The sequence below is a fragment of the Rhipicephalus sanguineus genome, chromosome 1 (genome assembly GCF_013339695.2).
Source record: "Rhipicephalus sanguineus isolate Rsan-2018 chromosome 1, BIME_Rsan_1.4, whole genome shotgun sequence".
Taxonomy (NCBI): Eukaryota; Metazoa; Arthropoda; class Arachnida; order Ixodida; family Ixodidae; genus Rhipicephalus; species Rhipicephalus sanguineus.
Window position 1 is genome coordinate 76,247,042 of NC_051176.1, and position 72,089 is coordinate 76,319,130.

A 72,089-nucleotide genomic window follows, 5' to 3' on the forward strand; every position below is an offset into this window, starting at 1 on the left:
GCCCGACCGTTATCCGCTACCTCATATTCACGACGTCACGGCCAACCTACATGGTGCGACACTTTTCTCCAAGATCGACCTCGTACGTGCCTACCATCAAATTCCCATGGCCTCAGAAGACATCCCGAAGACGGCGATAACAACGCCATTCGGCCTGTTCGAGTTCCTCCGCATGCCTTTCGGCTTGAGAAACTCCGGACAGACATTCCAGCGCTTTATTAACGGCGTTTTGCACGGCCTCGACTTCTGTCATGCGTACCTTGATGATCTACTCATCGCAAGCAGCACACCAGATCAACATGAGGTGCATCTGCGATCCGTGTTTCAGCGCCTGGCAGAGCATGGAATACTGGTGAACACGGACAAGTCTGAGTTTGGGGTGCACAAGCTGACGTTTCTTGGTCACGTCATCTCGAGCTCCGGAATTAAACCTCATCCAGACAAGGTTAAAGCTGTCGAGCAGTTCCCACAACCCAACACTAAACGTCAGCTCCGTGAGTTCCTTGGTCTCGTGTACTACCGCCGTTTCATCCCCCAGTGTGCCACTATTCTACAGCCTCTCCACCTCCTGCTGTCGACACACGAAGGTGCCGCTAAGGATACAAAGGATGCCGCTAAGGAGCTCTACTGGACGGAGGGCGCCCAAGCGGCCTTCCAAGAGATCAAGAGACGTCTTGCCGACGCCAACCGGGAGTTCCGCAGTGCGTCATGGTCGACGCATCGAACATAGCTGTGGGTGCCGCACTTCAACAACTCATCAAAGGAGTGTGGCGACCAATCGCTTTCTTTTCCCGGAAACTGACATCCACCGAACAGCGGTACAGCACCTTCGGGCGCGAACTGCTGGCGGTCTACGCGACAATCCGGCACTTTCGGCATTACCTAGAAGGTACCGAATTCTTTGTCTTGACGGACCACAAGCCTCTCATGTATGCCTTGCGTTCACTGAATGCTGAGGGGGGCGCCCATACAGCCCGCGAACTGCGGCAGATGTCATACATATCTGAATTTACCACGGACATCCGCCACATCAAAGGAGTCGACAACGCTGTCGCCGATGCCCTTTCGCGCAGCCCGGTCAGCGCCATAACCTGTCCCACAGGAATAGATCTCAGCAAAATAGCGGCTGCTCAACGGGATGACGACGAATTGCGCCGCCTACAAGAAACGTCGACGTCACTAAACCTGCAGTGGTTATCCTTGCCAGGTACAGAAGGGCTTTGCTGGGACACGTCTACTAGCAAGCCACGACCATTTGTGCCCGTGCACTTCCGTCGCGAGGTATTTGCATCGCTACACGAGATGTCACACCCGGGAATCCGAGCTACGCAAAAGCTCCTAACGGCACGTTTCGTATGGCCCGGCATCAACCGCGATTCCCGACAATGGACTCGTGAGTGTCTCGTATGCCAGCGCTCCAAGGTACAGCGTCACACCGTGACACCGTTGGAGACGTTTCCCGGGTCAGATGCTCGATTCGACCACATACACGTGGACATCGTCGGGCCGTGGTGAACTCTAGAGTCACTGTGGTGAACTCTAGAGTCACTGTATATGCTACCTTTAGGTAGCAGAGTAGCGCATAGGTCCGGCTAGCAACCACAGTTATGCGGTGAAGTCGCACTCCATTTTTGCAGGCGACATGCCTACCGCGTCGCCGATAAACATGTCTGGCGTGTCCAAGGCCGGCGATAAACATTGGCTGTCGATGACAGTGTTATTTGAGTGAGCTGCAGCGGCGGCGTCGAGAAATACAAAAATTGGCCCGAGCGTGGGCTTCTCCGCAATGCATGGTTGCTAGCGGCGTTGGAAAACAGATGCGCAACTCTGCTACCTAAAGGTAGTAACTCTAGTGAACTCTAAATGCGCCGCGGTGCAGCCGTGGCGCTGCCAGCGTGAGGGAGAACGACATTCCCTTTCCTCCCTCTGCGCCGTAACAAAGGCACGAAGGAGGCGCGGAGAGGGAGAGAAGGAAAACCAGTTCGCCGAGAAATAAAGCCAGTTGGTACCGAGACTCTCAACAACACGCCTCGTCTCTGCGTCGCTCACGCGTACCAACAGGACGAAAAGATTACTTACCGCCGGCAGGGACCGAACCTGCGACCTTCGAATAACGCGTCCGATGCTCTGCCACTGAGCTACGGCGGCGGTCATCTCCCCGTCCACTTGTGCACCGCCTATACGCCTCGTGCGCTGCTGCTTTCAGTGGTACTGGTGGCGCCACCAACGGCGGACGGTGGCGATAGGTGGATATGCGCGGCTCATAGAAGCCGTGGGCAAAGCGCCTATTACTCTCCGTTTTTCTATTCATGTTTCATTCTGGTTTGATATTTGTACTGCCGACGCTGCTCCACTAGACAACCATGCTGTCTGTTACGTCGATTGTTCTATATTATTTCTTTTAAAATGACAGGCCCGTTTTGTTATGCGTGCGCGCGATGCACTGCGTACGTTTCTTACGTGCATGTGTCCAAGTTGTTTGCGTGATCTGTTAACATAGATGAAATAAAAATTGTTGCAGTACAAAACAGCATTCTTATTTTATTGAACACCCCAAACAGTACAACAATAATGACTATTACGGCTGTATGCCTGTTTAAGAAACGCACAAAAGACACGCGATTTTATCTTCGCCCAACACTCGTAGCACTCAACTAGGCCAAGAAAACCAAAATCTAACTTGCTGAACGTTTTAACAGCCGTCACACAGCTGCATAATAATGCGTGAAAGTACTGTAGCAAATGACCAACAAACATTCACACAGCGTTTTTTTTTTTTGTTCACAGACCGTATTAACATATGAGAGAGTTCTAACTGCATTGCAATCACATATTTCGGAATATCTAATCACTTTTACCATTGAAGCCACAATCCTCTAACACATGCGCTTTAAATTGAGCATGGCATTACTCAGACTTATATAGGAAATGCGCACGCGTGCAATGTATCTCGTATGCTAGATTCTCCTTTGGTACGTGCAGCTCAAAATAAAATGCGATTCTAGAAGTAATGTTCGTGGAGTAGCGAGCATATAGCAGGACAACTACTTACAGCTTCACTTACCTTTGCAAAAACGGTATTCCAATTGCAATTCAATATTAACCGACGCAACAACGATAACAAGACGCTTGTTGTACACAGGCGTACCAGGTTGACGCTCGAGGCCAAGCGCGGTATTTTAAGTGTAGCACAATCGTGCAGTACGCTAGAATATTCTGGCACAATGTCGTCAAGCTTGCAGTCACTTCAACGGTTCCCACGATGTAGCACCAGTTGACGTCCTCGCGTCATCAAACTGCTACGACGCCGAGAACTACGCACACAGCTGACTTGGAAAAACGCGGTCTTGCAGGAGGCCATCTTGTCCCGCAACCAACGGACAAAAGTACACAACTGAGGCGTCTGAAACATTGGCGTTGATGAGATGGCAGCTGAACGAAATCAGGGCTCATCGTCCGACGTGTGGCCACCGCCTTAACACAATATTAACGTTGCAACGTTCAAGGAAGACGCGACGAAAGCGACGAGCCCAGCCTGTCTTGTCGGGTGCGCTACATGGATGGATGCTATGAGCGTCCCCTTTAAAACGGGGCGGTGACATGTCTGCCACCAGGCTCGAAGAAAAAAAAAGAAAAAGAAAAAAAAAGCTTCCTTGTTTCATGTTGGCCTAATACCTTATCTACATTGATTAAATCTATGTTATTATACCAAAAAAAAATATAAATTCAAGGTCCATCTATCTGCCTCTTAAGGCAGAATGACCTTATTTTTCCCCCATTATTTATTTTTGTTCTTTATCTCTACTTTTCTGCCACCAATACTCTAACCGTCTCTTACTTATTTCTATCGCGGACGTGTGCAGCTTTCCATTGTTGTCCCTAAAACCCAAGGCTTCATGTAGACTTGTGCCCACACGTATACCTGGGTGAATATCGCCACATTCAATCAGTACATGTTTCATCGTTTCCTTAGTTCCCCCGCAGCATGTACATTGTTCTTCTTCGTTACTGAATCTCGCTTTATAACTATGCGTTCTAAGGCAGCCCGACCTTGCTACAAACAGTAAAGCGCTTCCCCTTGAATTATCATAAAACCTTTCCCTCCTTATTTCGTTTTTTCCCTTTCGGTAGTTACTCAGAGCCGGCTTCTTTTCCATCGCCGCCATCCAATAAGTCCTCTCCGCCTCTCTGACCTTCCGCTTAATGCTCCTTTATAGAACTTTTTGTTGGGCTAGTTGGTACATGCTTACTGAAAAACCAAAAAGACGCGTACCATCAAGGAAAAAAGTAAGGACAGGACAGAAAGGGCGTAAAATGCTCCTTAAGGGCGAAATGCTCCTTGTTGCCATATCGCCCGCACTGCTAGCCGTATATTTACTGGTGAGCCTCCTAGTTCTTTTTCTCCACTGCGTGTCAACGCTTTTTCTATACAAATACCTGAAAACCTTCTCTGCCCATCTACTCTTCTTCATTTTCCTCAGCCTCTCTTCGAATCTCATTTTGCTCTGAGCTTCCCTCACTTCAAAGCCTGTCCATCCCATATCACCCTTTACAGCCTCATTTGTCGTGTTCCCGTGAGCGCCCAACGCGAGGCGGCCCATCGTCCTTTGATTTACATCCATTCCTGATTGTACCTCTGACTTCATGCACACTACTGAGTTCCCAAATGTAAGCCCCGGGACCATCACACCCTTCCACAGCCCTCGAAGCATCTCGTACCTATTGTATCCCCATAAAGCTTCATAATTGCAGCATTCCTCTTTCCCTTTGCTACCGATGCTTTCTCTTGTACCTCCATATATCTATCCCCCTCATTTACCCATACTCCGAGGTACTTGTACTCGCTTACCCTCGGTAGCACAGTGCACAGCGCGCGCTCTCACGGCCACCGAAAGAAATAAAAGAAAGTGGAGAGAGGGGCACCTAGGAGCATCGCGTATCGGTGGAAGAAAGAGGAAGTGTTGCGTCGTCGGTGTGGCGTATTGTCGAGAGATGGCGCTAGTTTGTTTTTGCGCAATGAAATCTCAAACTTAATTCAAAATGCATGGGATCCTATGGGGGGTTGGGAGAGGGTACAACCGCCTTAGCCGAGCGGTGGCGCCACCATACCGATGCACGAGGCGGATAGGCGATGCGCAAAGCGCCGACGACGCCATCTGCCGCCATGGCTCGGAAGCGCTCGCGGGGCCCGGCGAGCAGTGTTCCCGTGAGCGTCTATACGCGAGTGCACGGATGGATGTGTTTTTCATCGTGATTTAACGATTCTGGCGGGCCTCAGCGATGTCGAAAAATACCTGCTGCGTTGTCGGCTGCTCAAACACACACAAAAGATCGCCAGGAACGCACATCTAGAGGTTTCCGGTGCAATTTCATGAGCGAAAGCGACGGCGGCGGTGGATTGCGGCTGTACGACGTAGCAATCGCGCTTTGTTTACGGCAGTGTTAGAACGATTACCGTGTTTTTATTCTTTTTTGTCGCTACGTTTTCAGCGAACGCTACTACGTTTACACTTGGTCGCCTCGCCTGCATTGTAGACACTACAATTCACATGAGGTTGTTATTACTGATAAGACGCGATACCTTGGCTCACTTGAAAAACGAATGGCGCGAAGCGCAATTCGAGAGAATGTAGGGCAGGTGACGGCTCCTTTAAAAAAGCGCCGTGGAATCACACGTGTGCTGTACGAAATCGGCTGCATTCTACCTATTGATGGCACTGGAATGCGATCATCGGTGCAGAATGTTCGCTGTGCGCTTCTGCACCGATGATGATAAGCTTATCGTTTATTTTTTTCTCAAGTTTATCGTGCTGGTTTCAAAGTTTTACCAACGCTGACCCTTCACGTGGCCGACCCTGTGAAATCTATACGCCGGTGCGACAGCGCTCCCTCAAAATCTACTATATCAGCACATGGCACGTAAACGAAGCTACTGTGTCGAGAAAAAACATTGGTTCACGCGTCAGCGCATGCAGGCGTTAGTGATCGGGACGTTATAAAGAAAGCGGTGTACTTACGATGAGCTCCACTTCGTAGGAGAAGCTTGTTGTCGATTGTCTGTGACAAACACTTGTCGCGTATGGGGACATTGTCGTCCCACACAGCTGTGACATCGGACACATGTCCACTATTATAAAGTGCGGCTCCTTTGCGCACACTGTTGCCGCAAAAGTAATTATCTGGGACGCGCACAACCGGCGAATCGCACGCGCGCAAATGAGGCGTCTGCTACGCGACCCGCGAGCGGTTCCAACGGCCGCCGCTACCCGGCTTTCAGTGGCGCCCCTATAGGCGCTGCGCATCGCGGATAGGGAACCAGCGCTGGCGTTGGATGGGATGGATGCTATGAGCGTCCCCTTTATAACGGGACGGTGACATGTCTGCCACCGGGCTCGAAGGAGAAAAAAACAAAAAAAAAAACAAAAAAAACTTCCTTGTTTCATGTTGTCCTAATGCCTTATCTACATTGCTTATATCTATGTTATTATACCAAAAAATATAAATTCGCGGTCCATCTCTCTGCCTCTTAAGGCAGAATGACCTTTTTTTCCCCCCAATTATTTATTTTCCGCACTATGGGCAGCGCCACCCTAGCGGTCAAAACGGGCATACTCCAGCCGCTCCCGCGGACGAGAGTGGCGACTGGTTGAGGCGATGCGGCCGCGTATCGCCGAAACAAAACTAAAGGATGCTGGCGGTACTGTTGCGCATTCAAGTGCCACAATACGTAGAAATGAGGGAGGACGTATCCTTCTATGATTTTCCTTCTAAAACACAAGAATGGGAACGGATGTGGCGTTGCATCCCGGCAGTCAGGCGAGCACAGTATGTTCTGCTCTTGCTCTCTAGCGTCGGGCTGGTTTCTAAACCGAATTGCGCCTGTCTACTAGATTTATTCGATAGTGAGGGCCATCAATGGAAACCGGGGCCAACGAGCAGAATTTAATCGATGTTTTGTCGTAAATAGAACGTACATTTTATGCAGCATGCGGCATATGTAATAATTTTTTCATCTGACCACCACCAAGCTCCTTCTGATGCCACCGCGTGCAGTGAACATGACACGATAGGCAGGTAGTCTACATTATTTGCAAACAGCTAAGCAGAAGGAAAGCTGTCTGTCTACGAGATGAGTACGGGGGCACGTTCGCCGAAGCCGCTGAACCGTTATGAGAAACACGCACGCGATGGATGCCTCCGTTGAACTTCACTTGTTCTACAGACAGAGTTGTTGTCACGAACCACACAGTGGACTGCTCGAAGCGTAGCTTTCTGGAGTCAGCCGATGCGGTAAAGCTTCTTTGTACATTGGCTGCCGCGGCGAAGTGACATCGCGATTTATGCCTCGCTAGAAAAGGGTCAAATGCCTTGGATTTTTACTTGCCGTTTAATTCGCCTAACGTACTGTGTTAGGTTTTTCGCTTGGCTGTGTCCAGGGGCGTAGGCAGAAATTTTTTTCGGGGGGGGGGGGAGGGGGGTACCTCCTAGATCTGTAGTGGGGACGAGCAGGCAGATGTGGTCGATTGTCATTTTCTGCTCTGTATGCTATGGCAAAAAAAAAAAAAAAATCGGGGGGGGGGGGGGCACGGGACCGGTGTGCCCTAACGTGGCTACGCCCCTGGCTGTGTCTGTTTAGAATACACGTGTTTGTTCGACATCGACAATTCTTGGCTGGCCTTTTACGTTCCAAACAAGGTATGAATATGAGACACGCCGTAGTGTGGGAATCAGGATTAATTTTGACCGCTTGGGGTTCTTTAATGTGTACATAAATCTCAGTACGCGGGTGTTCTTTGTATTTCAACCCCATCGAAATGCGGCCACCGTGGCCGGGAATCTATCCCGCGCCCTCGAGCATAAGAGCGCGACACCATACATGCTATGCTAGCACGGTGAGTTGCTTGATCAACGTCCGCGTGCATACATACCGCGGGCTGGGCATACGTACCACGGCAAAAAAACGTTGACGCAGCTACCCCTTGCCTCTTACTTTTTTTTTACTGCAGTAGTGGGCAGCTGGTATCGACGCAGCACGTACTTATCAATGAAGGCTTGTGAGCCTGCACTAGCTTGACACAAATCCAGGGCCATACCCAGGAATTTTTCTCGGGGGGGGGGGGGGGGGGTTGCGTGTAGAATGGCTGCGATTTTTTAAGATTTATACTGGCTTATTTTCGTGAATAAAACAAGTACATCGCTTACTTGTAATAATTCGATGGTACTTTTCAATTATTTGTACCCAAATAAAGAAATTGGTATGTCAACCTCAAATTCTGGTTAAAGCAAGAAATAAGTTTGGACAATAGCACCACCAAAGCTGGGGACACCGCGACCAACGGCTCCTGATGAAGTAACACAATGTAACCGCGGTACAAAAACGGTGTGTATGTGTTACAAGCTGCCACTCTAGCGACGCCAGCGCGAAGTCGGCGACGGGAATGGCAGCAGGTTAGGTCGTTCCGTACGTAAGCAGAGACAGTGAAGAGATCAGAGACGTGTGAGGGGAGGCGAACCAGAATGTGTAGGTGCCATGCCACTCACCTTCCTTGGGCATATCCCAGTGGTAAAGGCGTCACTTTGTCCAGCGTTGACTGTAGAACAAAGGTCACTTGGAGTTGCACTGCGGCCACCATCATTTCCCGGCGGCGCATGGGTGTCCTGCTTGTGTTCGTTCTCAGGTGATTCATATAAACCGGTGCATTCTCCTGAGTCGCTACAGAAGTTCGGACGCGCTTGGCTTTCCACCAGTGCTGAGGAGGGCGAAGTTTTATCCTTCGAAGGAGGCGGTTCTTCTCCGTCCGCTTCATCGGTTCGAACTTTCTTGAAGTAAGACGCAAGACTCCTTTGCTTCGTTGTTGCAGAGTGTCTTTTCATTTTGCTGCCGCAATCCTGTGCACGCACACAGAAGTGGCCAGTGGCTCCAAAAAGACGTTTGCGACTGCTTCGACTGCCTGGCGTGAACGGCGGGCGATGTTTTCTTCCTCTCTTATCCACTTTACAGTGGCTAGAATGTAGAAGTGTGACGAACGCGCCGACTCCCGCGTGGCGCATGTGTTTTCTGAACGCCGCTACAGCTGGTGTGCATGCAGGCCCATTATTGTACTCCAGCTGCAGCAAACTGGATTAACGCTACTTAAAGACCTTTTCACAGAAGACTCCATGGGCACTGCATACTCCCCTTAATATACGTGAACCCCCAAGAATGCACTGCCGAGACATTTGCACTCCCGTGGTACAGTCCAGAAAGGAGGTGTTGCTCCGTTCCTGTGAAAAAGTCACCTTTTCACAGACGGCTCCCTGGGCGCCTGCATAATTCTCTCTGGGCTGCGCTAATTAAATAGCCGTGACCCCCCAAAAATGCACTTTGTAGGCTGTGACGTCAGCCTCTGTACTCCCGCGCGCAGCCCAGCTTGGCGGCGTTCTTTCTCTCCTGTGAAAGTTGACCGCTGGTGCCGGATTGTGTGCCGGCTGTATCCTCGCTTTGTGCGCTTTGTAGGGAGGCGCATATACCTTCTGTGTACAGAAGAGGTAGATTTCCTTGCGTGTGGTTAAGGTTGTTCGAAGTTGCTCGGATATGCCAGTCTTTCAGTAGATGTCATCTTCGATGATTCGTTTCGGTGGCGAGGACTACAGTTTGAGAAAAGTTTACCCTGCAGCCTGCGTCCTCGGAATGCGCCGCTGAGTTTTTCCGCTTAGGGGTTTCATTCCCTGGCAAATTTGCGCACGTCGTGTTGGTGTTGCTGTCGAACTGTTTACCTTCACAGAAGGAGACGCGCTTTTCGTAGGAACCCAAAGCCGACACGTGCGGTCCGCACAGACGGATAACTTCTCCAGCGGCAATGCACAAGGAAAGCATCTGGAATCAATAAAGGAGCTGCTACGGGGTGAAAGACGAAAAAAAAAAAAGACTCGAAGGAACGCGAGGGCGAAGTGCAAAGCTGTACAAATAGGGCAGGTGCGGGGGAGGGAGCGCTGAGGTGTTCTGGTAAAAGGGTAGGTTTGAAGAAAGGAAGAAGAGGGAAGCAATGCCAGGAAAGTTGCAGTGTAACTTTGGCAGCTGGTGGTCGCTGTGAAGGAGTGTAAATATTTTAGTATCACCCGAAAAGTTAAAGCATCAAAAAAATTTCGGGGGGGGAGTCAGAACCCCCTCAACCCCCCCCCCCCTAGTTACGGGCCTGCACAAATCCCAGGACGCGACCAGAAAATGGTGACGACGGAGTCGCTACCACGGCACAGCACTGTCTCTTCGACGCCGTATGTACAGACGTAGTCTGCTTTGTAGGGCTTCTCTCAGTTTTCCAGTGCTTTCCTGAAAAAGTAGCCTTCAGACAAAGTTATTTTTTTCTAAACCACAGAGCAGTATTACTGGCGCATTGGCTGCTCGAGCTGTTCGCGCCAAAATGAAGCACGGGAAGAGCGCACGCGCGTGCGCTCACCGCGGTACAGTGCGGCCGGTCGTCTGAGCGCGAGCAGCATGGCCTCCGAGATTAGCCGGCGGCGCGGAGGCCATGCGAGCGGCTGAGTTACGTCGCGACTCCCCGCCAGGCGCCCTTTTTCGGCGCGCCACCTATCCAGCGCTGGTCTCCCATAGAAGCGCCACTGATAGCCACCTAGCGGGCGCCGCCGACAGTACGTGCGGGAAGCCGAGCAGACGACAGCGTTTTGCACAGCTTTGGTGAGAGGAGATGGATGAAGTTCGCGGCTGCTATTTCCCCTTCGTGCGGGTGCCAGCCAACTAATTCTGCACTGGCAGCAGCAGGAAAGGCGCGGGCCTCTACGAAAGTGGACTTGTGCACGATGTTTGTCACGAACGAGCGCTTAACTAAGCGCACGTCGCTGATTTCGAACGACGGCATGAAGGCCAAACCCCATATACGCGAAAATGCACGCGACAGCGACGAGCGACGCGACGTAGATTGTTTTCGCGCAAGCGGTCGCTTGGATGGACATACTCCATTCACGCGACGGCTTCACCGAGCGATCTCCATTGTTGCTGGCATGAGGGCGTTTACTCGTGCCAAAAGTGGCCCGTAGTCAGCGGCATGCAATGTAAAATACGATGTTTTGTTGCTTAATGATACATAAAGTGTTTATCATTGTCTCGCAGCATTCTTTTTTGTCCCATCACTGCTGCTACGTGCCCCCAAGCCGCGTCCCAGACGGCGCGGGATTTGCAGTTCCCGTCCCTGAGGGCACGTTCGCGTTCAACAACGTCAACGTTGCGCTCGCTGCCGTTGGCCATGTTGATGAACGTTGTTGTTGATGCGCGTCGATAAGAAAGCGGCGACAATCAGCAGTACGTCACTGATGCATCTTGTTCCGGTGTTTTGCTATTGGCTGCTTGAGCACAGCACTTCCGGGCGACGAGCGACGGATTCCAAATCTGAAAAACCGAGCGATCGCGCGAAATCGACCACGCGACACGTCGTGCGAACGGCTTGTTTCGTCGCTCATAGCATCGCTCGTCGCTGTCGCGTGCATTTTCGCGCGTATGGGGTTTGGGCTTGAAAGCTTGGCGCCGACGGTTCGGGCGCGGCAGAGCGCGCGCATCGAAAAAACAAGTGTAAAAAAATCCGGCAGATCCCACGCACTGTGGGAATCGATGTAATGCGAAGCAGCCAGCAAAGATGTGCATACATCGCTTTGTTTATTTTTGAGCCAAATGAAATCGTTCATGCCATGACATCTAGTTCACCATATATCGCATGTTTGCCTTGCACGCGTGCATGCACAATGTGGTATATACCATGCCAATGGAACGTATATTCTGGTATATACACTGCATGACCGGGCATTTATGTTCATCACGCACTCCTGTCATGCCATACCAATTTCGGTATATATCCACTTATCTAAACGGCCGGAAGCGTACCATAACAGTGTCATGTAAATCATACCGTACATGGCATACATAACATAATTCGCATGTGAGGACCTGTCATTTATGTTCGTCATACAGTCACATCGCACAATACCAATTCTGGTGTATATCAAACGAGCGAAATGGCCGCGAGTCCACCATGAGCGTGGCATGTAAATCATGCCATACATGACACGCAAGTTATGGTTTTCATGTTACCACCTGTCATTTATGTTCCTCATACATTCGCGTCACGCAATGCCAATTTTAGTGTATATCAAGCTAGCGAAACGGCCGCGATCGGACAATGAGCGTGGCATGCAAATCATGCCGTAAATGATATGCATATCATTATTTTCAAGTTACCACCTGTCATAAATGTTTGTCATACAGTCACTTGCGCGATACCAATTTTGGTGTATATCAAGCGAGAGAAACGGCCGCGAGCGCATCATGAGCGTGGCATGTAAATCATGTCACACATGACTTGCCTCTCACGATTTTCGTGATACCACCTCTCATTAACGTTCGTCATACAGGCGCGTCGCGCGATACCAATTTTGGCGTATATCAAGCTAGTGAAACGTCCGCGAATGCACCATGAGCGTGGCATGTAAATCATGACATGCATGTCATGGTTTTCATGTTACCACCTGTTATTCATGTTCTTGATACAGTCACATCGCGCAATACCAATTTTGGTTCATATCAATCTAGCGAAACGGCCGCGAGTGCGTCATGAGCGTGGCATGTAAATTATGTCGTGCATGACACGCGTGTCATGATTTTCATGTTACCACCTCTAATTTGCGTTCGTCATACAGTCGCGTCGTGCAATACCAATTTTGGGGTATATCAAGCCCGCGAAACGGCCGCGAATTCACCATGAGCGTGGCATGTAAATCATGACATACATGACATGCATGTCATGGTTTTCATGTTACCACCTGTTATTCATGTTCTTCATACAGTCACATCGCGCAATATCAATTTTGGTGTATATCAACCTAGCGAAACGGCCGCGAGTGGGTCATGAGCGTGGCATGTAAATTATGTCGTGCATGACACGCGTGTCATGATTTTCATGTTACCACCTCTAACTTACGTTCTTCATACAGTCGCGTCGCGCAATACCAATTTTGGTGTATATCAAGCCAGCGAAACGGCCGCGAATGCACCATGAGCGTGGCACGTACAGCATGACATACATGACATGCATGTCATGGTTTTCATGTCACCACCTGTTATTCATGTTCTTCATTCAGTCACATCGCGCAATACCAATTTTGGTGTATATCAACCTAGCGAAACGGCCGCGAGTGCGTCATGAGCGTGGCATGTAAATCATGACGTGCATGACACGCGTGTCATGATTTTCATGTTACCACCTCTAATTTACGTTCGTCATACAGTCGCATCGCGCAATACCAATTTTGGTGTATATCAAGCCAGCGAAACGGCCGCGAATGCACCATGAGCGGGGCACGTAAAGCATGACATACATGACATGCATATCATGGTTTTCATGTTGCCACCTGTTATTCATGTTCTTCATACAGTCACATCGCGCAATACCAATTTTGGTGTATATCAACCTAGCGAAACGGCCGCGAGTGCGTCATGAGCGTGGCATGTAAATCATGACGTGCATGACACGCGTGTCATGATTTTCATGTTACCACGTGGTAGTTATGTTCGTCATGTCAAAATGTCTCGTCATACCAGTTTTCGTATATATCCATTCATTTGAACGGCCGCGAGCGCCCCGAGACCATGCCATGTAAATCATGCCGCACATGACATGCGTGTCATGATTTGCACGTTAGGACCTGTCATTATTTTCGCCATGAAGTCTTGTTACGTCATACCAGTTTTGGTATATATGAAATTAACGGAATGACTGCAAGAGCCCGAAGGCCGTGGAATGTAAATCATGCTGTTCATGACATGCATGTCATGATTTTCATGTTATGACATGTCATTTATGTTCGTAATACGGTCATGTTATTCCATACCAATTTTGGTATACATCCAATGAACGAAACGGCCAGGAGAGCACAAAGTCGTAGGCGGCTAGATAGATAGATAGATAGATAGATAGATAGATAGATAGATAGATAGATAGATAGATAGATAGATAGATAGATAGATAGATAGATAGATACGCTCAAACTCGCAGAAGTTAGCTAAAAAATGCTTCGCATTTAAAAGGCGCCGACAGCGCGCCCCTTACCCTCTCCGCAGAAGACGCCACCGACACAGCCAACGCACGCGAAAGATCTGGATATTCGAGAAAGCAAAGCAGCGCCAGAGGCGCTGTCTGATTCCGCAGACGAATCGGTGAGAGAATCTCGCCCTTTCCCTAGCTTTCGCTGTGCTACGCACAGATGAATCATACGCGCCTTCCCCCTTCGCAAACCCAGGCGCGAGCCGATACAGGCAATGCAAGCGCGCGGCTGACGCGGTGACGGAGAGTCAGTGAGTCAGTCAGTGAGTGACAAGTTTTGAATAGGGTCGCCGAGGAGACATGTGATGACCGGCTGCGGAGGAGAACGAACGTCCGCGTGGAGTGAATGGTCATGCCGGTGAATATCAAAAGTGCGTCGCGCAGACCAGCGTGACAAGACCCAGCCACGAAGTACAGCTCGTGGTGAACATCCGCTTCGTTTTGTTTACAAAGGTGACGTCTCAATCACTTCTTGTTCTTTCTGAAGTCAACTATTGCTGCATTTCTGTTTCTGTAAATAATAAATATAGAACTTAGCTTGTAAAAAGTCACAGTTTCGCCGCAACGGCGAAGCAATGAATGTGATAGCAATAAATTGTAATCTAACGCGAAGAACGGAAAGCAGCTCGAAATTGCCAGCGCGTCGCTCGAGCCCAAAGGTCGCACGAAAAGAACGCACACAGGACGAGCGCGAACTAATGCGTCACAGCTCGGCACTTGAAGCGCACTGCTCAAACATAAAGCAGGACGCACGAAACGAACGAACAGGTACACACAAGACGAGCGCGAACTAGTTGTCACAGTTGTTATTTATTTCTGTTTGAACAGCGCGCTCCTTTCGCAAACGCGGCCACTGCAGCGAGCGAAGCGAAGCACCCCACCGGCCGCCCTTTCTTTCCTCGAGATAAGCGCACGAAAGCGATCGCGCCCTGTAGAGCGAAGAGCAACGGCGTTCGCACGAGCGGGGCGACGATCTTTAAAACGCGCCACACGCGCGCACGTCGCGCCATCTATGTGGCCACTAAGAAAGCATGCTGAATTACATGGTGTATATAAATAGCTCGCCGTTAGCAGGCTGAAAGGCGGTGCTGTCGTGGCCTAACGTCTAACGCGGCGGGCTGCAAAGAGAGAGGTCGCCCGTTCAATTCCGCGCGTCGGAAAGAATTTCTGAATTATTTTTCTTTATGGCTTTTCTATATATATACATACTTATACATATACGGTGAATGACGGCGACGGGGACGGACATTTTCCAGCCGAGACTGTCCATATAATTGCTATCGCAATAATAGCGTGGTACATGTACCGCGCTAGTACAAGCTAAGTTCATGGATGACCAACTCGCCCGAACTACAACACTTCTGAAATATAGAACGTTTGAGCGAAGTGCCCTTGCGGGGCACGGCGGTTGAACCGAACCAACACATGCTCAGGCTTATAACTTTGGTCGTCTACCAGCGTCAACATGATCGAGTGCATCCAGCGAGCACCGATATGTCAGAACGAAAGCATTAGAACAAGAAGCGACGTGTTAACTCGCGCAATGACGAAGCGGCTCGCCTTGGCCAACGAACAGCGGCGATCCATTGTTTCCGTCGTTCTTGCTCAGGAGGCCTTGCGGTAAGTAAAACCGTGTTCCGGGCGCGTTTTTTTAGGTGTTTGAGCACTCCCCTCCACATCAATTGTTATTCGAGATCCCTTGAAGTTTCGGCCACCACACATACGACGAACGCTGCTTATTTCACCACGCAAACGTGAACAACGCGGAAACACACGTACAACGACGTAGGAAACCACGGCGGCCGTCTGCTTGCTTTCCCGAGAGTAATGACCGAGTTCGCCGCCTATGGCGCCTCCGTCGGCGCGCACTAGGCGTATAGGGTATATATGTGGATTGAAACTTAGGAGTGTCAGTCAGCGCCAGTCGTAGCCATGGCGGCGAGTGTGGATCACTTTTTTCTGCCTTTTTGGCGTCACGTAGCACGTGATCTATTTACGAGCAGGCAGCTGACCAATAATCCCTCGCATACTACCTGAAGGCATCATGTCTACCAGAACGAGACCCTCGCTATGAATGAAGGAAAGATTACTTTTAAGGGCTCGTTTTTTGTTTGTTAGACACAATATTAATGAGAACTAACAGACAGCAATGCCAAGGAAAATATAGGGGGGTGTTATTTGAAGTAATTAGAGTATAAATGTGAAGAAAGTAAACTAAAAAAAATTCCAAAATCTAAAGCAAAATGTAATCAATGGCACTTGTTGGCAGGTTCTTAAAATGCCTGTTGTTAACATTCTGATAACTTTTTCACGTCCATTACGGCAGTTGAAGCAATTTGTACAACTATCCGCCCCATGCAAACGTTCTAGACCGGATTAGGAACCTAGTAGACAACGCTACTACTGTACTACACTAGATTAGGAACCTTTCTTGGCAATGAAGCGAAGGCTACAAAGTCAAATCGCGCGTATCCTACCGCTAATAAATGTAGTCCCACAATAAAAATATTCCTTTTTATATATTACATGTAGTTCTTTATTTGAGACAGGATGCGGCTACACCAGTGAGATATTTGTATTTGGTTTACGTTACACATCACTTGCAAGTACGCCACTCCGCGGAACTCTGGGATGCGATCTCGGCATGCGCCACCATCACCGAGCACATGGCTGCAGACGACACCGAGCACAAGGAGGCATAGCACCGAGTGAAGCTGCGGCTCTCGCATTTCCCATCAACGCTGTACGTCGCAATGGCGACTTGTGCGATATATTTGACTGCCGCACGAGAAGTGAGTGTAAATCAGATTTAAAAAAAAGTCACAGTTTCTCCGCAAGGACAAAGGATTTAATGCGATAGCAACAAATTGTAGTGTTTGACGAAGTGAGGTTGGCAGCTAACTGTTTTGTATCCGATCTCGCGTAACTACAAAACGCTTGTGTAAAAGAATACGGCCCCTCCAGGGACAGATGCTCTCCGCATGTAGTCACTTCGCGCTGAGAGCGCAGCACATAGAAGGGTATACGAGCCGCCCGCTGTGTGGCTTTCGAGATAGCGCGCGCGCCAGCGATCGCGCCCTTAATTCAAAGTGGCTGCTCGCGCGAAAACCCCCCGCCCCCACCTCGTGTCTTTTCATGGTCGTTAAAGACGGGCGGGGCATTTCCTGTCTGCCTCGACGGCAGGCCTCCCGAGCGGGGTGATGTTATCGCATGCACCCTCCGAGCAACGAAAATGGGCCGGCTCGTTTGATCTCTGCTTCGGCCGCGTTCATCGCCCCCGCTCGCACGCTTTTACCCGCGGTAGAACATACAAATCGCAGGGCGATCTTATCAGTTTGGACTTCATATCGGAAGGACATGACGGCGACGGCAAAAACCCGCCGAGACTCTCCATATAACTGCTATCGCAATAAATGGACCAGACGCGGGGACGTACTGTTTGCCAAAGGTGATCACAAACCCGTGTGGAGATCATGTCTTATGCGCATAAACAGGAAGGACCTTGTACAGGGCGCATGTGTATCAACTGGCGATATCACTCTAGCCGAGTAGGTTATTATGGGGCGCCCTCATATTATGTAACATAAAAGGGCGCGTTTGGAATAAACTGGGGCACTTCTGCTGGGGAGTGTTGCCACGGCTGCTGATTTATCAGTAGTATCTACTGATTTTTAAAACTTTCTGCTGATTGAGTGATAAGGTGTCTGAATCTACTGACTTTGGTCTTTTCTACAGAATTAAACGATCGCAAAAGCTGTTACTTTTTCAGCACCGAGTTTGATTTGACGTGGTGCCATGTGGCGACGGACAAAAGAAGAGGGAAAGCAACCAACTCGCTCAAATGACAGCAAAATAGTTGCTAGGAGTGCGTGAGCAAGTGTATTTACCAAACGAACAGCTTCAGCGAAAGAATAGCAGAAAAAAACATTTTTTTCATCAACACGTGTCCCTGCCATTCCTTTCGCTCTGTACACCGTACAGCTTAATTCGAGGCGTGATTATCCCGCAGTGATTTTGAAAAGCAAGCACCTGTGGTGCTTGCGCACCTGCATGCGCCACCTTCACTGGAACGTGGAGGGGTGAACAAGCGCTAAACAAGCTTAGAGCGCCAAACCAGCCTGTGAGCCAGTGTTTGCGTGTGTGAAGCATTCTTGCAGGAAAGCCACTCGCAGATTATTGGAATTGTGGAGTTAAATGTGCGAGACGCTTACCCTACGAGGCGACCGGCAAGGGACGCGACGTTCTCCACTGCCGCAGCGAACAAAGACGCTACGGCCGGGTTCGTCGACTCTCCGGCACGGCGCAGAAAAGGCACTCGAGGCAGGATGTCAACAAACACGGGTTTATTAACCCAAGATGCAGCACAGTGCGACAATCACGGGCCGTACAAGAGAACTCCACAAGACCGGTCGAGCACGCTTGCTAGCGGCGCTACGACTCTCACACATAGACGTCAGACTCTGCCCAGGCGGCGCTGCGAAAAACACCGCCACCAGCGCCCTCATCGTAGCCCTGGCACTAACTGGGTAGTGCAAAGAGAGCCGCCCGCAAGCGAATGTGCATAGGCCGCAATATAACCCCCGCTCTTTCGTTGGTGTCGAGGCGCGGTTTCCTGAAAATCAAGGACCTGGAAAGCTTCTTCCGCCAATCCACGCTTCAGAAACAAAGGAATCTGATCAAAGCGAACTGCGAGTACAATGCAAAATAAGTTTTAGTTATTCCCTCGCGCTGCAATTCGCAAGTACAAGCGAGCATCACACGACACCGAGTTCGAGGCAAGCCCTCCGACATCCGTTCTCTAGAGCCTAAATGCGTTAAAATCGGGTATATACGCATGCCACAGCGATAAAGTACCTACATACACGATCAATTTACTTAGCTATGCATCTTACGATCAGTGGTACAAAACTCGGTTCATCAGGTAGGGGCGAATGGCTCCGGCAATTTTCGCCTTTTCAGTTGCATTCTCCCTTAATTCATCTCTCGCTTCCTGTGCATTGGAGTGTTTTATTACGCATCCTCAAATGGTCTCTTGATGGTCGTCTTCCGTTTGTATGTACTTCAAATGGGGATACGTGCGTGTCCACTTTCGCGGGGTACAACCAAAGGCAAGACCGTGGCCTCCGAGATAGCTACGGCAACCGCGGAGGACACGGGCGAAACAAACCTGAAGGGGGTCACGACCAACATTCTGCGATTTACTTGTATGACGCACGTGGTGTTAGCTAGTTAGAACCAGAACTCTTAGCCTTCAAAACGTACGTACTACATACGTCCGCGATGCTGTGTTGTGACCACCAACTCGTCGCGGTGTGCGTATCACGCGTCTCCAGTCTGCCTCTGGCTGCTCACTTCGTGTTACACGACAAGCACCGCGGTCAGAGCCTCTGCTGAGCTTCATAGTCAAGGCTACCATGGTTTTGCATCAGGGCTACGCAAAACAACAGCAGAGCCACACATTCATGCCACCGGCTGTGGAAAACGCGGGTACGTCGCTTACCCAACACGCTCGCAACGGCCCGTATCCAGCGCTCACGCCTTTCTTCTTCGTACGACAACTATGGAAATCGGTAAAACTGAACGTTGTTATTCAGTCTTTTACGTCCGTGGCAATTCACAACGCAATAGTGCGTCTTTTGCGGAGTTTCTTCGTAGCGTGCCGAGGGCTCTCGTCTGCTGCTGTTTTCGCCGTCGTTCAGGCGAGTGATCCAGCAAGCACTTCACGACGGCTCGGTGGCGCGTCCGACTAGCGGAGAGCAATTCACAGCTCTCGTTCTGAGTGCTAAATGCGCAAACACACGCGATATTAAGCTCAATTGTTGTTTCGCACTCGCTAGTTGCACCTGGTCCCATAGCAAACTGTGCGAGAGAGTCGGTCTATGCACTACTCAATAGTTCTCCGACAGGTGGCGCCACACATCTTGGAAACTCCAGAGTCTGACGTCTATAGGGCAGCAGTCGAGCACACGAACGAGAAGCCGCCTGCTAGACCAGCGCGTCAGCCTCTCGTGCAGGCCTGAGAGCATCTGAGGAGGAGGAGGAGGAGGAGAGGTTGAGGAAAGGAAAAGACGCAACTTCTGCAACCCTAATTGGGAGCACGGCTCAGCGCCAGAGCATCTGACGCGGGCAAGCCAGCGCCAGACAGAAGCGAGCTCAAGGGGGAAGGGGGTTGTCACTGGCGGCCAATGAGGACAGGCGTTGCGCAGTGACGTAAGCTAGCTTGGTGGCGTGAGCATTGTTCAGGCATGTTCGCACGCGTGGCTCGTGCAGGGAAGACCAACGCATGGCTCGCACCGAGCAAAAAGGCCTGGCGGCGTAGCCACGATAGCCATGTCGCCGGTTAACGGCGATTCCCGGCGCTCGAGCCGTGCGGGGCCAGCACACGCGCTAGCTGGGGAACGAGGCGCCAAAGGGGAGGGCGCGCTCGATTCTCACAGAATCGCATAGACATTTCGCAAGAATTTTACTGCACATGTGTGAGAAAATGAAGTTTTCAAACGAGCAACTTTCGACCGCACTAATGGAACAAATTGTTTTTTTCCATGCTATACTCCCCTTCTTTTCCTCTCTACCGCTTGTCTCTTTTTCTGAGTAGACAAAATTAACAGAACTTACTCACAGGTGTGATAAGCAGTCAGTGTGTCAGCGCACCGCGATTTCTTTACTTGATTGCGAGTTAACGTACTTGGAGATGACATAATGATGGTACTAGAGTAGTCTTTTGTCATGTGCATAGGTTGCGTGCGCATTTTTTGTTCTTTCTTCTTCTCCCTTTCAATGTTTCGCTTGAATAAAGCATTCAGTTGTCAGTTCAGCGCCTGTGTTGTCTAGTCTTTCTGTGTCCTCGTCTTTTGCGCTGTTTCAATATGAACGTGGCTTTAGCGTTGAAAGCGCGAGATCTCGGGCCCTAACCCCCGCCGCGCAGCTGCATTTCGACGGGGGCGAAATGCTACTGCTCATTTGGTACCTAAGCTGACCGAAATGAAGCTGGTGTCCGTCACTGCGGCCTGCCTCATAAAGTTGGTGTGCACACCGAACCCACTTTGTCATTTCTACAAGAACCACTCCTCGTGCTCTGCCTTGCTGCTCGCACAGTGCGTGTGCTCTCCTAGTTGCTCATGATTCACGCACTGTATTGAACTGCAATCCGTAGTCTCATTGTGTCTGTCTAGGTGGAATATTTTATCTTTGTAAAGAGACTACCTGGCGAATAGCAGCCCTTCATCGTCGGTACGCGTACTGCCCAGACGTTCCAGAAAACAAGATCTTGAAAATAATCTTTGGTGCGCTAGATTCTGCTATTCCCTTTTTCTTCGTGAAACAAATCATACTTTTCACAGCGTCTTGTTCCAATTCGTCGACCTGTTCGTCTGCTGTCATGCTATCACAAATACATGCCAGTGTGGTGACACTGCTTGTAGTAGTAGGAAGTCATGCATGCGTCAGTTAGCAGTTGCTCATAAAACTCATTCATTACAGTTTTACTAGCAGCTTCAGCAGAATGGCAAGTGGCAGCGACACCAGTCAAGAGTCTACACACCGAAATGAGGGCCGTCCAAAAGCCTCAAAAAGAAAATATATTTGCAGGTTCTTGGGTGTAGCGCCGCGTACGAATTGGTAGGAAAGAAGATGGCAGGAAAGAGGGCCTCTTTCCTGTCATCTTCTTTCTTACCAATTCGTACGTGGCGCTACACCCAAGAACCTGCAATGAAATACCAACTAGCCTGCATTGATACCCTTGTTCAGAAAATATAAGCAAAAGTACAAGAAATCCTGGGAGCGTGAGGAAGCATTTCAAAATTGGCTTCAACCAAGCAAGAAGGGAAACAATTATGCATATTGCAAGGCATGCGATATGAACCTGATTGCTGGCAAAATACTGTTGGAGCGGCGCATCAAGTCAGAAAACACGAAGGCAACGCTAGAAAGCTTAAGTCCCAGCCAACACTGATGCAAACAATGCCTCGAACTGCCATCTCTTCACAAGCAAAAAAAGCTGAAGTAAGAATGGCTCTGTTTGTAGCAGAGCATGACCTGCCTTTTACAGTAATGGACTATCTGTCAAAGCTTGTTAAAAAGCTTTGCCCGAACTCCGACATTGCAAGGCAGGTCGCTAGCAGCCGAACAAAGACATCAATGATCACAAAGGTTGTGACAGGCCAGGAGAGCCAATCACGGCTGTGGAGTCTACTTCGAGAAAAAAATAATTCAATCATGGTAGACGAATCAACTGACCTCAGCTGCAACAAGCACATGTGTGTTGTAACGCAGGTTTTCGAAAATGCTAAAGTGACTGATGCTTACATCGATCACGTACCTGTGAAGGATACATCTGCCAATGGACTTTATAGTGCACTTATTAGTGCCTTTCAGAAAGCAGGTGTTCCGTACAAAGACAATCTCGTTAGATTGCGCAAGTGTCACGACGCAAGACTGCGCAAGTGTCACGATGGGTAACAAGCACTCTCTGGTGACACTGCTCAAGAAGGATATTCCAAGCTTGTCCATTTAAATGCACGTGTCATTCATTTCACTTGTGTGCGTCTTACGCCTGTTCAAAACTTCCTCGTGTGGTTGAAGATCTCGTGCGAGACGTCTACGTCTATTTCAGCTGAAGTCCTAAAAGAGTAGACACGTTGAAGAAATTTCAGAATCTTCTTGAACTGAAGCCCCACAAGCTGCTTCATCCAAGTCAAACAAGGTGGCTCTCCCTACCTGCTGCAGTCGACCGCTTTCTGGAACAGTATGATGCACTGGAGGCATGTTTCGCATCTGCGACTTCCGCAGACAGGCTTCTGGCATCTGAGACAATTCACAAGAGGCTGCAAGATCCAGTGAACAAGTTTTTACTGTTCCTCGGCTTCGTTCTGCCTCTCTTGAACAACTTAAAAAAGCAAATTCAAATGCAAGTGATGCCCCATAATTCCAAAGCTCTTGGGAAGTGCAGAAGCTTGTGTGAGGACAATTATGGATTGTTAACTCAAGCGATCCTACACACAGGGAGTAGAGGTGGCTAAAGTAGAATTCAAAAACACCATGCGCTTTCTACCTATCGAATACGTGTAGGTCAGTGGGCAACAAGCTGCACTCTTGTCATTCAGAGAATGTACACCTACTGCAGAACAATCTCAGTTCTTTCGTTCGAGATGCCTCGATTTTTATATTGAGAGCGTCGACCAAATTCTGAAGCGAATCCCTTTTCAAGAATCTGTTTTGAGACATTTGGAACTGCTTGACCCAGCTGTGTGCATGAGTGGATCAGCAGCGTCTATTGCACCACAGGCACAGGCCTTCCCGAATTTAGTCTCAGACAAAGCCATACAGGTTTTGGACACTGAATGACGATATTTAAGAAATGCTGATATCCTTACAAAGATTCTTCGTTGCACGAGTTCTGGGGAACAGTGTTTACTCAGAAACACTATGATGGAAGCGCCGCCTTTATTGCATTGACAGAGTTCGTGTCGGCTTTGCTGTGTTTGCCACATTCCAGTGCAGCTGTTGAACGGGTTTCTTCTGCTGTCAACAACATGAAGACAAGGTTGCTGAATAAGTTTAGCACCGAGACTATCTGTGGCCTTCTTCATACAAAACGCCTCATGAAATCTTCAGCATGCCAGAATTTCAACAATTATAGAGAACTGATGATGAGGATGCACAATTTGCACAAAGAGCAGGTCATGTGCACCTGAGACATGTTCGCACGCAATAAAGCTTCTTTGCGCAAGCTGGAAGGGTATCATCGTGTCTTTTCATGCCTGAAACACTAAAGCTTCAATGCGGTAAGCGCCATCAGAAACCTTTGTATATTTATTCCGAGTCTTTAATCGTGCTAGGTTGACACCTTCGTGACTCCGGGTCTTCTAACCACACCACCAGTAATCTCGGAGTCAATATTTTTACTACTTCATCAAAGCTATAGTACTCTACGGTAAATTACTAATATCAGCGCTGAATTTGCGATGCAAAGACTAAGCGCAAAGACTAAAATTCAAAATCTACTGATACTGCATGGCAAAAATCTCCTACCATATTTTTATTTGTCGTGGCCACACTGCTGGGGACTCGGAGCATGTGTCTTTACCCTCTTTACTCCGCAGCCCTCGGGCTTCAGCCTGCCTCCTCGGCCGCTTCGGCTCGAATTCTCCCGGGAACCACATGGTGCCAGAAGTGGGTTGCCTGGTTCCGACGCCGGGAATCGAACCCGGGCCTCTTGGGTGAAAGCCAGGTATCCTAGCCACTAGACCACGGCGGCCAGCGGCCAAAACGGTCTGTAACAACTGCGAAAAACGAGGCCACTTCGCCCTCGGTATGTCGCTCAAACAAGCTCCTCGGATCCGTGGAGCTCCACTCCGTCGCGGCGGTGGCTCGCAACGGGCGGTGCGTTGAGGTGCGTGTCAACGGGCACCCTCTCGTCTTCAAAGTGGACTCTGGTGCCAACGTCTCGGTGGTTCGGCGCACATTTCCTGGCTGCCCAGCCTTCCTAGAGAATTAAGGTCAACTTGTTGGTTAGTTGGTAAAGCATGGTGAAACGGGAAACAGCGCAGTAAAAGACGACGACAAAGAAGGAACACACACCACACCACACGAAGCGCTGACTGACAACCGAAGTTTGTTCGGGCGAAAAAGTGTAAAAATACGTTCTTAGGCGCACCACGTCACAAACAAAGTGATACAACCAAAACATGAAAAGGCACAAAGACACAAAAACAACAGAAACCTTGATCATCATCACATGATGCATCGCGACTGAAACGCGTAAGCGGTTCAGTTGAGACGGTTAGCCGATAAATACGAAATTTCTTTGTCAGATAGTAAAACAGACGGAGTACTGACACACTTTCCTTTTAACAATGAGATGAAATGCGCTTCGATAATTTCTCTTGTCATTTGATTCTGGTTCTTAGCTAACACATCACAATTCTCAAACTTGGGGCGACAACCACATTGCTTACAATGAATACATGGCCACTAACGGAGCTGGTCACGTTATTGTTGTGCTCGCGAAGTCTATCATTTAAACATCGGCCAGTCTGGCCGATGTAGAATCTGCCGTATGACAAGGGAATGCGGTAGACGACGTTCCTGATACATGACAAGAAAGGTGACTTGTGTTGTTTACTACAGGCGATACTGTCATCGGGGGTGCTGTTGACGCGGTTACACAATTTTGACAACTTATTAGGCGCACTCAAAAAAACGTCTCTAACGACTCTAAACGACTAAGCGGATGGCCCGCTGACCATCCGCTTCAAATTGTGTGATACTTTATGCAAGTATGGTAAAACAGTGAGTTTTTGACCTTGCGCATGCCTTAAATTATTATCGCTAGCACGTGCAGAGGGGTTACATGACATGACATGACAAGAACTTTATTGGAGACCTGGAGAATTCGAATCTGGGGAGCCGGAGGCCCCCAGATCAAGTTGGTGGCTCCACCCACGATGGGACTGGAAGTCCAAGTTCCGTCGCGATGTCGTGGGCCCTCTGGACGGCCTGGAGTTGGGTGTGGAGATCACTACTCTTCAGGGACTCCTCCCATTGATCCTTCGAGAAAGGTGGAGAGGCAGTAAGGGTTGGGCACAGCCAGAGCATGTGGTCGAAAGAGCATGAGTCATGGCCGCATATGGGGCACGACTGTAATACCCCTGTCACACGGGCACCCGCGAACTCCGTTTAACTCCCTCGTCTTTTCCTCGAGGGAGATGGGGTTCATGTCACACGGTCACCATTTCGCTGAGGTAGTTAAATGGAGCTTTTGGTGGAGGAAGTTCGGTAACGACCATTTCGGCTCGATGGAGTACTCTCGTTCCCAGCCAGCTACTGCTACGCTGAAAACCGCACTAGCAAAATCGTCCTAATGAGCTCAATTATAATTTTAAAAACTATATGCTCTTTTTTGCGTGCATTTCACGCCCCGTAGTGTAAGTTTTAGTTGTATTTTTTCGGACATCAGCACTTGTATACTCTCCACACCAACGCCTCGCCAAGCCGCCGCTGTGAAGCGTCGCTGGCGTCGCGCCTCACACGTGTGAGGCGCACGCACAAGCACTGTGACAGCAATGGTGATTCCGAGCACTTCATCAACACACAAAAACACGTTTTTGTTGCTTTAAAGGCGACTGCACCGGCAAAAAATTGGACGTTTCGACGAGCGCAGCAGCGCTGTTTCTGCCCCATGCGGCAACCGTCGAAAGCTTGCACCGAGCCGTCTAGCACGGCCACAACTCCATTCTCGTAATGCTCCATCAGGTAGTTAAATGCCGAACGGAGTGAAATGGAGTTCGGTGGTGGCCGTGTGACAGAGGTATAAGTGGTCGGGGTCTATCCTATTAAGGGACCGAGGAGTGGGATACGTACGGGTTTGCAGAAGTCTGAATGTGGTAGCCTGAGGCTTGTTCAGTTTTGGGTGGGGTAGTGGAAATTTTTTCCTGGCCAGGCGGTAGTGGGAAATAATTTCGTGAAAAGTACATAGTGAATCTTTATGGATGTCGACCTCGTTACGAGCCTGGCTATCCGTGGCAGCGCGGTACGTGAAATCGCGTTACAAACGTTCATTTATTTAAAAAGCTTTTGTGTTACCGAAGCTAGCACGTAGTGCGGGTGACCAGCCCCTATCAATCTAGTCACCTGGCCTTGAAAACTGTCACAGTTACAGTGCACGCACGATTTTCGGAGCGCGTCGGACATGCACAACTTGGCGATTCCTCTTTTTATCAACTTTGAATGGGAGCTGTGAAACGACAAAATGGGTTTCTTGCTACGCGGTTCAAAACTCCAACAAACACCCTCGGAACTTCATTTCAAACGTAGGTCCAGAAACCTAATCGAATTCTCAGAAGGCATTTCACAGGTTAATTCGAGGGGATTTGCACAAGATCTGAAAATATCTACTAGACTAGACGCAGATTCCTCAAACACGCCTGGGTCACAATCTAGGCACACCAGAAAATCGTCGACGAAACGGAACACTTTTAAAACACAATTGAATGGGCAATACATGATGAAACCCCACGGTCAACGCTGGCCAAGAAAATGTCACTGAGTAGAGGTGCGATACATGGCCCTATACTAATTCCTTGCCTTGTAGATAGGTACACTCCTCCCATGATGAAAAAAAGATGGTTGATCCCTCCGTCATAGGAATCGGAATAACACTAAAGTAAAGCGTGCCCTTACAGAAGTAACTGAATGTGTACTGTACATTGATATAAAAGTGTCTGCACAATGTATATTGATGTCTGGCAACTATAGCACCGTTTAACGTGGATGCACCCACTTTGATGATTGGTGGTACATCTCCATCCCGACCACTAATGTCCATGTTAAATTATTAAACAAACCCTTGTGGTAGCTGTAGTCCATCCCGACCACTAATGTCCATGTTAAATTATTAAACAAACCCTTGAGGTAGCTGTAGTAGTTAACGGTGAAAGCGTAATCAGAGAACGAGGTGTGATAGCCAGAAGAGCGTCGCATATTGGACGCAGAAATTGGTCGCCATCCCGATGCGATTGAACACCACAGCCAGACTAGAGGGAAACGCAAAGCGCGTCGTGCCACCCAGGTATCCCGGCCGCGATTTTAGGGGCGAAGCTCCTTAAGGCGGCACCCGTTCGTCCCTCGTAGTCGTCGTGGTCGTAGTAGTGAGTAACAAGTCTTACGCTTTGACCTCCAAGGTGGTGCCGGTGGGAGATTTCTCCTGTGCGTTGTTGAACAATAAAAAATTCGCAGCGTGCGCGTTAACTAAAAGCCGAATTCTTCTGTCTCTCATTCCCCATTAGCAGCCATTGGCATGTTCCAGTAGGAAACGTTAGTAGAAGTAGAAGTGTAAGTGTTAGCTAAAAGCCGACTTCTTCTGTCTCTCATTCCCATTAGCAGCCATTGTTTACCTCCAAGGTACACTCTAAGCCAAAAATGGAAAAAACGAGAGTAACTGCCGGTTTTAGTCCTAAAGACCAACTGTTACTCCCCAAAAAGACCAACTGGAACAAGATGGCTGACATGGCTCAAGTTGGGGGAGTAAGCGTTTAGGGTTAGGTTGGAAGGGAGCAACAGAAGGACGAACGGCAACAGTTTCTCTCGGCGCGCAACCGCTGCTCTCCTGCAGGACGCACCCTGTATCGGTCGATGCATGGGCCCCATTTTCTTGCGGGCTGGCATAAGGAAACTAGTTTTTGTAAACTGAACAGAGAGATACGCACGCTAATAGGGACATTTGGCTCGTACGTAAACTTTTTAATGTTACCATGTTACCGCAACACATGTTTTAGAAAGGTTTTACCTCCCCGTACGTAAACGGATACCTTTACGTTTGAATAAACCATGAAACGTTGATGATAACAGCATTTAAATTATATTTAATTTATATAAGATTGTATAACCGCTGCAGAAATATCTCGAGGGGTTTTTAGCGAAGAATACCGGGTTATGCGACGATGGTGTCGCCATCTTGTGACGCTTCGTGCAACCATAGTCGTGGACACGTTTGTTTTCGCCTAGTGTTTTAGAGGAAAAAAAAAATGATTGAAAAGGTAACTCATTCGTAATAATGCCGCGGCAAGGCATTTAGACCAGAAGTGGAGCGCACGATGTTTCTGAAGTAACAATTTTTTGCTTACCTGCTTCATCTTGTTCCCGCTAGATGGCGCCACCTATCCAGCCTGTCGGGGTATTTATGTCAAGGCTTCTCACGTTTTTACCGCTTCGGTATTCTAATTCTAGGTCACTCTAGTGACTCTAGCCGCTGAAACAAAGTGATCGCAATTACCACTCGCACTTCAGCTTATTTTTACTCGGCGGCTGGAGCCTCGGCGAAGCGGGTATCGCGAGTAGCCGCGAACGAATGTGGATTTTCGAGATAGGGCCGTAAACGTAAAGCCAATCCGGAGAGTAGTTCACGTTCCGTAAAGGCCCGCGTATGCGCAGATTCGTTCCGGCAACTCGTAACACGGTAACGTAAAGCTAAAAGCCCCTAATACAAGCTAAAAGCGCCTAATAAAAGGCATGGTTGCACTAGAACGCCAGCACCTGAAGCTGTTGTCGTCGCAAGTCAAATGGCGTGTTTGCGTATAACATTTGGCATAAATATATAGCCTGAGAGTGTGGCAATAAAATGCGAAGCTTCGCGAGACTCCGTGTATACTTCGCGACAAACAAGTGGTTGAGAGAAGTACACAGTTGATAGACTTTACATTTGCGGTTTTTTTCTGACAACGAGACTGACAGCGAGCTAACGCCGCTGCTTCCCCTACCCCCTCATCTCTACCTTGTCACTGGCTGATTTTGGCGGGAGGACAGTTATCGCAATCGGGTCCGGTAGTTTGAATTTGTGTTTAATCTCAGAGCAAACGGACGTTATCAGCTCGGGCGGTGTTGTCTTTTCAAAGAAGAGGCGACTCTTCCGCAAAAAATAATATTATTAATATTGATATTAATAATAACAATGATAATAAAGAAGAAGAAAACACACCTCCGGGCAAAAAAGAAAAAAAAACTGGCCTTTTAGCTAGCGCAAAGGGAGCACGGCAAAGCCTGTAAAGCCTGTGTTTTCGCGAGAGACTCATTGCCTTGACGTTTTCAGATGTATACATTGTTACCTTCTATTCTCTTTCGAACATCACCTGGTTCTGCGCGCCTATACTCATTTCACTAACATGTCAGAACGCGCAACGATCCGTCGGTACCTACATAACCCCGTTTCCTTTCAGACGGCGCCGTAGCGTTTGGTGGCGCAGTGGTTAGCGTGCGCGCATGGTGATGAAGTGGTCGCGAGTTCGAATCCTGTGTGTTTGTTGCAAATTTTCTAAAATTTCTTTCTGAACAAGATGTCTGTGTATCATTTGTACATCCAAACAAATATGTGTATAAACCTCAATGTGCTCTAGAAGTCAATCAAAAACGAATTTTTTTTCGGCCCAAGAAGAAACTAAGGAGTAACGGGAAGGAGCATCCGTTGCTCCCTTGAGGAGCATCAGAAAGGAGTAACAGTTGGTCCTCAAGGAGAGCAACGGTTCGTCCCCTTGCCGTTGCTCCTTTTAGGAGAGTAATGGGAGTGGCAAAGCACTTGCTCCCTCAAAGGAGGAACCCCTATACCCCCGTTGCTCTCTTTTGGCTTAGATTTCTCCTGTGCGTGATTAAACAATAAAAATTTTGTTCAAAACGCCGTTGATTGATGAAATAAACCAACGAAAGACGCCAGATGTTTTGTAAAAGCAGAACGAAAGAACGCCAGATGTTTTTCTTAAAGTGTATTAGTAGTAGTTGTATGTAGCCACCTCGCCCGATCGTCAACGGGCGAGGTGGACCGGCAACGGCGCGAGGACCCTGCCGTACGAGAGTTAAATCACACTAAAAGACATACTTTGCGGGCGATACACTCTAGTGAGCTTTCAACTTTTCGTCTTAATGTACATGATAGAGAAATTATTTCTACGAAAAACGCAAGGCACACCTTGAGCAATATATTTGGTTTTGGGACGCTAAATGGAACCATGAGGCGATGCGAAGCCGGAGCACTTGCACGATCGCGTTCCGTTGGCTTTCGTTGGGCATGCTACCGACCTCGCGTCGTGGAACGCGCGTCCTGTCTTCCCTCTAGCCTTGCCTTTAATTCGCACAGGGCGAGCGGGGAATGCGGTCGCTCTTGGCGCTCTTTCGCTCGGGAGCGGACTTCTTCCTTGCATTTCACCGATCACAAGTGATAATGAAGGGACCACGTAAACCAACAGTACAATAAAAGTTTGATGTTTAATATATACACGATGTTTCACACTCTTTATATTATGTACTGGGCGCATTTCACGGAAGAGTTTCACAGTTTACAGATGATTCCCTCCGTAGCTTCGCCCCACTCATCATCATTCGCCCCGTGGATATGCTGTGATTTTGTTTTTTCTCGGGGCGAGCGCGTGAGTGGGGAACGCGGTGTTACAGCCAGGTGAGGCAGGCGCGCGTCGCAGAGCTATTTTAAAGACGATAGTCTTTCTTGGGGAACTTAAACGCAGAAATTTTGGTCTGTCTTTCTGTCTGTCCTTCTGTTTGTCGGCACGTCCCTCGATTCAGCCACTCGGCCAAAGTTGAACCACTTGCCCAAGGGCCAGCCATCGTGAATGGCTGACTAGGTTCATACTTGTGTACATTGTTGATCAAAAAGCAAACATTACGCATATCTGAGGCGCAACATCACTAGGTAAATATTAGGCGGTGTGTTCCTTTAACAGAAAATACATAGATACGCAATTTTAAAGACCTTGATGGTATGCGTTTAACGTTGAGACAGTAACGCGTTTATTAAAAGATTGCCACAGCTGAAGCGATCAGCGGTCCAAGCCGAGCAAGCGCGAGCGCCAACAACAACCGTCTTCGTTGTCTTCTTTCGCAGGCGTTCTTGTCTGCGCCCTACCATGTTACAAATCACTCCCCCGCGGAAAAGGAGCCATCCTGGCGACCTAAGGAACAGGTACAACTGGTGGGTCATAATGCGGCTTCAGTCGATCGACGTGAACAGTCTCGCGGCCGCGACGACGGCGGTCCGTAGATGATTGAACAGGCTCAATCATATAGTTAACTGGGGATGCTTGACGTAGGAAGCGGTAGGGGGCCTTCGTACATAGGCAGTAGCCTTGTGGAAAGGCCAGGAGCGGAGGAGGGAACGCGAAGCCACACCAACGTTCGAGGCGTATACGACTGAGGAGGCAGGTTTTCGTCGTGACGGTCCTTCTGGCCCTACTCGCCCTACAATGTTACAACCCTAGTTTCTTAAGGTGCGCTGAAAAGGCGACTGCGCTGAAACTTGTCTTCCTCCGTGCCCTCTGCACAAGCTCATGTTGTGTTTCGGTTTCGGTTCAGTATTGCATTGTACGAATGACAGGGGGCGCCGCTCTGTCATTCCTGTTTTACCCAGGCGACGTGTAAGTAAGAGAGTTTGTGGAGAGTACTCGTTGAGTGCGGACGTTTCTTCTCCTTCGGCGCATCGCGCCAAACAGCGTGTTCAGGATGGCCGGCGTCCCCACCGGTCGCGTTGGTCACCGCCGGTCTTCGCCTGCCGCTGCGCCGGGACTACCAGCCCGCAACACAGCACTCGTGTTTCCCGACGTATTGCCAGATGGCGTCCATATCTCACGCAGCGCCTCTTCTATCGTCTTTAGACGACATTTGCAGCGAAGCACGCAGATACGCGGCCAATTTTTTGGTTTGGATTAGCGCGATGCTATGAGCGAGGCCGACGCTTTTACGACGCTTGGGCTAAGATCGCCACCTCGCGGCGTGTTAAGGCATTGACAAAATTGAACTTCTATTGAAAACGCGCTGAATGGGACCAACACCACCTAGAAAACTTAAGGCCCCCGCGCCACCTCCTCGCCCAAGCGCCTACGTCACCAAGCTCAGATCATCGCTCGGATGGCTCGGATCGACGCAAACCGACGGCGACAGTCTCGCCCAACGTCTGTATCACGTGAACGTACAGGCTGACAAGTCCGGACAAGAACAGCTACGGATGCCTCGCAGTGGCTTCCGCGGTGACTCTGGCTTGAACCGAAACAAGTCATTTTTTTAAATTTTGTAACAATTAGGGCGCGAACTTTGCCAAAGGTTGCAGAATTTAACTACTCGGTTTCAATCAGCCAACTGTATTGTGAAAGAATGGCACATCGCATTGTTTAAACATTATTAAGCAGCCGCATTCACACGCGTCTCCGTCGGATTTCGTTTCACGTTTGCTGGCCAGTGATCGAAGCTGGTCGTTCGAGTCGCTCGTCGCATGTGTTCGCATGTCGTTGGATAGCTTGCGTGTGAGCGTGTGTCCTTTTTACGTTTGCAAAATGTATATTTTTGATTTCGCGCTGTGTTTGTGCGTGTGAACGAACTGCAAGAATGCCCGGGTGCTGTTGCGCTCCAAACTGCAAGTCGAACTACGCAGGAGAGCCGAGCGTGCGAGTGCACGTGTTTCCCAACGACCCGGTGCGGCGGGCGGCATGGACAAGAGCGGTTCCCCGAAAGGATTTCGCTCCTACAAAGAACACAGTGGTAAGATACGTCTTATGATTGGATACGGGTGCTTGTTATTTATGCAATGCGCGTTTTTGCGGCTGAGTGTATCCAGCACCAGCTGAATCGCCCTGCCTGCATTATCGGAGCCTGAAACGTGCTCATACTTCTTTTGTTCTTGTTTTCGGCTGTATGAAACGTGTTCCCACAGAATTTCTTTTTTTGTCGTTTCAGCTCTGCGAGAAGCATTTTTTGGCCAGCGACTACGTTAAAACGTCAAAGTACACAGACCAGAAGACGGGGAAGATTATTGAAGTGCCGCTGAAAGTCTTCCGGCTGAAGCCGGATGCGGTACCGAGTGTGTTCCCGAATTGTCCTCAGTACCTCTCTCGTCAAAATGAGTGCACTCGGGAGGCTCCGGAGGAGAAACGAAAGCGTCTTGAGGACGAATCGCTCCGCATTGCCATTGAAAAATCTCTGGAAGAAAAACGACAACAGGACAAGCAGAACAAAGTTGCAAGCTTTTCCGAATTCCTTCATGCTCTGCCAAGCTTTAACACCTCACCATTTTGGTCTGTGATCAAGATGGACTCGAAGGTTCTATTCCTGGATTTGACTGTTGATCGGGGCGCCTCTGTGCGTTCATCAGTGATAGTTCAAGACAGCATGTGTGTGGAAGTGTATTTTGGGGAAACGCTCATTGTGGAACTTGATGGTGTCAGCGTGCCTGCTGAGTTACAGGACTTGCGGCAACTATGTGACATCCTTCATCATGTTGAGCGTCTTCGCACTCCTGATGCTTCCAACAATGTCCAGTGGGCTCGTCAACTGCTTGCGACTGTGATGGTACTGTTGGAGGAGTTGATATGCAATGATCAGCAGCATCAGCTTCACGGATGGCATCTGGAAATCGTGAAGTTCATAAAGTCTCAAGTGGAGCTCATCCTTAATAACGCAGCACGCTACTCGCCAGACCTGCTGGTATTTGCAAGTCTCCTCTACACCATTTCGCCGCATGCGTACCGATTCCTGAGAGGTTCACTGAAGGTAAAGTTGCCTCATCCTGAAACAATAAGACGTCTCTGCTCCACTCAACAGGTCAGCCCAGCCATGGAACAGCAAGACTCCTGTTTTCTGTCATATGCTACGAAGGTTGCTACCACAATGAAAGAACATGAAAAGATAGTAACTTTAATGATGGATGAAATCCACATTCAGTCATACTTTGATTTCAAAGCTGGATCAATAACAGGTGCAGCAGTCAACACTGCAAGCCCAGCAAAAACAGCATATGTCTTTATGACTCAGAGTCTGTTATCTTATCACAAAGATGTTGTGCATATTTTGCCAGTGGCTACAATTGATGCAAAATGCTTGCATGATTTTTTGCGAACGCTAGTTGTCAAGCTTGAGCATACTGGGTTTAAAGTGATTGCTATCATCTCTGACAACAATTCTATCAACAGGAAAACAATGTCGTTGTTTTCAAGCCCCCCGAGACTAAAGATAGTTTATCAACATCCAGCTGACCAATCACGACCTTTGTTTTTTGTCGTGGACCCTGTTCACTTGTTAAAATGCGTCAGAAATAACTGGTTAAACCAACGCAATGCAGGAAGGTGCATGTACTTCCCAGATCCGAACAGTACAGAAGCCACACCCAAAATATTAGCAGCATCATTCAAAACTTTATTTGAGCTGCATGAGTCTGCACAAAATGAGCTTTTGAAGATTGCTCCGACATTGTCGTTGAAGGCGTTAAATCCTTCTAACATGGAGAGGCAAGATGTAAAGTTGGCTTTGAGAATCTTCAATTCATCAACAGTGGCAGCACTTAATAATAGCAGCCTTCAGCATGCTGATAGCACGGCTCAATACATCAACACCGTGCTAACATGGTGGAAAATTGTTAATGTCAAGACCCCACGAAAGGGCCAGAGGCTTTTAGATGACCTGCAAAAGCCCATTACCTCGACTTCTTGCCCCCAGTTACAGTTCTTGGAGAAAATGATGCAGTGGCTCGACTACTGGGAGAGTCTGAAGCATGATGCAGGACATTTGACAAGAGAAACACACTTGGCTTTATGTCACACAACTCATGCACTCCATGAGATTGCTATCTACTGCCTTGAAGAGCTTGGTATGCAGTACGTTTTGCTAGGCAAGTTTCAGACAGATTGTCTCGAGGATCGCTTTGGTCGGTACCGTCAGTTGTCTGGTGCCAACTATCATGTGTCAATTAGGCAGATTTACGAGTCCGAGACAAAGTTGCGGTTACAGAAAGTGCTTGAGCTGCCCGACGTTGAAACGCTGTGCGATATACCTGTCATTAGTGTCAACTCATTGCTAAGCCAGTTTGATGTCACAGTTAGTGACAGCGATATTGAGAAGAAAGTGGCAAGGCTTCCAGCTGTCACATACGTTGCAGGATACTGTGCTCATGCCGCACTAAAGAAACTGTTGTGCCAATCATGCAAAGAAAACCTGGTAATGGATGATGCGGACATAGACATTGCTAAAAATGTCCTTATTACGAGCATGACCAGGGGCGGGTTGAAGTTCCCACGTGAACTTGTTATAAATGCTGTGCTTGCCACAGAAATAGTGCTCGACAAGCTAAGGAGTCCACGCTTCGCCTCTCAGTTCTTTGCACTTCCTAAGCAGAAAGAAGTATTAGTGGCTCTTGTGTATGGCATCCTCAGTGATAATGATGACCTGGATGTTTGTGTTTATGGGCATGCTCCTCAACAGGTCATGCATTACATTTTAAGTGCAGCAGCAAACACCCTTCTAAACAACTTCTGCAAAACAGCTAACGACAAGTTGTCTGCAACAAAGGCAAAAACAGCAAATGACAAGTTGTCTGCCACAAAGGCAAAGCGAAAACTTGAAACTGTTAAAAGCTGAGGCGTCTTTTATGCAGTCTTATTTTGACAGTATGGTTAGTGAATAAAATGTTTTTTCTTTCATCAATGTCAATTAAAGTGCCCCGCATCCTGCCATTTGTCAGTGGGCTGCTAATCTCTATCTTTCTGTTCTGCACGAAAATCGTGCACATCTGTGTCCTGCATGTTTGAGGCAAGAATTTGTGCCGTGCCTTCGCAGAAGTGTACCAACTTCTTCCAGACGCTGAGTCGCATGTGCAATTTTACTAATGTGTCCTGCACGGAGCAGACTGTCACCGCTGTATATAATAAACAATCTTATACTGCTGCTGAGCAGAAATGAGTATGCCATTTTATGTTTGAGCATGAGTATGTTTCTTCCACTTTCAGCTGCTGACATTTCACTTTCATGTAACGTCAAATTTTGCCATTTTTCAAACATACCTGTTAGAGCTTTTGAAGCTCTAGGATATGACATCCGGAAGTATTAAATATATAGCAATTACGGCAGGGTCGAAAAGTGATTACCTGATACGTACATTGACGATAAAAATTTAGGTAAATCCCTTCCAATAATCCAGAAAACATAGCGCTTCCTTAAGGCGCGAGGCTACAATCTGTGATGATTTTTTCCGGCCAAGCTGCGTGCATAGTTGTAGACGAGGCACCTTAGTTAATGAGGGAAAATCTAGACGCCTAAAACACCACATGAGGAACGGAGAAGCACAGGGAAAAAGCGTCAATCGCAACGGATTTATTCTCAGAAGAAATGCAGAAAATATATATGCCGCACCATACACATGCGCGCACCGTACTGCATTAGCTAGTCACTTTAGTGACTCATTTTGTTAGTTAGTCGTCATTTTAGTTAGTTTTTGTGCGTAACGCGAGCGAGCGAATTTTATTTTGTTTTTGCGACAATGCGCCGCTTATAGAGAGCGAACGGGCGAGGTGAAGCCAACTTCCAGGACGATCTGACTTGCGTGACGTCACGGCGCCGTGTGGGGGCCTTAATTTCTAGGTGGTGTTGATGGGACGGACGTGTGAAGCCTTGCAGGTGCTAATGGCGGAGGCCACAGTAATGACGAATTACTTTACATTACCGCTTCCAGAGGGCAACACCACCCCGCCGACCGGGAGATTAGTAGATATAAAAGGCACGTTTATAAAGCTTCTAGATTCTGTGACCGTGGACGTTTGTGTCTGTTTACCGGACTTTTGAAGATTCCTTGGACTATGTGAAATTATGTGTGTTTTGTGCATACGTGCATGTGAGTGTAATTCTAAAGCGATGAATTATATTGTAATAGATGGCGGGATTTGATGGAATTATTACCATGCATTAAAGAAAAAAAAAGTGACCGTGGCGCAGCAATAAAGAAAAAAAAATTCGGCCGATCCGACGTACCGTGGGAGTCGATGTTATGCGAAGCTTGCGGCAGGTAGGTGACTGTGGCGTAACTTTTTTTACTGAGCGACCCGTTACAAAATGACGCTAAAGACTTGTATATAATTTATACGCACACATATATATGTTGAAAAGCTGCATATGTGTTACATAAGCAGTTGTTTACGGTTCGGTAACGCTGCCAATGACAACGTGGGTATTACCAACACCAGAAGCGGTAAGATATGTAGTACTTATACGTGTCCCGAGAACGCACGCGCGTTTCACGAACCCGTGTGCTTGTGTGCAAGAAATTCTTGACAGTTCTTGAAAAGGGGCATCATCACCGTGATCAGTGAGCACCAGCAGCTGGCCATGACTTGTTATAGGATCCGGTCGTGATCGTGGTGAAGAGGGGTCCATGTGTATTTAAGTATGTGGTATAGTAGGGCTGTTGGAATTCGTGGATGCCTCGGTCATTTCGTCGACAAATTGTCTGTTGACAGAGCCGGCGACATGTCAAAACCTCAAGCCACCTTTCGCGTTGGTGAGGCATAGGCCGTCGAGGCTGGTAGGCCTGGATAGTGCTACGTAGACCAACATCAGTGGATGGTGTTTGTCCTATTCGTAGACTACCTGGGCGTGTGTGGCCTACGTAGCCTAGTCTACAAATGACTGTCAATCAATGTGACATCATCCTCGGTCAGCATGAGGCCATCGCCCAGCCTCTTAAGAAATGAAGAGGCCACTTCATCGTTCTGGTGGACGAAGTGCACTTTACGATGCGGTGATGTGGATATCATATGTAACTTTCGTTAGTATATTCCTCCGGGGTCGAGCAATGCTTCAATATAGCTTTCTGAATCACAGGAATACAAACGTAGTGTTTATTAGACTGCTATCAAATCGGAGCCAACACTGGAACTATAGAGGTCATTCAGATATGAGGCCCGTATCGTAGGAGTACACATCGTAGGAGTATCATGTAGTGTTTATTGCTTTCTTGTAAAATTAGATAGCCAGCACCACGACCACAATTGACGTGGCACCGATATTATGCCTGCGTAGGCTGTTTTTCCAAACCCATTTATAGACCTGGCGTGGCTCAGTGGTAGAATATATGATTGCCACGCAGAATGCTTGGGTTCGATTCCTGCTGAGATCCTAATTTTCATTATTTTCATTCGTTGAGTCAACGCTGCCGATGTTGGTTTTACTTAACTGTCTAGCATTTAAGTTAGCAATGTCTGTTCTCGCCGTTCCTGGTTAGACATAAACTGTCAATCACCTGTGGCGCACACCCGTACACCGCGGCCCATGGTAAACGGGTATGTGCCACACGTGTCTAGTGGAAGTGTTTGACGACGTACGCGACAGGATTTTAACGTTATTTATGTCATGACCCGGCAGTCATATTCCTCAAATCCTCTCACCCTCCCATGCAAATCTTGGTCTACACCAAGTTAAGGACGCGATCATGAGAGCACCCAGACGTAGGCGGCTAGATAGATAGATAGATAGATAGATAGATAGATAGATACGTAGATAGAAACGCTCAAAGTGCCAGAGGTTCGCTAAGAAATGCTTCGCATTTAAAATTGGCCGCGTATCTGCGTGCTTCGCTGCAAATGTCGTGTAAGGGCGATAGAAGAGGCGCTGTGTGAGATATGGACGCCATCTGGCAATACGTCGGGAAACATGAGTGCTGTGTTGCGTGCTGGTAGTCCCGGCGCAGCAGCAGGCGAAGACCGGCGGTGACCAACGCGACCGGCGGGGACGCCAGCCAGCCCGAAAACGCGGTTTGGCGCGAAGCGCTGAAGCAGAGAAACGTCCGCACTCAACGAGTACTCTCCACACACTCTTTTATTTACATGTCGCCTGAGTAAAACAGGAACGCCAGAGCGGCGCCCACAACCCGCAGCCTGAAGGCTGCTTTTTCAGTTTTTAAATGTTTTTTTTCACCTTCCTGGCCTTCTCAAAAGTGAAGTTTTTCAACACCAACTCATGGCATTCGTACAGTGCAATACAGAACCGAAACCGAAACACAACAATGAGCTTGTGCGAAGGGCACGGAGGAAGGCAAATTTCAGCGCAGTCGCATTTTCAGCTTTGTTGAAACAGCGCTCACTAGACGACGACGAAGTAAAAGAAGGCACAGGACAGGCAGCGCCTGTCCAGTGCCTTCTTTTACTTCGTCGTCGTCTAGTGAGCGCTGTTTCAACAAAGATGAACGCATACCAACTCGCTCAAGCTTCCATTCTTATGCATTTTCAGCGCAGCTTAAGAAACTAGGGTCCTTAAAATTACGTATGTATGCATTTTCTATTAAAGGAACACGCCACCTAATATTTACCTAGTGATGTTGCACCTCCGATATGCATGATGTTTACTTTTTGATCGACAACGTTCACAAGTATGAACAGGCGTACCAGTTCAAGACGGCTGGCCCTTGGGCAAGTGGCTCAACTTTGGCCGAGTGGCTGAATCGAGGGACGTGCCGACAAACAGAAAGACAGACCAAAATTTCTGCGTTTAAGTTGCCCAAGAAAGACTATCGTCTTTAAAAAAATTGGCCGCGTATCTGCGTGCTTCGCTGCAAATGTCGTGTAAAGACGATAGAAGAGGCGCTGTGTGAGATATGGACGCCATCTGGCAATACGTCGGGAAACATGAGTGCTGTGTTGCGTGCTGGTAGTCCCGGCGCAGCAGCAGGCGAAGACCGGCGGTGACCAACGCGACCGGCGGGGACGCCAGCCAGCCCGAAAACGCGGTTTGGCGCGAAGCGCTGAAGCAGAGAAACGTCCGCACTCAACGAGTACTCTCGACACACTCTTTTATTTACACGTCGCCTGGATAAAACAGGAACGCCAGAGCGGCGCCCACAACCGGCAGCCTGAAGGCCGCCCACAATGCTGCTTTTTCATTTTTTAAATATTTTTTTTCACCTTCTTGGCCTTCTCAAAACTAAAGTTTTTCAACACCAACCCATGGCATTCGTACAGTGCAATACAGAACCGAAACCGAAACACAACAATGAGCTCGTGCGAAGGGCACGGAGGAAGGCAAATTTCAGCGCAGTCGCATTTTCAGCTTTGTTGAAACAGCGCTCACTAGACGACGACGAAGTAAAAGAAGGCACAGGACAGGCGCTGCCTGTCCTGTGCCTTCTTTTACTTCGTCGTCGTCTAGTGAGCGCTGTTTCAACAAAGATGAACGCATACCAACTCGCTGAAGCTTCCATTCTTATGCATTTTCAGCGCAGCTTAAGAAACTAGGGTCCTTAAAATTACGTATGTATGCATTTTCTATTAAAGGAACACGCCACCTAATACTTACCTAGTGATGTTGCACCTCAGATATGCATGATATTTACTTTTTGATCGACAACGTTCACAAGTATGAACAGCCGTACCAGTTCAAGACGGCTGGCCCTTGGGCAAGTGGTTCAACTTTGGCCGAGTGGCTGAATCGAGGGACGTGCCGACGAACAGAAAGACAGACAGACAGAAAGACAGACCAAAATTTCTGCGTTTAAGTTCCCCAAGAAAGACTATCGTCTTTAAAAGGTGACTGTGGCGCAGTGGTTAGCGTGCCCGCCATCTGTTGTTGCGGACCGAGCGGTCGTGGGTTCGATGCCCGTTGACGGACCTTTTTAAATTCGAAGCACTTCTTAGCGAACTTCTGCGACTTTGAGCGTATCTATCTATCTATTAGATGCGAAGTATCTTATAGCGGAGTTCAATCCGGTGGTGGTGGTGTGCGGCGTGACCGCCCTTACTGCGCATGCGCATCCCCTCTCCCCTCCCCCTCTCCACATCCCATCTCACTCCCCCTCTCCCCTTTCCCTCTCCCCTCCCCCTTTCCCCCTCTCCCCTACCCTATCCCCTCCCCTCTCCCTTCCTCCCCTCCCCTCTCCCCCCCTTTCCACTGTTCCTCTGAAACGCGCGGGCTAGACATGCCGAAATTCTCTCCTGCGCAACGCCGCGATGAGCACCAGCGCATGCGCGTCCCCTCCCCCTCTCTCTCCTCTCCTACGCTGCCCCCCTCTCGCACGCCTGCCGACTGCGTTCCCCGCTCGCCCTGTGAGAATTAACGGCCACGCTAAGGGAAGACAAGACGCACGTAGCGTTCCTCTTCGCGTTCCACGACGCGAGGTCGGTAGCATGCCCAAAGAACGCCAACGGAACGCGATCGTGCAAGTGCTCCGGCTTCGCATCGCCTCATGGTCCCCTTTAGCGGGAAATGGTGTAATTTTCTATCTATCTATCTATCTAGCCGCCTACGACTTTGTGCTCTCCTGGCCGTTTCGTTAATCGGATGTATATCAAAATTGGTGTGTCATAACATGACCTAATTACGAACATAAATGACAGGTCATATCATGAAAATCATGACACGCATGTCATGAACAGCATGACTTACGTTCCATTACCTTAGGCTCTTGCGGCCGTTCCGTTAATTTCATATACACCAAAATTGGTACGACGTGACAAGAATTCATGACGAACATAATGACTGGTCCTAATATGCAAATCATGACGCGCATGTCATGTGCAACATGATTTACATGACATGGTCTCTGGGCGCTCGCGGCCGTTTTAATGAAGGGATATATACGAAAGCTGGTACGACGAGAGATTTCTGTATGAAGAACATAACTGACTCGTGGTAACATGAAAATCATGACATGCTTGTCATGTATGACATGATTCACATGCCACGCTCATGGCGCACTCGCGGTCGTTTCGCAAGATTGATATACACCAAAATTGGTATTGTGCTATGTTACTGTATGAAGAACATGAATAACAGGTCGTAGCATGAAAACCATGACATCCATGACATGTATGTCATGATTTACATGCCACGCTCATGGTGCATTTGCGGCCGTTTCGCTTGCATGATATGCACCAAAATTGGTATTGCGCGACGCTACCGTATGACGAACGTAAATGAGAGGTGGTAACATGAAAATCGTGACATGCAAGTCATGTACAACCTAATTTACATGCCACGCTCATGGTGCGCTAGCGGCCGTTTCAGTAGATTGATATACACCAAAATTGGTATTGCGCGAAGTGACTGTATGAAGAACATGAATAACAGTTGGTAAGATGAAAACCATGACATGCATGTCATGTATGTCATGATTTACATGCCACGCTCATGATGCATTCGCGGCCGCTTCGCTAGCTTGATGTACACCAAAATTGGTATTGCGCGCAGCGACTGTATGACGAACGTAAATGAGACATGGTAACATGAAAATCATGATATGCATGGCATGTACGACATGATTTACATGTCATGCTCATCGCGCATTCGTGGCCGTTTAGCTTGCTTGATATCCACCAAAATTGGTGTTGTGCTATGTGACTGTATGAAGAACATGAATAACAGGTGCTGGCATGAAAACCATGACATATATGACATGCATGTCATGATTTATATGCCTAGCTCATGGTGCAGTTGCGGCCGTTTCGCTCGCATAATATGCACCAAAATTGGTATTGCGCGACACGACCGTATGACGAACGTAAGTGAGAGGTCGTAACATGAAAATCGTGACATGCAAGTCATGTACAACCTAATTTACATGCCACGCTCAGGGTGCGCTAGCGGCCGTTTCAGTAGATTGATGTACACCAAAATTGGTATTGCGCTAAGTGACTGTATGAAGAACATGAATAAAACTTGGTAAGATGAAAACCATGACATGCATGTCATGTATGTCATGATTTACATGCCACGCTCATGACGCATTCGCGGCCGCTTCGCTAGCTTGATGTACACCAAAATTGGTATTGCGCGCAGCGACTGTACGACGAACGTAAATGAGACATGGTAACATGAAAATCATGACATGTAGGACATGATTTACCTATCACGGTCATGGCGCATTCGTGGCCGTTTCGCTTGCGTGATACACACCAAAATTGGTATTGCGCGACGCGACTGCATCACGAACGTAAATGAGAGGTGGTAACATGGAAGCATGACATGCTGGTCATGTACGACATGATTTGCTAGCCACACTCATGATACATTCGCGGCCGTTTTCCTAGCTTGATATATACCAAAATTGGTATTGCGCGACGCGACTATATGACGAACATGAATAACAGGTGGTAACATGAAAACCGTGACATGATGTCATGTATGTCATGATTTACATGCCGCGCTCATGGTGCATTCGCGGCCGTTTCGCTAGCTTGATATACACCAAAATTGGTATTGCGCGAAGCGACTGTATGACGAACGTAAATGAAAGGTGTTAACATGAAAATCATGACATGCATGTCATGTATGGCATGATTTACATGCTATACTCGTGGTGCACTCGCGGCCATTTCGCTCGCTTGATATACACCAAAATTGATATTGCGCGATGTGACTGTATGACGAACATAAATGAGAGGTCTTAACATGCGAATCATGTTATGCATGTCATGTACGGTATGATTTACATGCCACTGTCATGGTGTGCTTCCGGCCGTTTCGTTAACTGGACATATACCGAAGTTGGTTTGGCACGACTCGAGTGCGTGATGAACATAAGCGACAGGTCATGCATTGTATGTACCAGAATATGCGTTTCATTGGCATGGTGTATATTAGATTGTGCATGCATGCGTGCATGGCAAACATGCGATATATGGTGGACTAGATGCCATGGCATGAATGATTTCATTTGGCTCAAAGACAAACAGCAGCTCTTTGCTGGCTGCTTCGCATTACATCGATTCCCACAGTGCGTGGGATCTGCCAAATTTTTTTCTTTGCCATCTGATCGTGTAAAGTTTTTTTACGTCATTTCCGTGACGGAAATACGTTACTGAACTCTTGGTGGACCCCGGCATAAAACACTTTCGTGTTAAAAGAGATTTCATATAAAATCACAACAGCTCAAGGAAGTTTGGAAAAGCTAAGCCTGTTGAATTTTGAAATTCTACAGCGCCAACATTATCTGTACACTCTTCCACGCACGAGAGCAATTCTTGGGGAATGGAGTTGTACAGATCTTTTAGGTCTATTGAAAAGGCGGCAAATTTCTTCGGGCGTCGATGCTCCAGAAACTCGATGACGACCTCAGATCTTTTAACCTTGAAAGGATCATTAAGAGCAAGCAACGAGAGCTTGTCTTTTAAGAACAAGGAAACACATTTTCGCCAAGTATTACTTTCAGATACAATCGCTCTGAAAGGGGCGCCGATATTATGTGTTTTCACTGTAAAAAAAAAAAAAACATTTTTAGAGCGTTCGAAGTGCACTTGCTCATGCTCTGCGCAAGACTCTTCAGATTCATTCTTTTGCACAGCTTAAGTGCTTCAAACTTGACCTTAGCCAACGACACCTCATCTTTACGCGAAAACACGAAGTCAATCGCTTGAGTTCCTTTCACCTTTTGTCAGGATTTCGGCATTACGGCGAAACCGCCTTCTTTATCTGCTTCAAGCAGACAAAGGAAGCTCTGCTTCAAAAAAGTAACTGTACGTGCTACCGCTAACAGACACTTTACGGAATTGTACTGAACTAACACAACCAGACCCTCGAAAACGCACATATCAGTCTGGGCTTCATTGGCGAGACGAGAAACTTGCCTGACGTACGTCACAAGTTCAGGGGCAGAGCTCCTGGGAGGAACCGCAAATTTCGGTCCCATGCCGAGAACATCTCGCCCAAACTCAGGCAGAACGACGTCGCCGAAGGTGTTGATTGGGTTACCGGAGGAGACGGGCCTTCTTGGAATGAGTGCACGCTGATGTGGGAGGGTGTGTTGCCAAACGAATTCGGTGGTCCTGTTGGCCATGCCTGAGAAGAACCGGAACTGCTGTGTTGCGGTGGTAAGACGGTACGTTGAATGCAGCTTCAGGTACAGGCTTTCCCTGAACACACGAGCCTGGTACTGCCACTCTGCGCGAAGAATCTTGCAGACGCGCACAACACAAGTCACTTTTCGTGTCGTGTATCAGGAACGTCGTCTACCGCATTGCCTTGTCATGCGGCAGATTCAACATCGGCCAGACTGGCCGATGTTTAAATGATAGACTTCGCGAGCGCAATAATGTGATCAGTTTCGTTAGTGACCATCTAGGTATTCATTGTAAGCAATGTGGTTGTCGCCCCAAGTTTGAGAATTGTGATGTGTTAGCTAAGAACCAGAATCAAATGACAAGAGAAATTATCGAAGCGCATTTCATCTCATTGTTAAAAGTGTGTCAGTACTCCGTCTGTTTTACTATCTGACAAAGAAATTTCGTATTTATCGGCTAACCGTCTCAACTGAACCGCTTACGCGTTTCAGTCGCGATGCATCATGTGATGATGATCAAGGTTTCTGTTGTTTTTGTGTCTTTGTGCCTTTTCATGTTTTGGTTGTATCACTTTGTTTGTGACGTGGTGCGCCTAAGAACGTATTTTTACACTTTTTCGCCCGAACAAACTTCGGTTGTCAGTCAGCGCTTCGTGTGGTGTGGTGTGTGTTCCTTCTTTGTCGCCGTCTTTTACTGCAGAAGAGTGGTAAGTTGGGCTACTTGGTAATGATCCATACTTATTGTAACTGCGCAAAAAACGGACGGAAACACGAAGGGCGAGAAAAGGACAAACAAGCGCAGACTATCAACTGAAGTTTTTCCTGCCCTTTATATTGTCTCGTTCTTGCAATAAAACTTCATTTGATAGTCTGCGCTTGTTGGTCCTTTTCTCGCCCTTCGTGTTTCCGTCCGTTTTTTGCGCAGATACATTATGTATGGGTCTTTTTCTGCGCTGTTTCCCGTTTCACCGTCCTCGAGAAGCCGCACGGCGAAGAACTGTTCGGACCTGGGAAACAAGCCCTGAAGCCTCTCGGCAGCTTCGACGCGGCGCTGTCTTGGAGAGGCAGGCAAGTCAACGAGCGCCTCTACGTCGTTGCGGGACAAGAGCAGCCACTTCTCGGCTATCCCGCTACCGTTGCCCTTGGCGTCGTAAAGCTTGTCGGCGCCGTCACACCAGCTCTGCCGGACGCACCACCCAGGGCTGGGGAAATATACTTTGAAATTGTATCCCGACACAAGATACTCGGGCAAGAAGTATTTGAAATACAGATACAAGATACTTTCGGAATTATTGTATCCGATACGATACTTCCCAATTGTGTCTTAAGATACTTCGATACATTTGTGAGAACTAACAGACAACAATGCCAAGGAAAGTATAGAAGGTTTTAATTGTAGTTACTGCAAATAACAACCCCTATACTTTCCTTGGCATTATTGTCTGTTGTCATTAATATTGTGTCTAACAAAGAGAAACGAGTCCTTAAAAAGTCATCTTCTTTCCTTCGACACATTTGAAAATTTGTTATTATAAATCTACATAATGAAGCAGCAAAAGCCTATTTCAGGGGCGTAGCCAGGGGGTTGGGGGTTCAACCCTCCCCCCCCCCCGAATACTTTCAGTTTTTCTTGCGTATATATACACGCGCACATACAAACGCACGCACGAATATACATAAAATATGGTTGAACCCCCCCCCCCCCCGAAAAAAATTTCTGGCTACGCCCCTGGCCTATTTACAAAAATGTTCGCTCCAAATTTACTTAGCTGCGATAAACTTTGTTTAATTTTAATGAAATACCTGTTGGTAACCCAAAAGTTCGGTTTTTCTTCCTCAAAGTACATTAATTTAATCGTGAAACAACTTAATGGGATTGTTTTGACTGTTAAACATGACCGGTCTTAATACGCTGCGCTGTTGTTGGTATTTGCTTCTCGCTTTTGTTACTCATTGGAGTCGCTGCTCTGCTTGCCGACCAGCTAGCGGGTTGCCATCCACTTACAAGAACGTCAATAAGAAGCCCTCGCATGATGCCAAATACCTGTTGTGCAGTCTTACTTTGTCCGTAAATATATTACCGGTTTCCCAATACCGGATCACCCGGCAGGTTTACAGCAACAACAACGCTGATAGCGATGCTTTTTTGTGAGGTATCCTGTAAACGTTGAGAACACAAAGCTTCAATGACTTGCAATATTCTGCTTATCGGCTGGCGTGAAGCGTTCGCTAGATGTGTTTCAAGCGAAACAACGGTCATGCGGACCATAGCCTACCGCTTCTCGGGGCGATGGCGTTTCTTTGCCGAGTGCTGTCGTCAGAAATACTGACGCACTGTGTAGCCGATGCCCAGAGTTGCGGCCGCTTATTTCGTCACAGTCCGTGTGCCGGTTATTTCGCTCGAAGCACGTTTGAGAGCGCTGCAGTACGGCAGCGCACGAGAGCAGTCATGTGGTCATATTTTGCGGGGTTTCTTTCTTTCTATTTCGCGGGCTGCCAGAGATCGCCACGTAGCACGTACGTTGCAGGGGCGTAGCCAGGGGGGGGGGTTCAACCCCCCCCCCCCCGGAATTTTTCAGTTTTGCTGGCGTATATATACACGCGCACATACAAACGCACGCGCGAACATACATAAAGTATGGTTGAACCCCCCCCCCCCCCCGTAAACAATTTCTGGCTACGCCCCTGGTACGTTGCCTCAAAAAATTGGTTCGGTCGTTTTTAATGCCCTCTACAACGTAAGAAAACACACTTGGCCCTACAGGGAATATTAAAAATTGTGCATAACTGATCTTAGGTAATTAATCAAATATGCGTAATATAAAAATACCCCATCGAGCGTCACATGCCGGAAAATCATCTACTTGGCTTCGTTCAGTTGAGGTTAAGCACTTTTTTTGTAAATATTTGGTTCTAGTTACCTGAAACACTCTATATAAACCATACAAGCGCCTCCTAAAAGCTGCGACAACTGAGCATTATGTATCGTAAACTTAATTGTTAAGGTCAGACAATAGAAAACTTAGCACCTATGGAAAATAACATAAAACACCGCGTGGAGACACTCATGAGTAAGATGGAGCACTTGGTATTATAATGTTCCTTGAATCTCGTTCCTGGCATCTTTAAGACGTTTTTCTTATATTTTCCATTATTATAATGCTAATTCAATTTCGCTATTTTACGAAGTCGTAAGCAGCATTTTTCTACTGTATACTCCTGGCACGGCCACATCATTTTGGCTTTGTCCTTAACATCGCCTTGGCATAACAGGAAACTAAAATGGGATGTAGATATGTAAATAGTAGGAATAACGCCGACAGTTAAAAAGTACAAATAAAGCACAGAGCGTATTTTAACAGCAGGTTACAAAAACATACTGCAGTAAATGGACGGAAAAACAATACAGGTGCCCACGTAATATATGGGATACAAACAGCTGAGGACAGCAAAGAAAGTACTTGTGTTAACAATCAAATTATCGATTGAAAAATTCTTCAATAATTAGCTGGAAGAACGAAGATACAGTACGCCAAGGTATGTTCTGTTACGTAAATGCTTGTTCTGTAGCATTTATCACTGGCACCGATGGTGTGAGAATTGCTAGAATCTAATTTGCATACAACGCAATCGCATTGTATGTAAGTAAAACATACATCCACGAGATATTTCAACTCGCTTATGTGTGAAAGCCGCAAGATGCAAAGCAACCCCATTCTTGCATTCTTCAGACGTAACGAAGCACCATGCAAGATAGAGTTCGATAACGACACTATAACGGCATCATAATTTGCGCGATAGACGCCGCAACAATCAGAGTATGCAGCACAGTACAGCGGCTAAGAGCAAGTGTCATGGTAGAGACAAAACTGAAACTGAAACCTCGTCGTTTGTATGTGTACCGTGTAAAATTTTTGTGCTGAGCAGTTTAATATTAGAGAAGAGTCTGGTGTTGGGCCTGTCGGTACATAGTTTGGAAAATCGACGAACCCAGCCTTCAAAGACACGTACACAGGAGGAAATTTTTGACGACCACACACGCTAGGACTAGCAACAGTTTAATAAAATAACAGCTACTCGAAAGGAAAACCAAGGCACTTCAGGAGGAGGCTCTAACTTGCCTGCTCATTGCAGAGCGTGCGGTTGTTCACCCATTTTTAACCATACCGAAATCTGACCATGAAATCTAACCATGAAATCTGAAAGAGAAATACTTGAAGTGTACCAAATGCAAAAACATGGACATGATCGGTGTGTAAGTGTACCTTCCTTATCGTTATCACGAAAAGAGGTGACGTTTTTAGAGAAACATAGTTAGAAGGTGCCATGCGCTGCGTTTTTATTTTCACAGTTTTTTTAAGGCGCATGGGCGTGTTCGCTGTGCTTCGTTTGTCACATGCCCACCATTCTGACCTTTACATTATCATGTGCGCATGTGCGTCTTGGTTTTCCTTTCGAGTAGCTGTTATTTCATTAAATTGTTGCTAGTCCCAGCGTTTGTGGTCGTCAAAACTTCTCTTCTCGAGCGCGAGGCTGGTTTCGTCGATATTAGAGAAAATGAAAGTCGGCTGCGCGTAGACGTTCACGCGCTTGTTTTTGTCGAGATGGCGCAAGCGGCACCACGGGACTCCGCCCCACCAATAAGAACGCGAAGACCTCATCACCTGCCCTCGCTCAAGGGGACTGGCGGTAGGGTAAAAAGAATGCCAATGTCTTTAGTTTTATTCAGGTGGCTTAGTAGCAGCACTATGAGCCTAAGAAGCTGAGTTCAGCCAACATTTATATTTTCTCAAGGTGGTGTTTCTATAGAAGTGTCTTGTGTCTTAATATACACGATACATTATTGAAAGTATCGGAAATACAGATACAGATACTCGTCTTGCGAGACGTATCGCGATATAGATACAAGGTACCCAAAGAGTATCTAAGATACATGAATATTCGATACTGCCCAGCACTGATGACAGCTCATGTGCTCTATGTAAATTTGTTCATAATTTCTTTATGTACACGCAGTTGCAGTCAAACAAGACCGGGCACCTTGCAGCCGAGGCATATTGTCAGGTTTGTTTCCCATCAGAACTGTATGCAGTGATGCTCTTGAGAAAATCTGCATCAGCTGCATATTATGTCACAGGGACAATGATATAGCAGACTTTGTCCTGTTTTATGAAGTTTCATTTATTTATTTACTTTTTGTCTAAGCAACTCGCTCAACAGTATGTGCAAAGCAAACGCTATAAGAGATTTAGCCGCACTTGGTCCACTTGCCGAACCAGTTCAAAGAGTGCTGCACTTTTCATTTGCTTTGCAAAAGTGCCCATCGAACACAGCATGGATTAACTCCGAAGTGTAAGTTCAGCTGTATCGCAGCAAGATGGCAGTTTTGGTCAGTAGGTAATGGAGGAGATACTAGTGCTGTCGTAATGAAATGATGTTGGTTCTTCGAAAGTGGAAGTGGAGGTAAAAGTAAAGTTTAAACTATAAAACAGCGTAATGAAGCCGCGAAACCTTGAAGCGAAAAAAATTTCGCCGCGGTCTGGTTCATTACATTTCACTGTGATTTCGGTTTGAAAATTCAAAGTGAACTGACTAACAGGTCTGCACCTCATTGCAACTTTCGGAAGCAGCCAGTGCTATATGGTACACTGAAACTAGCACTGTACACTCGCACTTCATGAGGCGTGTACAACAAAAGCATCAAAATTTAACAGCCTTTAGGTTTTGACATCTCAATATATTGCAAACTATTACACCTGTATGTCACGTATCTCGGGAGCGCTTGCAATGCGGAGTGGAGTTGGGAGAGAGAGAGAGAAGAGAGACTCGGGAGGCACCGTGGTGGCACTGCAAACACACTTTTATGTCACACGCCACGGCAAACAAAACACTAACACGCACTCAAAATTTACGATAAAAAGTTACAAATGCAAACATGCTAAGTTATAATGCGCACTTACTAACCTACAAGGCATTCGAGCTATATCTAGCTCCTCTCAACTCGAACGTCTGGCCACTATGGCCTCTCAGTCAGTCGCGCTACGCATCGAACGTTCTTACTTCGTTCGTGGAGTCCGCAGACTGTGTTCGTTGCCCAAGTCGACGCTCTGTCTCGTCGTCGAAGCTCATGTCGACGTCTCAGAGCCATCGTCGTTGATCAGACGCCTCGCTGATCATCGTCCTCGCCGATGCCTCGTTCTCCGTCGAGAACACCGGTCCCTCCCAGCTAGGCCAAACCCTCGGCCTATCCTCAGTGCCACTGGCTCGAACTGTCGACGTGGCTCTCCGGTGATTGTCGGTGAGTTGCCACCTTCTTGTCGAGCTGGTTAGTGCCGCAGGTGCCTCGAGAACTGCTGTGATGAGGCTGCCGCAAGTCCGGGAAGCCTCGCTCGGTAGACACCAAGGTCGACGGCCACCTCCCGAACCTCTCGCACCGCTGCCTCCAGAACTGTGCCCTGCTGCTCTCGTCGCGGGTGCGACGCTGGCTTGCACCACCTCGCTCTTCTCCAACTCCACCAAACAATGACTCTCTCTTCCTCTGGGGTTCCGCACCCCAGTTCCGGTCGCGTGGCACGCGTCATTCCCCGGACAATGGCGTGCGTGGACGTAGCGGGGGTGCGCACTATCGCGTACTTTTCAATTCCCCGCACACCATCGACGCATTCCGCCGTCCGGCACGCAATAACGTCGAAGTCTGGGTCAGTTGGTACATGACGCTGAGGCAAAAACCAGTAAAAAAGACGCCGGACAAAGGGAAGAAGTGAAACGCACAACGTCGTTGTGTGTGTCACTTCTTCCCCTTGTCCTGCGTCTTTTTGACTGGTTTTTGCCTCAGCGTCCGGCACGCGCCCCGTGCCCTTTACTCATGACACTGTACCATTTTTGTTACAGCACTTTCTGACTTGACAGACGAAACAGAAAGCTTGGTCAGAAGTAAACACTTTGCTACTTTTATAATAATTTCTTGCATTTCAAAACTGAAGCGACAGTTACTGTCAGTATATCTTTGTAAATTTAGATCCATTGGATATGAACAACATGGCCTGCAGTGAATGTGTTCCTTGTATGTAACATTATTGTTTTCATAGACATTAAAGTTCATTTCAGGAAATGTATGCTGCCAGATCATTCATTTTTAATATTCCTGAGTACTGCGTTGCACCATGCTTATCTGCTGCTGTAGAAGTAGAGGAAAGGACCAGCGTTCTTAGTGAAGAAGGGAAGGAAAACATAGCGCATCCAGCTAAGTAGTGGGCTCACATATGACCTCTCATATACTGAAATAAATTTTTTTGTCATTACAAGGACTTTATTTATATCTCTATTGTAGGTCACAATGGAGATTTTGTTTATATGGGAGATGGTTCTGTTAGTGCTAAAAAGTTTATTGTCACTTTGTCTTCAGCTGCTTTTCATGCTTAACCTTCTTTTCTGTTAGTACATAGCTACTCCGTAGATCTCAGATGGTGTAGCTAACTACAACATGTTTCCTAAAGCCTGTTTCTTGCAGTAAAATGTTTACCATTTCTATTTTGCAAGAGCAAGGGCTTTTTCTGGCGTGCTGAAGTCCCCAGTTTTATTCTGTGTACTTTTTAAGGAAAGTATGAACACCGGTGTGACCAGCACACAGTCTTCACACTTTATTGTCTTCATCCTGTATTGTTGCAAGTAGTACACTGCTGACAACAGCTGCCTTGAGCACCCAAGCAGTGCTGTGTGAAGGGAATATGGCAAAATTCTAAAGTAGATACTTTAGAGCAGATACTTTAAATTCTAGAGCAGGTCACAACCAATATGGATAGAATAGTTGAGGTGGCGGAAGAGTTCTACAGAGATCTGTACAGCAGCCGAGACAGTCAGGATGATAACGTAAGAAGCAGTAATAGCCAAGAGGAATCTGACATTCCACCAGTATTGACAGGAGAAGTAAAGAAAGCCCTAAAGGGAATGCATACAGGCAAAGCCGCTGGTGAGGATCAGGTAACAACAGACCTGTTGAAAGACGGTGGAGAGATTATGTTAGAAAAACTGGCCACCCTGTATACAAAGTGTCTCTCGACGGGGAAGATACCAGAATCTTGGAAGAATGCCAACATCATCTTGATCCATAAGAAAGGGGACGTCAACGACCTGAAAAATTACAGGCCCATCAGCCTACTGTCCGTTGTCTACAAGCTATTTACAAAAGTAATTGCTAACAGAATTAATGCGACATTAGAGTTCAATCAACCAAAGGACCAGGCAGGATTTCTTACAGGCTTCTCAACAATAGACCATATTCATACTATGAAACAGGTGATAGAGAAATGCGCAGAATACAGCCAACGCCTATGCATAGCCTTCATAGATTACGAGAAGGCATTTGATTCGGTGGAGACATCAGCAGTCATGCAAGCACTGCGGAATCAGGGCATCGACGAAGCCTATATAAGCATAATGGAAGAAATCTACAGCGGATCCACAGCCACTATAGCCCTCTATAAAGAAAGCGACAGAATCCCAGTAAAAAAAGCCACACCTCCCCGAAGGGGATCGTGAGGAAATACGAATGCATTTGCGTGCACCCGATGAGTGTGCGAATAATTATTGAAGAGAGACGAGAGTGTGCACGTAGAGGCATAATGCTCGAGTTGCATTGTGTTACACTTCGTCCTAGTGGTATCGTTGCCGCGAGAGAGATTCGACTTCACCGACTTCCATCGCTATCAAGACACCAAAGCGCGCGCTCCCTGCATGATATATATATAGGTCCGAGCGCGGAGAGGAGGAGCGCCCGAGCTCTCTCTCCGCCGAGCGAGCTCCGCGATGCGAGCGCCCTCACCGGGTACACTCCTCCTCTCCCTTATCCTCCGCTGCTCCGCGATGAGAGCGCCATCACACGCCCGCGCGCTCCACCTCTCCCTTACCCTCCGCCGCTCACCACCTGCTCCGGTTGCTAGGCGCGGTGCAGCTGTTGCTAGGGGCGAGGAGGAGCGCGCGCGGAGAGATAACACCTGTGCGCACGCCGGTCAGGGATGCAGGACAACCCCCGACTAAGAAATGCATTCGCATTTAAAAGGGCGTACGGCAGAGAGACAGGATCTTTCCAATGCTATTCACCGCGTGTTTACAGGAGGTTTTCAGGGCCCTAGATTGGGAAGAATTAGGAATAAGAGTTAATGGAGAGTATCTCAGTAACCTGCGATTCGCTGGTGACATTGTATTGATGAGTAACGCGGGAGACGAATTACAGCTCATGATTACTGAGCTGGATACGGAAGGTAGAAGAGTAGGTCTGAAAATTAATATGCATGAAACTAAAGTAATGTGGAACAATCTTGGCAGAGAACAGCGCTTTGCGATAGGTGGCGAGACACTGGAAGTTGTAAAGGAGTACGTCTACTTAGGACAGGTAGTAACCGCGGAGCCGAACCATGAGAGTGAAATAATTAGAAGAATAAGGATGGGATGGTCTCATTCGGCAAGCATTATCAAATCATGAATGGTAGTCTACCACTATCTCTCAAGAGGAAGTTACATAACAGCTGCATCTTACCGGTACTTACCTACAGAGCAGAAACCTGGAGACTTACAGAGAGGGTTCAACTTAAATTGAGGACGACGCAGCAAGCGATGGAAAGGAAAACGATAGGTGTAACGTTAAGAGACAGGAAGAGAGCAGAGTGGGTCATGGAACAAACAGGGATCATGGATATTATAATTGAAATCAAGAAGAATTGGATATGGGCCGGGCACGTAGCACGTCGACAGGATAACCGGTGGTCATTAAGGGTAACTGACTGGATTACAAGAGATGGCAAACGCGTGAGGGGGAGACAGAAAATTAGGTGGGTAGATGAGATTAGGAAGTTTGTAGGTATAACATGGCAGCAGAAAGCACAGGACCGCGTTGATTGGCGGAACATGGGAGAGGCCTTTGCCCTGCAGTGGGCGTAGACGGGCTTATGATGATGATGATGATGAACTTGCTCGTAATAGACACTGAACTTCTGAGTAAGCATGGTAGTTACATGGTCGTAATCTTAATGGTGGTCTACGCATTGATAGTTATCCACTTGAAATTCTTGTAGTGGTACGGCGGATAACGAGCTCGGCATTTCAGCAGTGCATGCCTTTTTCTTTACCGTCCTTACCGTAGAAGCGCCCGAGGTTCAAGACTCAAGGGAGCAGACGCCTTTTACTGAAGGTGAATATGACGTTTCCTAAAATATATTTGTTGACGTTGAGTGAGAGTTTCTTCCAGGTCCGCAAACAGGCGCGCAACCAGCTGTAAGCAGCTTGGCGACAACACAGCCTCCTGCATCCTACCGTACGCACGCTTGTATATGTGTTGTGCTGCGAGCTTGCAAAGTTCAAGTAGGCGTACTTTAACACACACGGGCGGTTTTAGATATGAACATATCTACAACCACCCGTGTGTGTCGATATGAGTGTTGGCGCAACATTTATATTTTGGCACATATTGATTTTTATAAATTTTATTCACATTTTTAGCGATGTCATCATTTTAAAGTTTAAATTTACGTAACTCCTATGAACTGAAACCATAGCTATAACTTACTCGAACTAAAATTTTCTTTCGAAGGTGGTGACCTACCTTAAACATCATTTCAGTGACGAAGAAATGAGGTCCCTAGAGCGCATTTCAACCGAAGGGATGCGTTGCGAGGCTTAAGCTCCGTCTGTGTTGCGGGTCCCAAGGATAACTCTCTACTGTGAAGTTGCGGTTTTCCGTTTGCGGCCGAGCGTACATTCCAACACCATCTAGGGAACTTCAAGTTTGGGTCTGGGCTTCTTCAAGACGTGCTCGGACCTCTCAGGGTGAAGGTACGCTTAAGAACAATTTTTGAAACCTAAAATACTTGGCAAGAATGAGGTAATTGGGTGCTATGAATTGGTAATAGCGTTAACGATTCCGTTCATTAACTTATGAGCCAATGCACCATCAAGCTGCTTTATATCATTATGCTATGTTACTTTGATTGAATTAAGAATACGGACATTGTAGAAAAATGTCAGAATTTGAGTTAGTATTACCTTTTATCTACATTAGCTGCTGGGAACGGTAATGTGCCGTCATTTTCATAAACCAGCGCAAAGACCACATAGGGTGCACACGAGGAGAACATCAGCGCTTCCGTTCGTGCCGTCGCCGTTTCTGAACAATGACGGTAGTATTAATTATATATGCAAATTTGGATGTGGCTCTGGCGGGTTTTGTATGTATTCTGAGGTTTTTATTACGTTTCTTTTCCCTCCTAGGTGAACCTCATGAAGCCTCATGAACGCCACGCCGCATTAATGATCAACGAGATGCAACTTACAGCAGGTCTTGTTTGCGATCATTCATGTCGGTGTGTTCTCGGCCCTCCTACACTGCCTCTATCTGACGGTTCTCTGCCGGAGATACCTTTATTGCTCACGGCTTCAGTATTCATGTTGGATGGACTGTCCACCAGATGCAAGCAAACTATTGTTTATCATTTAACGGGTAATTCATTCAGTGCTCTGGCTATGAAGGAGGAGATCATTAAGGTCATATCGACATGTGAGTCACTTGGTTTGAAAATTCATGCGGTCACTTCATACATAGGTGGTGGGAACCTGGCGCTCTGGAAGCTTTTCGGTATTCACGTGGGAAGACACAGCAGGCCACACACAACCTGCTGTGTTCACCCCTGTGGGTCTGGAAGAAAATCGTGATTTCTTGCTGATTTACCACATTTGCTAAAGAGTTTGGGGAATCGCTCGACTAAAGGTCAACCGATTTATCTTCCGGATTATGTAGCTCAGAAAAATGACCAAGTGACAAATGTTGTAAACCTTGAATATATAATGATTCTTGTCCAACGCGATGCTAAATCTGAGCTGAAACTAACCTCTCACCTAAATCCATTATATGTTGATCCTAGTCACTATGACTAAATGAAAGTCAGCATGACCTGCAGTTTATTTCACAACGACACATCAGCTGCTTTGCACCTTTTGGTAGAGAAGCGCCCAATCTCGAAGGATGCGCTTTCTACGGCATTGTTTGTCGCAGCGTTCTTTTGCCGGTTTCACTTACTTACATCAAGGACTCCCAAGATCGCGTATAGAAGTGCATTTGAAGGAGCCCATGAGGACAGCGTATCATTTTTGGATGAGACAGTGCAGTTGCTTTCTAAAATCTCTATCGGTGCGCAGATAAAAGTGATATGCAAGCCTGTTCAAACAAGCATAATTTTGTCGACACTCTCTGCTTTGTGCCAGTAACTTTTATTCAGTAGGTTCAGCCAGGATACCTTTGAGAACTTGTTCTCAACTTTGCGTGCAGAAAACCTCACTGCACGCCTCTATTAGTTCAAGTGCAGCCTTAGGAGGGCAACATTAGCGCAATTGCTAAAGCCGAGTAGGCGTAGTAGTTACTCAGACGACGAAGCCTTCTTGCTCATAGGCTTGAATGCAGGAAGTGAACAGAGTGAAGAGGGCAGCATTGCCGCTCTTTCCGACATTGCAGACTTGAGCACGGAAAGAGAGCGTATTCTCTAGTCTACCTAGCAGGGTACGTATTATCGAAAATAAGAAGGAGACCTAATTGCGAACACTGCAGTGCTTCTCTGGCCTCTACTGATGTTAGTTGCAGGCTAATTCAGATTAAAAACTTTTCTACGCCGCACCTGTCGCTCAGCAGCCCTTCTGCGGGTGTATCTGGAAAATTTTTTTTCGTTCAAACAAAGAGGCATTAACATGAAACCATGTTAGACCCTCCGCAGTTGAGGCGACCATACTTCACAGTATTCGCGTGCGAACATTTTTTCCTTGTCACAACATATCGCCAGAAGTCGTTCGTATGTTCTTGAGAGCACGAATGCGGATTTCAGTTCGAACAGATGCTTCTCAGGTCGCACTTAACGACACCCACTGCGAGTGCGGAAGCAAGAGTATTGGGATGCATGCCGCGGTATGCAGAATACTGTAGAATATTGGAACCCTTCCTATTGATGCTGATGAGTATGGTTGTAAGCCAGCGTGTGTCCTCATCTAGGGCTCTACAAGTTCCTGTTACAACTGCGTTTTTTCTAACACCTTTTATTTCTTTGAGCCTATGCCTTCCTTTGTTTTACCGTATGTTTTTCGTGCAAAGCGACTGCACCTGAGCAGTTGGAAATGTTTTATTGCGGCTCTGTAATCGATGCTGCAATCGGTACGAATTCGGATTGGAAATACTTTTGGCAGCGCTGGATATCTTCTGCCACTACGTGAACAAACATGCAAAATGTTAAAGCACTTAAATGCCTTTAGAGGTGCGTAACTTTCGAATATGAAAACTAGTGTTATCGAACGTCCCCGGCAAACGTGCCACGATTCTGGATTGTACTGTCGCCATACGGAATAATGTGTAAGTGTGGCACAAGTTTCAGAACCGAATCGCAGTCTACTAAGAGTATCTTAATTTTTCATAGTGTGAGGACAGTATTTAGATGTCCACATGTTTCCCAAGAACGTTGCCCTTCGTGAATCTTAGGAGCGCGCGGTTCAGCGGGATGGCTGGGCTTCCAAGGCCGGTGATCGCCTATGCTCTGAGTCCACTTCGAGGCCGATTATTCTGAGAGAACTGGACAACTGGTTAGGCTACAAACTATCTAAGAAAATTGGCCAATTGTATGTCATTATCAGAATCCATCACATTGCTAACCAGGAGCGTAGGTAAACATTTTTTCGGGGGGGGGGGGGGGGCACTTCCTCGATTTGAAGAGGGGGCCGGGCAGACAGATGTGGTCAAGTGTCATTTTGGGCTCTGTATGCCGTAGCAAAAAAAAATTTTGGGGGGGGGGGGCACAGGCCCAGTGTGCCCCCCCTACGCCACTGTTGCTAAGCGTACCCATCGTGGCAGCGTCAAGAATTGGCTTCGGCCGTTGTTAAAGGGGTGGTGCCATCAAATTTCGAGGCTATAACAAGCCTGTTGTGGGTTTCCTCTGTATGCAAGGACATTCCACACGAAGGGTCGGACACAGCGAACGTTTAGAATATATTTTAATTCACTTCCAAAGTGTACCTAAATGCTCATTCTCCCGATCGAAACCCATCGCTCGCGCGCCAACAGTGACGTAGATCTGTAGGATGGGCAACGAAAGTTGTAGTGACGTCACACCAAATCTGATGTAGTAACGTGAGTGACCTCCGGACCTCCGCCACTTCCGCAACGTACGTACCGGCTGTAATGAACTAGAATACATTCTAGTTCACTGTAGTACCGGCAAAGCATCGGTTGCTACATCACTCCCCGAGTTTCGATCGCTTCCTGGCTATGTGCGTCACAGCCTTGTGTGGTCACGTGACCACGCCTCCTACACTTCTACGTCACTGCCCAACCTCGGCGCCCAGAAACCGAAACCGAAAGTTGTCCAAATCAAAAGGCGATGTTAAGTTATTTAGCGAGAATACATGAATCTTTGTGCGTGCATCATGCTTCCTGGAGCTATAGGAAACGCTTACAGCAAAGAATGCGCAAGCCACAAATTTGGTGGCACCACCCCTTTAACAGAAATGATAGTTTTCAAGACCAGTGAAGGTGTACATCAAGCAAGAGAGAGAGAGAAATGAACATTCTTTTTGTACACATTCTTTTTGACCAGGCTCTTTGTACTTCAGCCCTAAGGTGGGTGGCCTCCTCAGTCCAGGTAGCCAAGGCTCGCTGCCGCCACCCGAGCCCTGTTCACCAATCGTAGCTGGTTGTCAGGGTCTTGCGTCACCAGCAGAGCCTCCCACTGGTCTTCTAATTCTTTCTTTGCATTCACTTCTTCCTCTTCGTTTTCTCTTGGGGGTGATGACTGTGGTACATCCGGATTGTTCGTGCGCTCCAGTACCATGTGGCGCATGGTTTTGCGCGTGTCCGGTGGGCAAAACTTGCAGTCCCACCTGTGGGTCACCGCCATATTTTTGACTTTCGAGAGCGCTTTGCAAGATCGTTAAAAAATGGGGACAATTACGCACTGCTGGAGGGAAGACTGTGGAAACAGCGGAGCTGGTGGCGTTGCTCTCTTCCTTTTCCTCATGATCGCCTTCACTTCACTTTCCCACTCTCTTGCTGTACTGTAGCATATACATGCTATGCTTTGCCCTCTCTTCTCCTCTTGGCTCTCCTCACAATCACCTCTCTTTCCCACCCACTCAGTACACTGTACTTGTACATGGCTATGCTATACTTATTTTCTCTCTTTCTTTCTCTCTATTTCTTTCTCTTTCTGCCTTTTCCTTTCTCTTTGTATCTCTGTTTCTCTTTCGTTCTGTCTTTCATGCTTTCTATCTTTCTATTTTTGGTTTTTTTGTTCTCTCGCCCATAGCAATGCAATCGTATGGTTCCCATAAATACCTACTGCTACCGTGCCTGGATAGCCGAGTGGTTACGACGCTCGCCTTCGGACTGTGGGTAACCGGGTTCGAACCTTGCCTTGGCAAGAAATTTTATTTCGTTTTGTGTGCTTCATCTCCTCCTCCTCTCCACTTGTCACCTCCTCTCCTACTGCTTTCCTTGTTCCTCCGCTCTTCACCGAGCAGAGGTTTCGCTTAACGCTCGCCTCCCTCCTCCTGCCGGCTCCTTGCGTAAGCACTTCTGATTTTACTACGCTTTACTATCTCCTTCGAGAAGATCAAGGACGGCCTGTCAAATGCCGCACTCCTTGCTTACCCAAGGCACGTTATCCCGCAGTGTGTGATGGTTGATGCAGTCTTGCCGCAGCTCGTCCATGGAATCACGTTCTTCTAGACGAAGCTAACCCGACCTGAGCGCCGCTACAGTACTTTCGGGAGAGAACTACACGCCGTTCACGCGGCCATCCGGCATTTTCTTCATTCCTCGTAACGCATAGAATTCTTCGTGCTCACCGTCCACAAGCCGCTTAAGTACGCCCTGCACTCGCTAAGCTCCGACGGCGGCATGCACAAGGCGCGGGAATTAAGCCAGATGTTGTATATATCCGGATTCACAACAGACATTCGCCAGGTCAAGGAGGGTGACAGACGACGAGGTGGCAGACGCCCTTTCCCGAAACCCTATAAACGCCATTGCGCCCACACAGTAAATTGATTTATCAACCTTAGTAGTAGCTCACCCAGAAGACGTCGAGCTAAAGAACCTGTTGACCGCGACCATGACCCTGAGGTTGTGGGTGCCAGTTCCCGGATCCCAAGAAAAAAAATTTGCTACGACACAAGCACTGGCAGAGCTCACTCATTTTTGCTTTCTAATCTCCGTGGTCACGTGTTTCAACATCTACACATGCTTTCTGACCCCGGGTTTTGTTTTTTTTGGGGGGGGGGTGCATACGATCCACCCCAATATGAGACATTGGCTGCAGTGCCACAGAATCGGTGCAAGGCACGACACTTGGTCTGCCAGGGGAGTTCTTTGCGCGCAGCTCAGTCGGAGACCCACTTGCTAGTAGTGGTTACGCACGTCGTGTTCGTCGCAACGGTACCAGTGAGTGGTCGACGACTTCGCATTGGGTCATGAGCGTGCCGTGCTGTGCCGTCCATAGACATTTGCATATAAGGACGTGCTTGGTATTCTGCCAAGGCTTAAGCAGCATCTTCAATACTGCAGTGTTAAGTTTAAGTGTATTGTGTCAGTTTTGTATGCCGTTGAAGTGTGCTTTTCTATGTCTATTTTCTATGTAATTTTCCATGTCTATTGTCTCGACACCGCACGTCTGAGTTCCTGGGCCCACGAACCTTCACACCACTCCACCAGTGGTGAGAGGATGTGTAAAAGAGAACACGAGGACATAAATGAACGATTGATTGGGACTCACGCTGTGAAGTCTACGTCATCGGCGCGTACACTCTTCCAAACATGCTATTATTTCATTAGGCCAGCCGCTGCTCTGTTCCTTGTCCACTGCATGCACCCACTCGCGCTTTTTCTGGACATTTGATGACGGATGGCAAGCCTGTGGCGTCATTAAACAGGCTGTTAAGGCGTTTAATAGACGGCCCACGCGCCCAAATGGACGGTTAGGACAAAGTAATGGTAGTGGACCGACTGGCGACACGTGCGTTGAAAGTTTTCGGCGTTGGCAATCGAGGCAGGAGCGAACGAACGTCTGCACGTAGCGATACATCCCTCGCCAGAAGTATCGTTGTCGAATGCGGTGGTAAGTTTTAAATACCCCAGAATGCGCGCATTGCGGATCAGAGTGGAAGGACTCGCATATTTCAGAACACAGACTGCGGGGTATTACTAGTAGCCACTGGCGGCCGTCGGCGTTGTAATTGTGTCGGTGCAGTAGGTCGTCACGAATGGCAAAATCGTGGGCTTGACGACGCAAAGCGCGAGTGGATGGTGTTGCCGATGGATCAGTGAGCAGGTCGATCAGCGAGGCGATCCATTTATCCTTGCGCTGTTCGGTAGCGATGGTGTGAACGTCGATGGAGGAAACAGCAATGTAAGATACTGAGCAGGGAGCATTGTCGTCAGGCAAGGGGGAGCGCGAGAGGGCGTCGGCGTCAGCATGCTGACGTCCGTTGCGGTACAGCACGCGGATATCGTAGTCTTGCAGGCGAAGTGCCCAGCGGGCGAGACGGCCCGAGGGGTCCTTCAATGACGACAGCCAGCATAGTGCATGATAGTCGGTGACGACATCAAATGGGCGACCATACAAATAAGGTCGGAACTTTGTAAGGGCCCAGATGATCGCCAGGCACTCTTTTTCCGTGACGGTGTACTTGGTTTCGGCTCTAGTAAGCGTACGGCTTGCGTATTCGGGGAACCCTGGTTTGCGCTGCGCAAGGACAGCGCCGAGGCCTACACCGCTGGCGTCCGTGTGTACCTCCGTTGGGGCCGTAGGGTCGTAGTAGCGTAGTATGGGAGGAGACGTGAACAAACGACGAAGCTTTGCGAACGCGTCGTCACATTCGGACGACCACGAATTTAGGGGTCCGTTACTTCCAAGGAGCTTCGTCAGCGGCGATACGATGGTGGCAAAGTTTCGTATGAAGCGTCGAAAGTATGAACACAGTCCTACAAAACTGCGCAGTTCTTTGACGGACGTAGGCTTGAGAAATTCGGCCACGGTCCGAAGCTTGGCCGGATCGGGACGGATTCCGTCCGTGGACACGACGTAGCCGAGGATTGTCAGCTGCCGTGCTGCAAATCGGCACTTCTTCAGATTCAGTTGGAGGCCGGCGTTGCGCAAACACGTCAATACAAGCCGCAGACTTTGGAGATGCGTGGAGAAGTCCGGAGCGAAAACCACGATGTCGTCCAGGTAACACAAGCACGTGTGCCATTTCAAGTTGCGCAGAACGGTGTCCATCATGCGCTCGAAGGTCGCGGGCGCATTACACAGACCAAACGGCATGACGTTGAACTCGTACAAGCCGTCGGGCGTGACAAAGGCTGTCTTCAGTCGAGCGTCATCAGCCATGGGTACTTGCCAGTACCACGAGCGCAAATCGAGATGAAAAGGATTGTGCTCCTTGGAGGCTATCAATCGCATCGTCGATTCGCGGCAGTGGATAAACATCCTTGCGGGTGACCTTGTTGAGCCGTTGGTAGTCCACACAGAACCGCGAAGAACCGTCCTTCTTCGCAACGAGAACAACAGGACACGCCCATGGGCTGTCGGAGGGCCGAATTTCATCGCGTCGAAGCATATCGTCCACTTGCTCATTAATTACCCGACGTTCTGCGGGAGACACGCGATATGGGCGTTGCCGCATTGGTGGTTGGGTGCCAGTGTCGATGCGATGCGTAACAGCGGACGTGCGGCCGAGGGAAGTTGGCCCGACATCGAACGAATGACGAAATTCATCGAACAAGCACAGAAGCTGGGTACGCTGGACCAACGTAAGGTTGTCAGAAATGGAAGGACCAAATACATCAGCGGGAGACGAATCAGACGTGGAAACAGCACTGATGGTACGGGAACTAGTACAGTGCGAGTCATCGGGTGCGTCCAGAACTTGTGCATCTTCAACGGGTTCCACTCTGCCGAGACATTCCCCTCGAAGCAACGTAACAATGTACGGAGATGGGTTAGTAACAAAAATAGCGGTGCTGCCCTGAGTGATTCGCACGGTCGCGAAAGGTACCAGCAATCCTTTTCTAGTGCATACGCGGTCAGATGGAGAAAGGTGTGCAATGGTGTCGGAGAGACCGGCGCAGTAGACCGACACAGCCATTGATGAGTTTGGAGGCACTTTCTTATCGTCTTTGACGAGGATCTTGCTCACTGCCGATGGACTGTCTGCCGGTGTCAAATGTGAGAACGGTGAGAGTTCTATTTCGGCTGGTGCGCAACGAATTACGGCGTCGTGGCGGGAGAGAAAAATCCCAACCCAGGATGACGTCGTGAGAGCATGCCGCAATTATGATGAACTCGACGTCGTACAGAACGCACTGAATGACGACGCGAGAAGTGCATACTGCTGCAGGATGAATACTCTGGGAGCTCGCGGTACGGAGGGACATCCCAGAAAGTGGCGTCATCACTTTTCGGAGTAAGCGGCAAAGTTTTGCGTCCATAACGGAGACAGCGGCTCCAGTATCGATAAGAACCGATGCGCGAACACCGTCCACAAACACGTCGATTACATTCGATGGACTTCGCTGAGGGCTTTCACAGTTCGATAGCGTCGCAGCCCTTGCCTCCTGGACTGCGACGACTAGTCTTCCTGTTCTCGTGTGCCCGAACGTGGTCGCATGGGTGACAGTGAGCGACGTCGTGGAGACGGAGAGCGGCGAGTAGCTGGAGGTGGGCGTGACGTCGGTGACATAGGTGTAGGTGGGTCGTAGAATGCACGGCTTGACTGGCTGGTGACAGGTGACGCGATTCGAGGCGGCTGCGCGCGTTGACAATAACGTGCCACGTGACCGGCGCAACCGCAAGCAAAGCAGATGGGCCGGTTGTCGGGTGTGCGCCATCGGTTCGCCGGGGTAGGTCCCGCCCATGTCGCAGGACGCGATTGACGGGCGGCTGCTGAAATGACTGCATGGTGGGCTGCAGTCGGGGCCAAGGGATGGCGTCAGGATATGTAGCCGGCACACCCGCTTCAAAGAACGGAGGTCTAGCGGCGGCTTCGGCGTAACTCATTGGGGCAGCCGGAGGAATTACTTGTGGCGTCCTGGGGACAACTTGAGCGTAACTCTGGGGCGCAGGAGACGAAGGTTGCGGGTTGTATTCAGGCATGACCTCCGCAATTTCCTGCTCAATCCCTCGGCGGAGGGGAGGAAGAAGGGTGGTCAGCGACTGTTGATTGTGCGGCGGGTGGGCAGAGGCCAGGAGAGAGACCTGGCGTGCAACTTCATCGCGCACGAATGACTTTACTTCTGCCAGCAACGCGGCCTGATCAGAGATTGCCGCCAAGCCAGCAAGCTCTGCGTCGCGTGATGGGGAGCGACGGGTCATCGAACGCTGCCGGCGAAGCTCCTCGTAGCTCTGGCACTGCGTGATGACCTCGGCCACTGTGCCAGGATTTTTGGCGAGCAGCATGGTGAAGGCATTGTCGTCAATGCCTTTATTACGTTCCGGATCTTGTCAGATTCAAACGTGGTTCCGTTGGCTTTCTTACACAAGTCGAGGACGTCTTCGATATAACTTGTGAAAGATTCACCGGCCTGCTGAGCTCGTTCGCGTAAGCGCTGTTCTGCTTGCAGCTTACGAACTGCTGGGCGGCCAAAAACGCTGATGACGGCGGTCTTGAAATCGGACCAAGTCGCAAAGTCGGACGCGTGGTTGTTGTACCGCCAGTATTGTAGGCAGTCTTTGACGCCTAGGTAGACACGTGTGAGACAGGGGCGTAGGCAGAAATATTTTTCGAGGGGGGCACCACATTGATCTAAAGTAGGGGTCGGGCAGGCAGATGTGGTCGAGTGTCATTTTGGGCTCTGTATGCCATGAAAAATTAAAAAATTGGGGGACGCTTAAGCTTCGCCTTTAATGAGTTGAACGCGATAGCGATATCCTGCCCCTAGTGCGCACTTCGAACACTACGAGTGTTTAACAGAATGCGCGCACTAAGGTGTGTGCCTTATGTAATGGGTAGCATGCTTTAAACCAGGAGCAAATATGCGCGAGAAACTTTTTCGAAGTTGCGATGCACCCACTACGTGGTCTTAAGGGAATACGCGCAGTAATGTGTATGCCTTTTGTAATGGGTGGCTGTCTTTAAACCACCAAGTCGTTATGATATTGACATGGTGTGACGCCCGATGACAATTTACGCTTGTGCAACGCAATATTACTGCGACATTACATCTCGTACTGTGACACCTGTATACAGGACGCGTATTTTTGGGAAGCATGAAAGTTACTTTCAGTGCAGCTCCAAGCAGAGGCGTGGCTGTGTGGCAGAACACCTGCATGCCAGGCAGACGGCCTGGGTTCGATTCTCACTTGGACCCAACGTTTTTATTGTTTATTTTATTTGCAGCTTTGTTTGATTTTTCGGTCACGGACAAGGTGATTTTTCGCTCACAACCAACGGCGCCGACAGCGGAATTTCTGCGATACGAGCTCTTTAACGCTATCGCGTTAAAACGTTCGGGGGGGGGGGGGCACTGGCCCGGTGTGCCACTCCCTGGCAACGCCACTGGTGCGAGACAGCTTCGAAGTGATATTGGAACACATCAGGGGCACGCTAACCCAAGGGTAGGGTGCCAAGGGGTTTAAGGCACGCGTCTTCAGAGACGCCACGTCCCGTCGACAAATGAAGATTAAAAAAAACAGATACTGCAAGTAAAATTTACTGTCTTATGTGCTAAATTGTCGTGTTTTCATGAGACATGACTAGCAGACAATGCTCGGCCAATATGTCACGGGTAAAAAATTACACCATCTCCCAATAATGGGAACCATGTGGGGATGCGAAGCGGCGCATGGGTCGACTTAACGTTCCGTTCATCACGGCCACCTTGCCCGATGTTCGCGCGTCCTTGCAAGTGGAGCACACCATGAATTCACTGTAGTTGCTGTTGCTGTTACTCGTCCCGGGCTCTTATTGGAGCACGCCACGCGGGTTCATCGCGCCTCTGCAGAATCTCGTTCCCCGACGCCATCACGTGATCGCTGAGAGAGTGTAAGGGGGAGAGGCTACAGCGTCTTATCCAGCCCCTTACACAGGCCCGAATGCGCTAGCGCGTGCCAGCACACCTGGTGTTGTCTGCGTTACGCCAAGCTAGGACAGCATACGGCAGCCCGGGCCCCTGAAGTGCTATGCACCTATCAAAATCAAGGCGGTCGAAGAGCAAGAGGAAGAAGACTTCTCCTAGTTGGCGAGCGCGCGCTTAATATGTTAAAGATGGCTATGCTAGGTGGTAGAAAGCGGACAGTCGCCAATGGAACTACGGAGACAGCCCCAAGCAAAAGCTGCTTCACATCTAAAAATCTACCTTTTCAGACAGCTGTAGGAAGGGGAAAAGCTATTGTTTTTAACTGGATGTGTTCTTCAAGTACCGTTCGACTGTATATTCTCTCCCAGGTGACCCTAAACGCGAACATGTCTCATTGATGTACATTGTGGTTCGTGCCTAGAAGCTAGTTTTACCACATTTTGTTGCGGTGTCGTGCACGGGATGGCATGTTCGGTTCTGAGCCATTACGACTGCGTTACTACGAGGGCGCGCTGCGAAAATTTAATACCTGCTTGAATCGCGTAAGAACGTGAAACACACTTAACAAATGGCTTGCCGTGAAGGCGCGTAATCGCCGGACAGTATGCAGACACAGTGTGCTAAAAGGGCGACGAACCCGGCGCTTTATAATTAAGGTTATTGTGTTGCGATGAAGAAGCAAAACGGCAGTAATAGTAATAAATTGTGAAAAATTGTGAAAAAAAAAGTTAGGTAGGTGGATATCACGGACTGAAAGGTAAGTGCCACGGACAAGAATTTCCTGATATAGTGGTTGCCCATACTTTACCACACTTGAGCGAACATAAAGGCGAAGTGCTTCGTTAGAACAGTGTTTTTGGGGGTCATGCGTTGGTAACGGAGGTAATTTGCGCACTGTATGACGCTACGAGACCGAAAGTAAATAAAGCGTACGTCAAGGATAATTACGCCTGTTTTCTTTTTCAGGAAGGATGCTACTACTGCTGCCTCTCTAGGAGCTCGTCGCTGCTGGATTGCCTGCACAGCGAAGCTGCGGCATTCAAACGCATCTTTCGAATAACAAGGGAGGCATTGTGAAGCCTGAGGAAGGTCCTGTGGGGAGACTTCCTAGCTACAGGGCACGGATTGTGTTGGGAGCCGCGCCTCCTTTTAAGAGCTTGCTCCTTTTGCTGGGGGGTTTGTCTCTCGTCCCTCCTGCCGTGTACGCTAGTTGTCATTGCTCCCGCTAGACGCGAAGCTCGTTCTGAACTGCTCGCGCCATCGAGAGCCCAGCATGAGCTGCGCGAGAGGCGCGGCGCGTAAGTGGTAAAAACGATGATGATGAATGTGAGGGATGATGATGCCGCTACATGTGCTCTCGGCGCGTGCTATAGTTTGATAGGAGACCGCTAGAGGGTCGCGCCTTAGATAGCGCTCGCTCTTGGCGCACTTTCTCTTTCACGCGACATCAGTCAGTGCACTTCGCTACCGCTACTCATTATGAACGCCGAAGAAGCCAAGGAAGCAGCGCGGAGGGCTGCTCGCAATGCAGCAGCGGCGCGGGCTCGCCGCCAAGACCCTGCGGTGAGAGCTCGCGAGGCCGAAGAGAGACGCCAGCTCCGACAGCAAGCACAAGCCACTACCAGCACCGAGGCGGCGGCAGCAGCGAGGGCTCGCTGCTGCCGCCGCCATTATACACAGTCATTACACTAAATGGAAAACATTCCCCCGAGCTTATGCGATCCGTAAATAAGCTCTTGAACAGAATGTATATGCTGCATCAGTATGTAAATTTGTGTATATAGTGCATCGATATGTAAATTATAAACATTGTGTATATAATGCGTATATACAATCACGCGACGACTCTCGTGTCACTTCTCTATATGATGGTGATTCAGCAGATGTACAGAGGATTCACGGTTTACCGGATTTAACCCCTGGAGGAAGCTCCTTCATCATTCACTTCGTGGATACGCTGTGATTTTTTCCCTGGCTAGGCTGTGGTGAACCCTTCCGAGTAGTGGCAGCGTGCGTTAATATTCTAAGAACGACAACATTCCGGATGGTGACCAGTGTCCTGAAAAAAATGATAAAGACACTGAACACAGGCATTATCAAAGCCAGAACAAATACCTCGAACTGCAGCAGGATTTCGCGCAACGTCAAAGAACAACGATCGTTTTGTTGGAGCCATAGATGGATCCCGTATAAAAATTCAAGCTCCAGCCAATATGCGGCAAGACTATTTTAACAGCAAGGATTTCTATTCTATACAGCTGCAGGCAGTATGTTATCACCTGTGGCATATTGAGACATTTTTGTTGGATGCTGAGGCAGCGTCCACGATACCCGGGTTCTGAAGAACAGTCCGATTCACACGAGCCTTTACCCCCTCTTGGATACGCGATTTTTGGCGACTCAGGTTACCCCAACGTGGTGGCACCTGTCGCGATCACGACGTCATGTAAGGGCACCACCCAGACCATGAAATTACGTTTGAACACTGCCCACGCGAAATCGCAATCAAGGCTTGAGCGTTCTACTTGCTTGATGAAAGGCTACTGGATATCAATATCTACAAAGGCACTTCTCTATCTACAAGGCACCAGTTGTTGTTGCTGCATGTGCGGCCATGCACAATGTGTGCATGCGGATGAATGACGCCTACTTTGTAAGACCTTGAAGAAGACATAAACACTTATAGATACCTTGACTTCCACCCCAGGATGCAGAACCAGCGCAAAGGGGAGACCACATGGCTGCCAAACTTTCCTGCTCTGTACCATGTCGCGATCATGGCTACCATGCGGTCATCTGAGACCATCTTTTTGAAGTACATTGGCTGCAACGAGCTTCAGTAGACTTTTGTTTAGCAAACATTATTTTATTTAAAAATATAACTGCAAAGGCTTTGGAAAAATATACAGTATCTGCTGTTACATAATATATAGTCTCATCATAAGTATGTGGCTAGTTCTTATCGGCGCGCCTCACGCGCCGATACATCTTCCCCACCAGTTCTGCTTCTTTTTCGACGTTGGTGAGGATGCGCTCCATCATGTCGCTTTGTTTCTTGCGTCCCGGCCCCTTAGCCTTCCTGTCATGCTGGTCATTCTGCACGAAACAAAATCCACTATGTGGAACACAATGCACAACCTTTACGAAATACAATAGGTTACACCGTCTAATGGTGACTGCTTACATTTAATACCGTTATTCAATGAGGGTGTCAATATGCACGTTTTCAATAACACAACTTCACCAGCTTATGCATACAATCATTATTTCGTAGTTCAAGCTTTCTGTTACCCCTTAATAAACCTTAATTTCTTTGTCCTGGTTTGTATCAACTTGTCACTCCCCAAATAATGTACTCCATAATGCTAAGAAGTATATGTATTGAAATGGGTAGTTAGCTTGAATTGGATTGTTCATCCCTTAGGCGTCCTAAGCAATGATACGCTTTCAACAATTGATGAGAAATACTCAGTAAAGCAGTGGAACTCTTGATAAAAGACTATATATATTTGTATTAGTATAGCATTCCAGTACGCACTACGTCCTCCAAGTTCTCCATGCTTTCATCGGCCAGCGTTGGCGCAATCATCCAGGGTGGTGTTAAGGTTGACCGTCCTGACGTCACTGTGATCATGAGCTCAAATAACGGCCACGAAAGTTCGTTTACTTCGTTCCCAGCTCCAGTTGGCGGATTCTTCAGGTCTTGAGACGTTAAAGAAGGCACGGATAAAAGAGCTAGCGAGAAAAACGGTGATATAGAAGCCTCTTCGTATGCACGTTGACCAAATTAGCAGCTGGACTCACAGTAGTGCCCTGTGATTTCACAAATATCTGAATAAACGCCGGCTGCACAACAAGTAAATGCGGCACTGGTCAAATCTGGTGATATGGAAGTGCTAAATACCTTGTGCTTCTTCAGCAGATTGAGCCATTTATTTCGTCACTGTTCAGCCGTGGTGCCACGTGGGCCGGAATCTTCAATTATTTTTTGTGGAAGTCCATCAGATACTCAAATAACTGAGACACATTTACTAATGTTGAAGTAAGTTTTCTAAAACAAAATTTTCGGTGCCTTGCTATTTGTGATTTCTTCATTATACCAAGATAAATATTTGGTGTTTAGTGCATGCCCTCCACAGTGCAGAGAACGCGTGTGCAGCTCCCGTATAGCAACCGTCTATAAAACACCAAACGTACCAACTAGGCTTCCGCACAGCGTGAAAGTGTTGCCCTATCGAGTGTACTAGGAACATCTGCAGCCAATATACATTCAGAGCGGCTCAATTAAGCAGCAATCACATGGCCAAGGCTTCCTGCAAAGATATCACGGATTATTTTCCACGAGATCTGTGTTCAAATTTTATGGTACATTGTATAGCAGCTGCACTGAGGTACATGTCACAGGCTCACTGAATTTAGACGACATATCTAGAACGCAGTTTTGCGGTAGCCGACAGGCAACCGCAAAACTGCGTTGTATGCAGAGCGCCCTCGATGCGGAATACGGAGAGTTTTCGGGTGTCCTATTCACTTCCAACTACGGTTTAAAGTCGCATTCATCGATAGGCAGTGTGAAAGTTTCGGCCCCATGCTACCATATTCCCTGAATTTCAGCCAGTCATCCGGCATCGCTTGGTTTTGTATATTGCAGGCGAAAAGTTATATTTTGGGAGCAGGGAACACACCTTGGCCACCATGACATGCATGACTTATAGTCGAACTCATGACTTATGCTCGAGTCATGATTCATGGTTATCCCTTATACTCGAACGCCAGCAGCGTCACCAGATAGTCATAATTTGGCTCCAGTCGAGAGAACAGATATGTAGCCAAG

General features: G+C 48.2%; 1 protein-coding gene, 1 non-coding gene and 1 pseudogene across 2 annotated transcripts; 2 read left to right on the forward strand and 1 right to left on the reverse strand.

The window, feature by feature from the left end:
- Positions 1-22,094: 22,094 nt before the first annotated feature.
- On the forward strand, positions 22,095-24,308 carry LOC125759877 (uncharacterized; annotated as a pseudogene).
- On the reverse strand, positions 24,271-24,342 carry Trnae-uuc (transfer RNA glutamic acid (anticodon UUC)). The gene has a single exon. It is a non-coding gene; the product is annotated as a tRNA-Glu (tRNA).
- Positions 24,343-32,880: 8,538 nt separating this feature from the next.
- Positions 32,881-36,227, forward strand: LOC119393057 (uncharacterized). The gene is made up of 2 exons (XM_037659897.2): positions 32,881-33,116; positions 33,312-36,227. Exons 1-2 carry the CDS (start codon positions 32,964-32,966, stop codon positions 35,982-35,984), a joined length of 2,826 nt encoding a protein of 941 aa, XP_037515825.1. The 5' UTR covers positions 32,881-32,963; the 3' UTR covers positions 35,985-36,227.
- Positions 36,228-72,089: the final 35,862 nt, after the last annotated feature.

Excerpts from the sequence above, each read along its gene's own strand:
- LOC119393057 (XM_037659897.2), top strand. The coding sequence starts at position 32,964 with ATGCCCGGGTGCTGTTGCGCTCCAAACTGCAAGTCGAACTACGCAGGA. Across the intron at positions 33,117-33,311 it reads CTCCTACAAAGAACACAGTG|CTCTGCGAGAAGCATTTTTT; the intron begins GTAAGATACGTC and ends TTGTCGTTTCAG.